Below are 69,965 nucleotides of genomic sequence, written 5' to 3' on the forward strand. Positions count from 1 at the left end.
CATGCGTAACTGATCACAGGGAACCATTTACTCCCCGAGATCGAATCCGTGCATAACCGGTCACCGGGATCATTTACTCCCCAAAATCGAGTCCGTGTGTAACCGTTCACCGGGAACCATTTATGCCCAGAGATCGAGTCTGTATGTAACAAGTCACTAGGAACCATTTACTACCCAAGATTGAGTTTGAGTAATCGATCACCAGGACCATTTACTCGCCGAGATCGAGTCCATGCATAACCGGTCACTGGGAACCATTTACACACCGAGATGGAGTCCGTGCGTAACCGGTCACCAGGACCATTTACTCCACGAGATCGGGTCCGTGCGTAAACCGTCACTGGGAACATTTATGTCCTGAGTTTGAGTCCGTTCATAACCGGTCACTTGGACCATTTACTCACCGAGATCGAGTCCGTGCGTAACCAGTCACCGGCAACCATTTACTCTGAGAGATCGAGTCTGTATGTAACAAGTCACTAGGAACCATTTACTACCCAAGATTGAGTTTGAGTAATCGATCACCAGGACCATTTACTCGCCGAGATCGAGTCCATGCATAACCGGTCACTGGGAACCATTTACACACCGAGATGGAGTCCGTGCGCAACCGGTCACTGGAACCATTTATTCCAAGAGATCGAGTCCATGCGAAACCGGTTACCGGGACCATTTACTCTTCGAGATCGAGTCTGTGCATAAACAGTCACTGGGACCATTTACTCCCCTTGATCGAGGCCGTCCGTAACCGGTCACTGGGACCATTTACTCCCCTTGATCGAGGCCGTCCGTAACCGGTCACTGGGACCATTTACTCCCCAAGATCGAGTCCATCCTTAAACCGTCACCGGGACCATTTACTCCCTGAAATAGAGTCCGTGCCTAACTGCTCACCGGGTTCCATTTACTCTCATTGATAGAGTCCATGCGTAACCAGTCACTGGGAACCATTTACTCCTCCAGATCGAGTCCGTGCGTAACCGGTCACTGGTAACCATTTGCTCCCAGAGCTCGAGTCCATGCGTAACTGGTCACTGTGTCCATTTACTCCCCGAGATCGAGTCCGTGCATAACCGGTCACCGGGAACCATTTTTTCCCCGGGATCGAGTCCGAGTGTAACTGGTCACCGGGAACCATTTACACCCTAGATCATGTCTGTGCATAACCGGTCACTGGGAACCATTTACTCGCTGAGATCGAGTCCTTGCCTAACCGGTCATCAGCAACCATTTACTCCTCGAGATCGAGTCTGTGCGTAACCGGTCACCGGGAACCATTTTCTCTGCAAGACTGCGTCCATGCGTAACCGGTCACTAGGAACAATTTACTCCCCGAGATCGAGTCCGTGCGTAACTGGGCACTGGGAACCATTTATGTCTCGAGATCAAATCTGTGCATAACCGGTCACTGAGAATCATTTACTGCCCAAGAACGTGTCCGTGCGTAACCGGACACTGTGAACAATTTACTTGTCAAGATCAAGTCCGTGTGAAACAGGTCAATGGCAACCATTTATTCCTCGAGATCGAGTCCGTGCGTAACTGGTCAATGGAACTATTTACTCTGAGAGATCGAGTCCGTGCGCAACCGGTCACTGGAACCATGTACTCGCTGAGATCGAGTCCATGCGAAACCATTTACCGGGACCATTTACTCCCCGAGATCGAGTCTGGGCATAACCAATGACCGAGACCATTTATTCACCGAGATCGAGTCCGAGCGTAACCGGTCATCGGGACCATTTACTCGCCGTGAACGCGTCCATGCGTAACCGGACACTGGGACCATTTACTTCCCTAGATCAAGTCCTTTCATAACCGGTCACTGGGAACCATTTACTCGCCGAGATTGTGTCCATGCGTAACTGATAACTGGGACAATTTACTCACCGAGATCGATTTATATGTAACCGCTCACTGGGACTATTTACTGCCCAAGATCGAGTCCATGATTAAATCGTCACCGGGATCATTTGCTCCCCGAGATCGAGTCCGTGTTTAATCGGTCACTGGGACCATTTACTCCCCAAGATCGAGTCAATGCTTAATCCGTCACCGGGACCATTTACTCCCCAAGATTGAGCCCATGCCTAACCAGTCACTGGAGCCATTTACTCCCCAAGATTGAGTCTGTATTCAAAGTGATAAGCTAGAATGGGTAATATAAGCCGTGGTCCCGCTGCTGAAGTTTCAGACTCCCTGAGGGGTGGAAACATCTCTCAGCAAGAAGAAGAACTTCTAGAGTCCAACCAACGTCTGGGTCGGGGTAGGTGGAGAAGTTGCTACTGGCACCCGGGCAACCTACTACAAGTGTGCTGTCATTGCCTTGCTTCGGCAGTTGGGACCAGTCCAGGCGATGGTAAGTATAATTGGGAAGGGCTTGAATATTGTAGTTTGAAATCAGCTTAAGATTTTGTAATAAATATTTGTATAAACTGAATTGCTCTCAGCTTGTGTCTCTGTCTTCTTTCGGTAGCTCAAGCACTGTGACCAATCTAAAATGAACAAAGTGAGAGATAGAAGTTACGAGACCTTACAAGCATTCAAGTATAAAAGGAGCGAAAAAGAGAAACCAAAACTACAACAATCACAAAAATAAGCAATAGTCCAAGCAACCAACGGAGAATATTGTGGCCCACTCCCCCAAATGTACCAGTTAACCATGAAAAAGGATTCCAACCAAGTCTCAAACTATCCTTGTGGGCCACAATACCCAGATGCTGAAGCTCACGAACAGATTTTGAAACATGTTGAACAATATCAGATATATTAGTAGATACATCGGGCCATGTCCCCCACGGGCAACTCCCTCAGAATGTCCTCGACATTACAAATCCAATTGCTGGCATCAAAGCATCTGTTAAGCCAGATCAGCAGAAGCATAAGACAGAGGACCTGGAACAAAGAAGCCTGATATATATCACTCAAGATGCCGTAAGCATTCAGTATTTATACAAACTAAACCATCCTGTCCCTCAATAGCTACCCACCGAGTGTTATCCTGGGCAGGTGTCACTATTTCCCCTTTTACAGGAGGGCCGCTACCTGGTGATGCCACCCATACCTTTAGTTGGGCATTCTCTAGCTTGGGAATGGGGGCACCGACTGCTTTTCCTCTGGAATAGGGTGTAGTTCAGAAGCGTGAAGAAGTCGGTGGAAAGGTGTACCTCCCTTCAAAGGGCGATGATTCAAATTGTCGACTGCCTACTGCAGCACATAGCACCACCCCTTCAGGGTTCCCAGTGGTGTTAATAAACAAATTTGTTCCTTCAGTAAGCCGTTCATTCATTCAACTAACCCAGCAGCGTGTGTGTAATAAGGAATATAGTAGACCCATAAGATACTGTTGTCAGCTGCCCAATCACAGATTGCGTTCCCGGAGAAGTGCGAGCCATTATCAGACTGAATCTCCTCTGGTACATCATAACGAGAAATTAAATGATTTAGTCCTTGGATAGTGCTTGCTTGGTCAGCCGTCTTGGTGGGAAAACCAAAAACCAGGCCCAAAAAGGTTTGCCCATACAGTCTGGCATAGGGCCCATGTAATCAATTCGCCAGACCGCAGCTGAGCGAGCTCCCCATCTTATTCGGCCATGTGGACCAGGAGGAATGGTGCGGGACTTCACAAGCTGGCATGCTGGGCATGTACACATGACTATGCGGATATCATCCTGATGGACGGGTAAAACATGTGTATGGACCCATAGCTGATCCCTTCTCCCCCAAATGACCACTCTATTCATGTGCCCATCGAGCCAGGGGGGAGGTATCAGTGCGGCTGATAGTGGCAAGCTGATCTGCTACTGCATTATGTTGTGCCATGTTCGTCGTCGCATTGGTATGGGCGTCAATGTGATATATGGTTATCTCACGATGATGGGAAGCATCCAACAATGGCTGCCACAACTGTTTACCCCATACTGGGCGGTCATGTATCAGCCAGTCGTTCTTTTGCCAATCAGACATCCATACCACTAGTCCATTAGCCACAGCCCAGGAATCAGTAAACAAGCGAAGAGGGTGATCATAGGGGTCTAGTGGTAAAGTGACTGCCTTCAACTCAGCATACTGGCTGGAGCCACCATCCCCCTCCTCCGATAAGTGAGTTCCTGACCTGGGATGGTAAGCCACCGCCTTCCACTTCTGCTTTCCTTGCACCCACCGGCTTCTACCATCAGTAAACTAGGCATCCTTTTGTTCTGCTTCCTGTACCATCTCTTCCGTGGCCCCTCGGATCATCACATAATCAATATAATGGTGAATCGAGAGAGAAGGCAATACTGGCACCGTCTCCAAATCATGGGCAATTAGGCTCTGGCAAATAGTGGCGCTCCTTCCAGGTAAAGGTGAACTGATCCTGTGTGACCTCAGCTATAAGAATACTGAAGAAGGCGATAGCGAGATCAATGACAGCATACCATGTTCCCGAGTTCCCAGTAGCAATGTTTTCAATAAGGGTAACAATGTCCGGAACTGCCGAAGCAAGTGGTGGGGCATGTTTGTTCAAAAAACGATAATCAATTGTTATTCTCCAGGAGCCATCCGGCTTCTGGATCATCCAAACAGGGATATTAAAGGGCAATGTTGCAGGCCTCACTACCCCTTCTTCTTGCAAAGCATTGATGGTGGCAGTAATCTCTTCCTCCCCTCGGGATGCGATATTGTGGAATGCATGCTGGTTTTTGGGGAGGAGGCACCATCACAGGATCCCACTTAGCCCAACCCACCACTAGTCTTTTCGTAATAGTCCGAATTCCAAATGCAAATCCCCCTTGGCTAGTATTAAGGGCCGTAACGGCCAACATATTGATACCCAGGATACACACATCAGTGGCAGCCACCAGGGCATGTAACCATACAGGGGAAGGGCCATCACCCACTGTGGCGTGGACTTTTATTTCCTTTGCCAGGGTGATCGCTCCTCCCATCCCCTCTATTCGAAATGTCGGTCCAGTCCAGAGGTCGGGGTTACCAGGAATCACCGAGTGCTCCGCAATGGTATCGACCAAGGTCAAATGTTGGCAGTCATTACCCCCACCCCAATGGATTGTTAACGCTAAGTAGGGCCGCGGGTCCCCATGTATCCACCGTATCTCAATGGAGTAGATATGGGAATCTGGCCCGCACCCTCATGCCTTAGTAGGGTTCGGGGGCTTCCAGGCCCACATGCCACTATTATCCATAAGAGCCTTTTTAACCAATTGTTGTATCTCATCACGGGTAACTGGAGCAAGAGAAGCTGGCTCGATAGGAGCAGCAATGGGAGCAGAAGGCACAGCTGGGCCAGGAGGACTCAACAGCTGGGGATGGTGTTCCCCTGCCTTCCTCTTTGAAGGGCATAAAGGACCGCAGTAGGTTCCCATCAATATCACTTTTAGGTACACCTAACTTTAACAAGGTTAGAAAAAGGTCCTTTCTTGTCGGTCCGTTATTAGCAGCAAACCCTCCCCTTTCATCCTGCTTGTCTGATTTAACCTGGGTTGTACGTGAGTGGATTGTACCTCCCAACTCTAATTCTCAAAACCCAGGTAAGGCGTCCACCACCTCAGACACAGGGTTCCCAATTAGCAGACTAGTTATGGACAGAACCAGTCCTCATACAGTGGGTTGGGCGGAACGAACCAACCAGGTATGCATTCTGGCCTTGAACATCTCCCCCCACGTACCCACAGCCCTGAATACAAGGCAGAGGCCAGGGCCTGTTGACAAATTACTGCTATACCCTCTTCTGGGGTGCCCCAATTATTATGCAATTGTAAATCCCAATCTACTGGTGATGGGTATACTCGTAACAGGGCATCCCCTAGAGTGGCAAGTAAGTAATCCACCCCTCCCCTTCTACCACGTAGCTCAGCAGTGACCTGGATATCAGTAGTCAATGTTCCTAATCCCAACAATTCCTCAGGAAATTTACTTTCTCGAAGGAGAGTGGCAACCTGCTCTCCCAGAGGCACACTTGGTGGATCTAACCTCTCATTCAAACTAATGGGTGGTCCCAACAAAGACAGGGATTGACCAACATCCAAATCCATCGTCTTTGGAAGTCCATCCCAGAATCAAGAACTGATCAGGGCTCACTTTCTCTCGGTGAAACATCTCAAGACCAATCCTGCCGACTACGCCAATTGTCCTGGGTAAACTTGTACCTCTCACTTTGTTCCTTTTAGATTGGTCTCAGTGTTTGAGCTACCGAAAGAAGAAAGAGACACACGCCGAGAGCACTTCAGTTTATATAAATCTTTATTACAAAATTTCAAACTACAATATGCAAGCCCTTCCCAATTATACTTATCAATGCCTGGACTGGTCCCAACTGTTGAAGCGAGGCAACGACCGCACACTTGTAGTAGGTTGTCAGGGCACTGGTATCAGCTTCTCTATCTCCCCTGACCAGGGCATTGGTTGGACTCCAGAAATTCTTCTTCATGCTGAGAGATGTTTCCACCCCTCAGAGAGTCTGAAATTTAAGCAGCGGCACCACGGGTTATATTACCCATTCTAGCTTATCACTTTGAATACAATGGTTTACTTAGTGTGAGAAACAGAAGTACCTTCACAGAATTTGCTCGAGACAAAAATTGAGAACAAAGAACTTTTATTATACTATTACAACAATGCAAAGTTGGGTGCTTCCCCTTACCCTGGGAATACACACAGATATTGAGGCTGACCCAACTTTTATACATTTCATTTCAGTACAGAGATACCTTCCCCCTAACATTCTACTGCCTCTTGGATTGGTTTAGCATTAGGTAATTCTGCCCACGTGGATTCTAACTTCCTATCAGTTTATGTGCCTTCCTGCAAACTTGTTAGCCAGGAAATATCATGTCTTTGTTCTTTTCTTTCTTTGGCTTGGCTTCGCGGACGAAGATTTATGGAGGGGGTAAATGTCCACGTCAGCTGCAGGCTCGTTTGTGGCCTACAAGTCCGATGCGGGACAGGCAGACACGGTTGCAGCGGTTGCAGGGAAAAATTGGTTGGTTGGGGTTGGGTGTTGGGTTTTTCCTCCTTTGCCTTTTGTCAGTGAGGTGGGCTCTGCGGTCTTCTTCAAAGGAGGTTGCTGCCCGCCAAACTGTGAGGCGCCAAGATGCACGGTTTGAGGCGATATCAGCCCACTGGCGGTGGTCAATGTGGCAGGCACCAAGAGATTTCTTTAGGCAGTCCTTGTACCTTTTCTTTGGTGCACCTCTGTCACAGTGGCCAGTGGAGAGCTTGCCATATAACACAATCTTGGGAAGGCGATGGTCCTCCATTCTGGAGACGTGACCCACCCAGCGCAGCTGGATCTTCAGCAGCGTGGACTCGATGCTGTCGACCTCTGCCATCTCGAGTACTTCAACGTTAGGGATGAAAGCGCTCCAATGAATGTTGAGGATGGAGTGGAGACAACGCTGGTGGAAGCGTTCTAGGAGCCGTAGGTGATGCCGGTAGAGGACCCATGATTCGGAGCCGAACAGGAGTGTGGGTATGACAACGGCTCTGTATACGCTTATCTTTGTGAGGTTTTTCAGTTGGTTGTTTTTCCAGACTCTTTTGTGTAGTCTTTACTCATTAATCAATCCCCAAGACTTGCTAAAGCTATTTACGGTCCTGTTTTGAAGATCCTTATTTTATTCTACTTTTATAACCCTTCCTAACCCTTCCTCCCATTCCAGCATCCCTTCACCCTGATTTAACCCATAATACTTCATTCTTAATTAGCACTTGCTTGACTCCTCACATTCCAGTATCCCTTCACCTTAAGTTAACCCATAATACTTCATTCTTAATTAGCACTTGCTTGACTCCTCACATTCCAGTATCCCTTACAATCCACCCTTTTTCTTTAGCTACGCTTAGTAAATCCCCATTCGGTAGTGTTCTGTTAAGCTTGGTCCTTTTCCCAGCGAGTGAGTAAACGAACTGCGGCCTCAGCATCATCAGACGGAGTTTGGGAAGCATACATCATTTGGGTTGTAGTGACCTGCCGAAGGGCCCGTTGAATTAAACACTGCACACAAGTCTTTAGGCAGGGGAGCACCATAATGGCCAGAATAGCGAGTCCAGCTGCTATAAGGGCTGTGGGTATCAGACTCCAGTTACCAATAAAAGTCTAGTTCATCCCACTCCGGACCAAGGTTGCCCCGTCTGAACCTGGGCATGGGAAGATTTTCGAACACCTGAAGAAGTGTCTTTAACCACCTGACCGTTGTGAGCATTGTCCTTAACCAGTCTTTCACAAACGCTGCCTTCAGCAACCAACGAGTAATCGAGAGCCAGGTGGTTTTGTTGAACTGTGGCTCGTATCTGTCGTTTTTCTTCAGCCCCTAAATTCAGGGTCATTGCTATCTGTTCGGCGATGATCTCCAAGGCTGCCTGGAGTCTGATTAAATGATTTAAATGCCAAGCAGCTTTAGTATTCTGGAGCAGCTTACTTCGTTTACAGCTGGAACTCCCCTTACAGTGGTGGTTTTTTTTTAACATTCCGAATGTCTGTGTGACCCAAAGGATGCTTTACAGGAGACCAAGTTGGGGAGGGGAGTTTCTTGTCACTTAACCTGTGAGTTGCAGCTTGTCTGCGAACATTAGCATTAAGTATCACTGAGCCTGTGAGTTTCAGCCTGTCTGTGAACATTAGCGTATGTATTAACTCTATCTCTGCCACATGTACAATCCTGACTACCATTCTGTCTGTCTTTGTCCCACCATCTCCTTTGTGCTATCCCTTTAAAACTCCTCTCTTTAATACCTGTAGAGGCCAAACTACAAATCAAATCTACTCCTCTAGAGCCGTTCTGTTCCCCTGGTCCATGTTGGGATCCTATATTAACTCATATCCCACTATGACTATACTTTATATCTATGCCCTGTCTACATTTAAAAAAAAATTTTTTTATTTTTCACACCATAAACCACATTGACCATGATACATACATTTTCCTTTTCAAATATATAGTGTCATTTTCTCCCCCCCTCCCTTCTCCCATCCCACCCTCCCTACCTCCCCCCATCCATTTAAAGTACAAAATCTAAGATACATTAAACCAGTCAAACAATGTTGTCATTCAATAAAAATAAACAAGAAATTCCACTGAGTCAATTCTTTTCATTTCCTTCTCCTTTCGTTAATTTAGGTGGTAAATGTCCCCGGTAGGTTTTCTCTATTGTGTTTCATGTATGGCTCCCATATCTGTTCAAATATTTCAATATTATTTCTTAAATTATATGTTATTTTTTCTAATGGAATACATTTATTCATTTCTATATACCATTGTTGTATTCTCAAGTTATCTTCTAATTTCCAGCCTGACATAATACATTTTTTTGCTACAGCTAGGGCTATCCTAACAAATCTTTTTTGTGCACCATCCAAATCAAGTCCACATTCTTTGTTTTTTATGTTACTTAGGAGGAAGATCCCTGGGTTTTTTGGTATATTGCTTTCTGTAATTTTATTTAATATCTGGTTTAGATCTTCCCAAAATTTTTCTACTTTCTCACATGTCCAGATTGCATGAATTGTTGTTCCCATTTCTTTTTTACAACGAAAACATCTGTCAGATACTGTTGGGTCCCATTTATTTAACTTTTGAGGTGTAATGTATAACCTGTGTATCCAGTTATATTGTATCATACGTAACCTCGTATTTATTGTATTTTTCATCGTTCCAGAACATAACTTCTCCCGTTTCCTTTTTTATCTTTATATTTAAATCTTGTTCCCATTTTTGTTTAGTTTTACCATTTGTTTCCTCATTCTCCTTTTCTTGCAGTTTAATATACATATTTGTTATAAATCTTTTGATTATCATTGTATCTGTAATCACATATTCAAAGTTACTTCCCTCTGGTAATCTCAGACTGCTTCCTAATTTGTCCTTCAAGTAGGATCTCAATTGGTAATATGCCAGCACTGTATCTTGAGTTATATTGTATTTATCTTTCATTTGTTCAAAGGATAATAATCTATTTCCTGAAAAACAATTTTCTATTCCTTTGATCCCTTTTTTCTCCCATTCTCTAAAGGAAAGGTTATCTATTGTAAAAGGGAGTAACTGATTTTGTGTCATTATTAGTTTTGGTAATTGGTAATTTGTTTTATTCCTTTCTACATGAATCTTCTTCCAAATATTGAGCAGATGATGTAATACTGGAGAACTCCTACGTTGTATCAATTTTTCATCCCATTTATATAATATGTGTTCAGGTATCTTTTCCCCTATTTTATCTAGTTCTAATCTAGTCCAATCTGGCTTTTCCCTTGTTTGGTAAAAATCTGATTGGTATCTTAATTGTGCGGCTCTATAATAATTTTTAAAGTTTGGCAGTTGTAAGCCTCCTTGTTTATACCATTCTGTTAATTTATCTAGTGCTATCCTCGGTTTCCCCCCTTTCCATAAAAATTTCCTTATTATTTTCTTTAACTCCTTGAAGAATTTCTCTGTCAAGTGTATTGGCAATGCCTGAAATAGGTATATCCTTGGGAAAATGTTCATTTTAATACAGTTTATCCTTCCTATTAGTGTTAATGGTAAACTTTAAATGTTTTATAGAATTCTATTGGGAATCCATCCTCTCCTGGTGTTTTATTATTTGATAGTTTTTTTAAATTATCTCTTGTATTTCTACTGTTTCAAATGGTTCTGTTAATTTATTTTGTTCCACTATTTGTAATTTTGGTAGTTCAATTTTAGTTAAAAATTCATCTATTTTGCCTTCTTTCCCTTCATTTTCAGTTTGGTATAATTGTTCATAGAATTCTCTAAAGTTTTCATTGATCTCCGTTGGATTATATGTGATTTGTTTGTCTTTTTTCCTTGATGCCAATACCATTTTCTTAGCTTGTTCTGTCTTAAGCTGCCATGCTAGAATTTTGTGCGTTTTTTCCCCTAGTTCATAATATTTCTGTTTTGTCTTCATTATGTTCTTATCCACCTTATATGTTTGTAGTGTTTCATATTTTATTTTTTTATCTGCCAATTCTCTTCTTTTAGTTGTATCTTCCTTCATTGCTAATTATTTTTCTATATTTACTATTTCCCTTTCCAACTGCTCTGTTTCCTGATTATAGTCCTTCTTCATCTTGATTACATAACTTATTATTTGCCCTCTAATGAACGCTTTCATTGTATGCCACAGTATAAACTTATCTTTCTCTGATTCCTTATTTATTTCAAAGTACATTTTAATTTGTCTTTCAATGAATTCTCTAAAATTCTGCCTTTTAAGTAGCATGGAGTTTAATCTCCATCTGTACATTCTTGGAGGGATGTCCTCTAACTCTATTGTCAATATCAAGGGTGAATGGTCCGATAATATTCTAGCTTTATATTCTGTTTTTCTTCTTCCTTGGCTTGGCTTCGCGGATGAAGATTTATGGAGGGGGTAAATGTCCACGTCAGCTGCAGGCTCGTTTGTGGCTGACAAGTCCGATGCGGGACAGGCAGACACGGTTGCAGCGGTTGCAGGGGAAAATTGGTTGGTTGGGGTTGGGTGTTGGGTTTTTCCTACTTTGGCTTTTGTCAGTGAGGTGGGCTCTGCGGTCTTCTTCAAAGGAGGTTGCTGCCCGCCAAACTGTGAGGCGCCAAGATGCACGGTTTGAGGTGATATCAGCCCACTGGCGGTGGTCAATGTGGCAGGCACCAAGAGTTTTCTTTAGGCAGTCCTTGTACCTTTTCTTTGGTGCTGTCACAGTGGCCAGTGGAGAGTTCGCCATATAACACGATCTTGGGAAGGCGACGGTCCTCCATTCTGGAGACGTGACCCACCCAGCGCAAGGTCTTTTCTCATATTGGACTTGATCCCGTAATCACTGAGACAAACACGTTTTACAGAAAGACCAGTTTAACGTGATGGTGGAAACACAGAAAGGTTGGAGTTAGAGAGAATTCGGGTCTTATCTAGCAATTGGTTTGGACTTGTTTGTTCGGGGAAGACCCCTATTGATTGATCATTCCCTGTTTTTAGCTGAGTCGAAACCTTTTGCTTAGTCCAACATTCATTCCATTTCTACTACATCCCCCCCCCCGTTTATACCATTTTCTTAAAGTTGTCAAACGCACAATTTTCATGCTTCCATTTTCCAGTTCCTGAAAGAGGTGTCTTTTCCAAGCCATGACCCTCTTCCACTCCTATATTATACAACATCCTGGTGGAAAGGTGTTTCTTCATTCAATGTTATCACCATTATCTATTTTTGAGAGCAGAACTTCAGACATCCTTTGTTCCTTTTTTGTCAAAGCAGTTTCTAGAAGCTTACTGGCCATCCCTCGTGGACAGGGAATTATAGAGCCTCTACGTGTTACAATTACTCCAACAATTATTAATCTAGATGTAAGTGCAGAAGTAAAAACAGTTTTCCATTTTGCAAACTGATTATCTAGAAAACTGGTCCATGACTTGTCACCTCCTGAATTTTCTGCCAATTCACTTGCCAATGAGGTCAGTCCTTCTAGCGGGCTGTATTATTAGGAATAAAGGTACAACCAGAGGACCTGAACATAACCCCACCTTTCTCAGCTAGTAACGTGTCTAAGGCCAGACGGTTTGGCCAAGCCATCAGGCTGGTGTGGTCATGCTGTTCAGCCAACCCTTTGATAAATCTCTGTTGATTGTAATACAGGTAATTTATCCAATGCACATTCTTATTAGTTGTGGACCTACCAAAACGGGATCGATTCCAACCCAGCAGCGATCTGATTGCGTGCTTTATATTCATCTGGGCCTCCTCGGGGAACCCCGATCGAATCGATGTCAGGGTCAAAGTCACCCTTGGGCTCTATTGCACGTTTCGTTCTTTTCATTATTTTGGCGTGGTCTGATTGAATGGTTTGTTCCTTGTGTGGTGTTATATAATAGGAAAAGTTTGATCATTGCACATTCACCTCCCAAGTCACTGAGGACGTATGATTTTCCCTCCATAATCCCCCCCCCCCACTATATCAGATCTTCCCACCTTCTGGCTAGTCGTCCATGTCTTATTAAGACCAGGCAGTAATTTCTTTGTCCTATTTGATTTGGTGAGGTTTAATACTTCAGCACATCCTTGCATCTCTCCCACAGTGGCCTCTTTTTGACGCTGTTTCTAGATGAGTAAAGCAACCAACATCTCCACCCTTGGGGTCCATAAACGGAGGGGGGGGGGGGCTCCATCAGTTACGGGCGGGAAGAGGTCATGTAGGTCACTACAGTTGGCATTAGTCGGCTTATTTCTTGTGTAGAGATCAGACAAGTGATTCCTTGAGGGGAAGGAGTGAAGTGGGAATGGTAGAGGGATTAATTGCCCACTGCCTGCAGCAATTCTTTCCATTTCATGCATTGTCTCGAAATCCCGCCTCGAGAGCTACTGTGGTCTTTTAAAGATCTAGTTTTAACTACTGTTTGATCTTGCTTTGCTTCTGGTCCAGATGTTTCCGCAGTGGGGGTGGACCCTGCTTGTAATATAATGTTTACTTCCTCGCAGATATCTTTCCCATCTTAGTCAGAACGTGCCCATATCTGTAAATCATCTTCCTTCCTAACATTCCTAATGGCGACTCTTCCCTTATCTCTTCTCCCTATTGGCTTTAAAACCCACCCTCGCTCCGTTCAACTGATAGTTCTTTTCTATCCCTCAGGTTGAGAGGGCGGGAACACAGATCACCCGAACCTTCCCCAACCTATATACGCTCCATTCCTTCCCCACTATGTGCTTCTCCGGACACGCATCCACTTCCCTCTCTTTTCTACCCGCTTTTGTAAGGTTTTAGCCGTTACCAAGGCAATAGCCAAGGTTTTCCATATTCTGGGGAGAGGTAAAGTTCCCATTATACTGGCCAGTTCCGAGAGCCGGGATTCCCAGTCGTGACGGGTTGGCCTACCCGAGTGTTCCTTCGCTTGGTCCTGGAAGGTCTCCTTTTACCTACTTGCAACGTGTATCCAGCTGTTCCATTCAGCAATGCGTTGGCAGACCCTCCCACCTGGGATTTGACCACCTCTTTATCTCGATGACCTTAATAAAGACTCAATCTCCTGGTCTGGGCGCTTGATCTAGGGTGTGGTCCGTTCCCGGTTTACCTGCTGGGCGTCTGAATACAGAAGATCTCTGACTTAGCAAATCTCTCATGTACGTTCTTCTTGTTTTAATGACGCCCTGTAAGGGGTGGGGAGATTGATAAGGTCTCCCAAACAGCCCCCCATAAGGTGATATCCCTGTTACACTGGGCATCATTCTTATGTTTAATGGTATCAAGGGAAGGCAACCAAGCCAGGCAAAACCTGTGTCTGCCATTGCTTTTCCCAATTGGTTTTCAATTGTCCCATTAATTCTTTCCCCCAAACCCGCAGATTGAGGGTAATAGGCCTATTACCCACACTGAACACCTAAACTCGTGGCAAGTCGATCAATGATTTCCTTTGCAAAGTGACGCCCGTTACCACTATAATTTCTCCAGTGTGCCATATCTCAGTATTCTATCTTTCATTAAAGCTGTTACCACTGTGGAAGCCTTGGCCTTGGCAGATGGATCAATCCCAGTCCATCGAGAAAGATCAATTATTACGGAGCATTATCGGTAACCTCGGCATGGAGGTAGCTCATTAAAGTCCATGTGTAAAATTGCGAAAGGGTCATTTGGTTGTGGGAATCGGCCTTTCCCTGTGAATTGTACCTGGCACATATCTCACATGTAGCACAACGTCTTGGTGTATAGGCTGCAAACCCACATGTTAAACATTTGTACCCTTCTCCCTTGATGAGACGTGGGCTACCCCATGGCTCACTAATGCAGCAAATCTAAATAATGATTTGGGCAGTATCCATCTATCCTCTTTCGATCACCACAAACCATCTGCATGGCGACTTACTTCAGGGGGTGGGCCAAATGTGTCTTTCTGTAGGCGGTGCGGAGAACCTCAGGGTCAGCCTCTGGTACCGTCTGTTTCCAATGGTCTCTGGGCAGCCTGTTTCACCTCCTCATCAGCAAGTCTATTTCCATAGGCGATACTGTCTGTTCCCTTCATACGTTTACCAATGGCGAGTCTTTTGGGTTTCATCCTGTGAGAGATGAGTAAAACTAATATGAAAATATGGAAAATGAAGAAAACAAGTATGGATATATGTGTAATGAATAAAGCCAGTATGAATAGGATAAGAATAGATAATAGAATGTAGGAAGTAAAGTTAGTTTGAATAAGATAAGGGTCTTCTAGCCTTAGACAGAATTAGCAAGTTCTGCATATAAGAGTTAGTAAGCCCTGAGAGTCGGGAAGGTGTGAATAAGGACAATGACATGATGGGACACCGACAGGATACCCCCAAGTCCTCCAAGTTCACAGAAACAGCACGTAGGCAGACAGGATTGCCTAATGCCAAACTCATCCAGGAGGCAGAAGAATGTAAGGGGCAGGGTACTTCTATACTGAAATAAACTGTATAAAAGTTGGGTGAGCCCCACTGTATGTGTGTATTCCCAGGGTAAGGGGAAGCACCCAACTTTGCATTGTTGTATAATAAATGTTCTTTGTTCTCAATTTTTGTCTCGAGCAAATTCTGTGAAGGTACTTCTGTTTCTCACAAATGGGGGCTCGTCCGGGATCCCACTCCCTCCACTGACTCTCGGACGACAGGTGACTGGTCAGTGGATGAAGCGAGTGATATCCGAGAAGAGGCACTGAGAACAAACGACGGGAGGACGTTAAGGAAGCGTGCTAGGAATAGCTACTGGATCCCAGTAAGAGGAATTTTACTTACCTGTTAGTATGGGAGGTGTGAGAAGCAAGGGAAATAGTCCCAAGGAAGGACGGGACAATCAGATAACTAAGCAAAGTCCGTTAGGATTAATGCTATCTGATTGGGGTGCGGGGAGAACCCGTGGGAAAGACAAACAGACCATGGTCAAGTATTGCAGTCTGGAATGGGTTAAAAAAAAACCCGATAAAAGGGAATTCGGTATATTGGCCAAAGTTTGGATCTGATGAGGACTGGATGTGTCAGGCATTGAACATCTGGCTCTACCAAAATCAAAGAGATAATATTGAGAGCAGAGAATATGCAGCCTGCTGGCTCAGTGAATCGGTTGATCAACTGGTTTTGAATGAAAAGGAATGTAAGGACAAGAAGGATGAGGAACCTTTTGTTCCTGAAACACAAGGATGGGATGTGTTACATTCCCTTCCTCCACCTTATGCTCCTCCTATGCCGGCTCCTATCTTTCCCCTCTCTCCTATGCTCTACCCTTCTTCACCTTCCCCTCCACCCTCACAGCTAAAGAAAGGAGAAGAAAGTACGGGTGGTATGATGACCTGTTCACAAAGTACTAGATTACCACTTCAATTGACGAGAGGGAGGAGACTTTGATTCAAAACTGTGTGAGACCCTCCGGGAGGGAAGGGCAGAACCCTTTGATTAATTTCCCAGAGAACAGGAATCTAGACATTATAAAGGAGAGGATAAGCCAGAAATTAACTCGATGAGACCATTACGGGAAGTTCCCATGGGAGGGGGTCTCGGTTTTGTAAATGTGCCCCTGACTAGTACGGAGGTCCGTAATTTTAAGAGAGAATGTCCAATAAACAGAAAGGAAAGGCTAAGGTTTTGATGCAGGCAGTCAAGGAAGTCGTGGAGGGACAGCAAGGAAAGGGAAGGGGCTGTGTGCCAGCTCCTGGACATTGGGAGGAGCTCCGGGAGTGAGAGAGTAGAGTCCAGAGCAGGGGCAAGGGTAGAGGGGAATTCCGGGGACGACGACCGTTCCCGGGACTTCGTGGTAATCCCGATAGGAATTGGGAAACAGGAGCATTAGTTTGCTACCATTGTAAAAAGGAGGGACATTTTAAGAGAGAATGCCCAATGCGAGCCAGGGAGATGCGATCTTACGCACTGATGTGTTGGAATATAGGGGTTAATTAATCATAGAAAATATGTAGAATATATGCTTATGTACTATTCAGTTTGTATACATGAATCCAGTACTATGTAACAATTTAATATTTACCTCATGGTGAAGGGAAAGAGTAATGTAAGTAAGGGGCAGCCACAATATGTAGCAAAGTTGGCTGATTACAGTAGGTTTAGAATCGTCTGCTCCCCAAATACAAAAGAATCGTACTCTATCAAAGAGGGTTTTTCCTTCTTGTTTGGTAATCTCCGGTACCTGCCACCCATAATAATGGCTCATGGTTGGCTCCCAAGGGATTCCACTCCCCTTCTACCAAACACCAGTCACATCCCAACATTGATCTCAAGGTTCGTTCCAACTCGATGGCGTGAAGTCAGTAACTTGCTATTAAGCCATTAAAATCTTGTTGCCATCGGTTAAAATGTTCTTTCGGATGGAAAATTCCTTCAGTAGCTTTGTTCACATCCTTCACTGTCCATGATCTGTATACATATACAGGATTGCCTCCTCCTGGATTGGGCATTAGGATACATTTCTCCCTGATATAGACTATAGTGGACCATCTTTGCAATGAGAAGATAAGATCTATAAGTCTTACCTTGTCTTGTGGAAGGTGTAAATGGGTATGATACTTGCAGAACGTTTCCTGATGTTTCTTCAGAGGGTTTGGACGAGGCGACCATTTCAGTATCGGTTTCTGTACATCTTCACCATCGCTCTCTTTCAGTTGTTCTGTGCCAGAGATCACACTCGTGTATCTGCAGGACTCAACGGAAGGTCGCTCGGCACTGGTGTTGGCCTGTTCGTTCCTGCTGGAAGCCTTGGCAGATGTGAACTGCAACACTCTTCATTATCTTCTGGTGATAGTATGGGATCCTATCACCACTGTATATATTTGTAGCATAGTAGTGATCGGCTGAGAGTCATAGCCAGGCCTTCCGGCAGGTCATAAAGGGCTGCTCCTATCCAGACCCAGCTCAGTCTGGACTGGTCGACCTCGATGTACTACGCTCCAGCCTTTTGCTAATAAAAGTCTTGGTTTGAGCCAACAAGTCTTTGAGTCATTCGACGCGCTACAGTTTTATTAGCAAAAGACTGGAGTATAGTACATCGAGGTCGACCAGTCCAGATAATTTTATTTGCAAAAGTTTCACCGGATGGAGCGAATGCTGCGACCGGAATGCTTCGGTATTGACCCGCAGTCAGCTACTGCCCAGAGTGACTTCAGGCACTGGGCAAGGTGCTTCGAGGTGTATCTGCAGTGCTCGTGGAGGAAGACACTGACAAACTGCTAGTCCTGATGTCCATGGTGTCCACAAGGGTCTATGAGAACATCCAGGTCACGACCAACTACACAGCTGCCATGAACGTGCTGAGGGGACTCTACGAGCAGCCTGTGAACAAGGTCTATGTCAGGCACATGCTGGCGACCAGGAGGCAGCGGCCTGGTGAGTCCTGCAGAGCCCACCTCCAGGCGCTGAGGTAACTGGGAAGAGCTTGTGTGTGCACCGACAAAACTGCGCTGATCCTCACCGTGGCCCCTCGCCCAATGGGACTTTCGAGCCAGCAGGCCCCAATGGACTGCCTGTACAGCAACGGTTGCTCCCTTCGCAGCTCGCCACCACTGACGATGACTGGGTCCTGGCACCGGAAGGTCCCGCCTACACCGTAAGCGTCGCGCCCTCTGCCCATGTGAATGACGTCACCACGCGAGCGCAGAGCACACCAGGCCAAGGTCTCACGACGATCCGCCCCTGCTCCAGCGACCCGACGAGTGATGTCATCACGCCAGCCTCCACAGTCACCAACACAGACAGCAGACCCACTCCCTCTATTGGTTGCTGCATCAGTGACATTAAACCAGGACCAGCCACACCCCCGGCTAAGGCCATGGAAATGATTAAGGTGAACAGCCAATATACTAACTGTTTCATTCAGGCTCAACGGAGAGCTTCATTCACCCGGACCTGGTCCAACGATGCGCGCTGGCAGTTCACCCGATGGACCAGAAGATCTCGCTGGCCACAAGAGCCCACTCGACGGGCATGCGGTGACCTTGAAAGTACAGGGGGTCAGATTTTCAGAGTTTAAGCTGTTGGTCCTGTCTCAATTATGTGCACCTGTATTGTTGGGGTTGGATTTCCAATGTCATTTTAAATCGGTGTTACTGCACTACGGGGGGTCCTCACTCTCCACTCTCTGTCTGACACCACTCTACACCAGAGACCACCTGCCAGCGACAGCCCACGCTAGCCTCCGCGCCCCAATGCTCCACTTGCAGCCTCTCCACCCTCCGGGTCATTCCTCCAGCACTCTTCGCCAATCTCACCCCTGGCTGGAAACCGATCGCCACTAAAAGCCGACAGAACAGCTCCAGGGACAGGGAATTCATTAACAGCGGGGTGCGCAGTCTGCTAGACAAGGGCATCATCGAGCCCAGCAGCACAAGACCCTGGAGGGTGCAGGTGGTGGGGGTGAAGAATAGGGAGAAGCTGCGGGTGGTGGTTGACTCAGCCAAATGATCAACTGCTTCAGGCTCTTGGACGCTTACTCTCTTCCACGAATCACTGACGTGGTTAATCAGATGGCCCAATATTGTGTGTTTTCCACCATCGACCTCTGATCCGCATGGATCATGGCCTTCGAAGTGAACAGGCGTTTGTACCAATTCCTCAGGGTCCCCTTCAGTGCCACAAATGGTGTTGTAGTCTTTTTGCGAGAGATTGTTGACCAGAACGACCTGACAGCTGCATTCCCGTATCTGGACAACATCACCATCTTTGGCCACAACCCACAGGATCATATCGCCAACCTTGAGAAATTCTTCCAAACGGCAAAATGGCTGAATCTGGCCTACAATTTTGAGAAATGTGTCTTCTGGACCACCCTATTCTAGGTTGCATGGTAGAAAACAGGGTGGTAAAGCTGGACCCTGACCGCACACACCCTCTCATGGACCTTCCACCGCCCCAAACCCAGAAGGTACTCAAATGCTGCCTGGGTTTTTTCCTGTTACATCCAATGTGTCCCACGGTTCGCTGACAAGGCCCGGCCACTGATTTAAGTCCATCTCCTTCCCCTTGTCAGTGGAAGGCAGAGCGGCTTTCGCCCGCATCAAGTCAGACATCGCCGCGGCCACCCTGCACGCCGTTGAGAAATCCATACCCTTCCAGGTGGAGAGCGATGCGTCCGACTTTGTGCTGGTGGCCACCTTAAACCAGGCTGGTAGGCCTGTTGCCTTCTTTTCTAGGACCTTCTAGGGCCCTGAAAGCTGACACTCCTCTGTCAAGAAGGAGGCCCAGGCCATCGTAGTTGGAGATACTACCTCGCTGACAGGCGCTTTACACTACTGACCAGGTACTACGCAGCAACCAGCGGGGTAAGATCAAAAACGACAAGATCGCCAGGTGGAGAATCAAACTCTCTACCTTCAACTACGACATTCTGTACTGGCCTGGCAAACTCAATGACCCACCCGACGCCCTTTCCTGTGGGACATGCACCAGTGTACAACTGGACAGACTGCAGAAACTCCATGAGGAGCTCTGTCACCCGGGGGTCACCAGGTTCGAACACTGTAAAAGCCCGCAACCTGCACTATACGGTCGAGGAGATCTGCTCCATGACCCGAGCCAGGCCTGTCTGCACTTACAAGCTGAACTTCTTCCGGCCCGAGAGGACCCGTCATTAAAGCCACCTGGCCCTTTGAACATCTCAGCATGGACTTCAAGGAGCCCTACTGTCGACAAACCCTAATGCCTAAATCCCCACGGTGATCGACGAATACTCACGCTTCCCATTTGCTATCCCCTGCCCGGACATGACTGCCTCCTCATCGACGCTCTGCACAGCATCTTTGCCATTTTCGGGTACCCCAGTTGTATCCACAGTGACCGGGGGGTCCTCATTTATGAGTGCGAAGCTGAGGCAGTACTTTCTAGAGTGCAGTATTACTTCAAGCAGGTCCCTGAGCTACAATCCATGCAGTAATGGGCAGGTCGAGAGGGAGAATGCCACTGTCTGAAAAGTGACCACGGTTTCCCCCCAGTCCAAAGGCCTCCCCACCACTCACTGGCAGGACGTCCTCCCAAAGGTCCCTGTTATACATGGCCACCAATGCTACCCCGCATGAAACTTCCCATGGAAGTTGGAGTCGGGAACTACCACACCGGCTTGGCTGATGGTCCTGGACCTGTCCTGCTGAGACGTCATGTCTGCTACTCGAAAAACGACCCCCTAGTCGACACACAATCCCACATTAAGCCTATATCGAGTACCCAGATGGGTGGGATGACACGGTCTCGGTAACGGACTTGGCCCAAGCCGGGTCTGACATTGTCATGTTCCAACCCCAACCCCCATCCAATCCTCCCCTAGGTTACATGCTGGGATAGTGTGACCAGCAGCACCTCGTGGATGATGACAGCAGCAGATCGGACCAGCCCACGGCCAATGATGCCTGTGGACTGGGCCAAACTGCACCCACGTCAGGGGACCCCAGCGATGCCAGTTACCCTGATACCAACGCCACGGCGATCATGTAGGACAATCAGGTCTCCTGACTGCTCTACAGCCCATGAACACCACATGCTATATTCCCCTCCTTTTTTTTACCCACCCCAGGGTCAGTTCCTAAAGGAGGGGTGAATGGGATAGTACAGGATCCTATATATACTGTATAGATTTACGTATAGAGATCGGCTGAGAGCCGTAGCCACACCCACCAGCAGGTCAGAAAGGGCTGCTTCTAACCAGATGCGGGTCAGTCTGGACTGGCCGACCTCGATGTACTACGCTCCCGTCTTTTGCTATCAAGTCAACAAGACTTTGAGTCATTTGACACGCTACACTCCTTTATATATAAAAGTGTCAGTTACTTCGTTAACTGTTTTATTCTTATGTTCATCCAGGTTTCCTTTTTTAATTCTCCATCTTTTCTGTTTTGTGCTTCTAAAAGCCGTAATCTGGTTTCATGATGTCCTAATTTATTTTATTGTTTCTTTTCTGACTTTTACTAGAACAACAACAAATTTACAACAGTCATTTTACATTACGTTCCCCCCCCCCACCCCCACCAGACCCTTAGAGATTTTCCCGCATTTTAACATATGTACAATTCTTGGGGCCCTGATGTTTCATGAATTTCTCATCCCCAGTGACAGTTTCTTTCGAGAAAGCTGCCCTCGTTGCGTGACCTTAACTTACCTCACTTGTACCAAGTCCGACTTGGTGAAGTCCCAGACTTTGGAGTGGTCCAACCACTCAATTAATCCTCTCTGATTAAAACAAAATCAGTTATCTCTCTTGTACAAAAGCCAAAAAAAATCCTACCACTTGTCGTGAACATGTCTTCTCCCGTCACTCTCGATGCAGTCCGGTTACTTACCTGGAGTTCCCTTTCTTGCAGCGATGTCAGGCCCCATGTTGGATGCCAAGTTTACGTCGAGAAAATTCTTCTTGACTTAGTGAATGAAATAACTGATGCAAGTGGTAAGATTCAAGCCTGCGCTTTATTGAGGGAGCATCCCACAGAGGCCTGGCGGCTGCACGAGTCTCGCCTGACCCAATGTGACTGGAGTCAGTCTTTTATAGGCAAGGTCTTTTCTCATATTGGACATGATCACAAAATCACTGAGACAAATACCTTTTACGGAAAGACCCGTTTAACGTGATGGTGGGAACACAGAAAGGTTGGTGTTAGAGAGCATTCTGGTCTTATCTAGCAGTTGGTTTGGACTTGTTTGTTTGGGGAACACGCCTATTGATTGATCATTCCCTGTTTTCAGCTGAGTCGAACCCTTTTGCTTAGTCCAACATTCATTCCATTTCTTACACAACACATTCCCCTCCGATGTTCCGATGTTCCTCGTGGATTTTCCCAGACCCGGTCCCTGACCCTGACGTTCCCCATGAAATTTCCTGGCCCCGACCCCTGACCGTGATGTTCCCGTCTCTCCCCAGGTCTTCTATTACTCTACCAGCATTTTGCAGAAGGCGCGGGTTCAACACCCTGTTTATGCCACCATTGGCACCGGCCTGGTCAATAGGGCCTTCACTGTCAACTCCGTGAGTTTCTCCCTCCCTCTCTCCATCCTTCCCTCCCTCATTCCCTCCAACCTTCCCTCACTCCCTCATTCCCTCCCTCCCACCTTCTTTCCCTCGTTCCTTCCATCCCTCACACTTACTCCCTCATTCCCTCCATCCTCCTCCCTCATCCCTCCCTCACACTCTCCCTCCCTCCCTCCATCCATCTCTCATGCTCCCTTATTCCCTCCATCCTCCTCCCTCCCTCTCTTTCCCTCCCTCCCTCACCCCCTCTCTCTTCCTCCCTCCCTCATTCCCTCCATCCTTCCCTCACCCTCCTTCCCTCACTCCCTCCATTTCTCCCTCCCTCCATCTCTCTCCCCTTCCTCACTCCCTTATTCCCACCATCCTCCCACCCTCTCACTCCCTCCCTCACCCCCATTTCCTTCATCCCTCCCTCCCTCTCTCTTTCTCCCTCCATCCTCACTCTCTGATTTGATCACCCTCACCAACATATCCCGCCTCCCCCTCAGAAGTTCGGCCCATCCCTCATGTCCTGTTCCCCCTTTTCCCACAGCTGTTCCTGGTGGAGAGGATGGGACGTCGGACCCTGCACCTTGTTGGTCTTGGGGGAATGGCTGTCAGTACTGTGCTGATCATGGTGGTGATGGTCTTATAGGTAGGTAATTGGGGAGAGAGGGGACGAGGGAGAGAGGGGACGAGGGAGAGAGGGGACGAGGGAGAGAGGGACGGGGAGGGGGACGGGGAGAGAGAGGGGGTTGAAAGAGGGGGGGTAGAGAGGGGGAGGGGAGGAAGGAGAGAGGAGGAGGGAGGAGGGTGAGGGGAGGAGGGAGAGGGGAGAGAGGTGAAAGGATCCACCTTGTTCTTGAAACACTTGCTGATTTCGTACCGCACGGTGTCACCAATCAGCTCCCCATCGGGCAGAATCGCGAAGATGAATATCTGGGCTACGGGGGCAAATTACGGGCTGAGGAGCAGAGGTCGGCGGAAATAGCGGTCTGCGTCTTCTTCTTTGGCTTGGCTTCGCGGACGAAGATTTATGGAGGGGGTAAAAAGTCCACGTCAGCTGCAGGCTCGTTTGTGGCTGACAAGTCCGATGCGGGACAGGCAGACATGATTGCAGCGGTTGCAGGGGAAAATTGGTTGGTTGGGGTTGGGTGTTGGGTTTTTCCTCCTTTGCCTTTTGTCAGTGAGGTAGGCTCTGCGGTCTTCTTCAAAGGAGGTTGCTGCCCGCCAAACTGTGAGGCGCCAAGATGCACGGTTTGAGGCGATATCAGCCCACTGGCGGTGGTCAATGTGGCAGGCACCAAGAGATTTCTTTAGGCAGTCCTTGTACCTTTTCTTTGGTGCACCTCTGTCACGGTGGCCAGTGGAGAGCTGCGTAGAGAAAGGTGAAATATACAGACCCGTCGCTGACACACCGCCCTTTCCTCTCTTGGTCTTTGATATCCTGCTTTGTTAAGTGTTGGATCTTCTCCCGGACCATGACCTGTCAGCCAAGACAGCGACGTGAGAGGAGCAGGGAGTGGGTCGTCCAGGCCGTGGGAAGGGGCGGCGGAGGGAGAGAGGGATCGAGGGGAGGGGACGGAGTGGGTCGAGATCCCCCCCGGGAGAGGGGAGGTGGAGTTTGTGGGGACGGAGGGAGATGGGGGTTTGAGATGCTGCTGGGAGAGGGGACGGAGGGAGGGGGGAGGGGGGAGAGATACCCCCGGGAGAGGGGACGGAGAGAAGAGGGACGGAGTGGAGGGGGTGGGGTTCCAGACGCCCCCGGGAGAGGGTCCGTAGTGACGTGCCGACACCACTCCACCCTCCTCACCAGAGAAAAGAGAATGTTCTTTGTCGCCAACTTCCCTCCGCCGTCCAGGAAGTATCGGACGTGGACCTGGATCTTCGCCGTCGCACGGCAGTTCCGTCCGGACCCTCTCGATGGACAGGAAGCTCCCAGTCCTGGAGCAGAACGGCTTGGCCGTGAACCGGGCCACCCCGTGTGGAATAGGAGTCTGGAGGGAGCTGGTAAATGGAGACGGGGGAGGGAAAGGGGCGGGGGGAGAGGGAAAGAGAGGGGAGAAGGAGGGAGGGGCGGGAGAGAGAGGGATAAAGGAGAGAGAGGGGGAGAATGTTTCGAAGGCCCCTCACCTGTTCCTTCTTGAACCAGAACGATGTCAGCGAAGATATCCTGAATGTTCCAGTTGTTCCTGACGGAATTTCTCTGTGGGAACGTCTTCAGAGAAACAGCCGTCCAAGTTGGTCTGGAGGACGGGGAGAGATGAGGGTCGGCCTCAATTCCCCCACATTCCCCTCTCTCCTCCCCCTCCCGCTTTCCCTCCTCCCCCGACCCGCTTTCTCTCCTTCCCCCCTCCCGCTTTCTCTCCTTCCCCCCTCCCGCTTTCTCTCCTCCCCCCTTCTCTCCTCCCCCTCTCTCTCTCCCCCCTCTCTTTCTCCCCCTCTCTCTCCCTCCTCTCTCTCTCTCTCCCCCTCTCTCTCTCTCTCCCTCCCTCCTCTCTGCAGCCACCTCCTCTCTCCAAAGCCCCTGACTGTGAATACAGACCACTCCCTCCACAGTGTAAATCAAGTATGTGTTCGTGTATCAATAATACGGCCTCAGACATAGAGTCGCGTTCACTTGTCCTCGCATTGGTTTCCCGTACGTGTACCTGTAACACACGCAGAGTGAAGCCCCGACACACACTCCCGGAGTTTAGAAACTGAGCGAAGCCCTGTCCCTGTAACACATTCCTGGGATGGGATCACAGAGAGAAGCCCCGTCCTGTTACGTACTCCAGGGGTGGGGATGCAGTGTGAAGCCCAGTCTTGTCACATACTCTCGGGTTGGAGGGACACGGAGTGAATCCCCGTTCCATCACACACTCCCGGGGTGAGGATGAAGAGCGAAGCCCCGTACTGTCACACACTCCCGGGGTGGGGTCACAGAGCGAAGCCCTGCCCCATCACACACTCCTGGGTTGGGGACACAGAGTGAAGTCCTCGTCCTGTCACGTTTACCCGGGGTGGGTATGCAGAGCGAAGCCCCGTTTCCGTCATACACTCCCGGGGTGGGGGACACAGAATGAAGCTCAGTCCTATCACACCTCCTGGGGTGGGGATACAGTGTGAATCCCCGTCCCGTCACACAATCCGGGATGTGGACACAGCGCGATGCCCAGTCCTGTCACACCCTGCCATGTTGGGGACACAGTGTGAAGCTCAGTCTCGTCAAATACTCTCGGGGTGGGAGGACACGGAGAGAATCCCCGTCCCATCACACACTAATGGGGTGGGGCACAGATCGAAGCCCCGTCCCCGTCACACACTCCCGTTGTTGGGATGCAGAGTGAAGCCCCGTCCCGTCATACCCTCCCGGGGTAGGGGAACAGAAACAAGCCCCGTTTCAGTCATACACTCCCGGGGTGGGGATACGGTGTGAAGCCCCGTCCCGTCACACACTCCCAGGGTGGGTACACAGAGCGAACCTCGTCCTATCACAAACTCCCAGGGTGGGGACACAGAGCGAACCTCGTCCTATCACAAACTCCCAGGGTGGGGACACAGAGCGAAGCCCCGTTCCCGTCACACACTCCTGGGTTGGGGACACAGCATGAAGCCCTGTCGTGTCACACACTCCCGGGGTGGGGAATCAGAGTGAAGCCCTGTCCTTTCAACATTCCTGGGGTGTGGGCACAGCACGAAGCCCCGTCCCGTCACACCCTGCCATGGTGGGGACAAAGTGAGAACCCCAGTCTTGTCACATACTCCGGGAGTGGGGGGGGGGGGGACACAGAGAGAAGCCCCGTCCTATCACACACTCCTGGGTTGGAGACACAGAGTGAAGTCCCCGTCCTGTAACATTTACCCTGGGTGGGTATTGTTAGGTCTGCTTTGTTCATGAATGAGTGAGTCAAACACAAGACTGAGTCGAAATCAAGGTTCTTTGTTCTTTATTGCCGGATTGTAACACTTGCAACTAACAGTGTTAGTTGGAGAAGGCGCATTCTGCCGTTATCAGCAAGTGGTATTTTTTTATATACCTCAGGATACGTACTTAGTAAATTATCATACCATGACATTGTCCAATGAATAAACTGTTGCTATCCTTCTCTGCTAGTTTCCTGCACATCAATTTGTCATCCCCACTCTTATCTTGAGAGTACAAGGTCACAACTGCATCTTGTTACGGCCCAGCACTGGGTGACTCCTTCTACATTCCCAGCTCATGATGTTTTTACCTAACAGTATGCAAAGCGAAGCCCCATTTCCCTCATACACTCCCGGGGTGGGGGACACAGAATGAAGCTCAGTCCTATCACACCTCCTGGGGTGGGGATACAGTGTGAAGCCCCATCCCGTCACACAATCAGGGATGTGGACACAGCGCGATTCCCCGTCCTGTCTCACCCTGCCATGGTAGGGACAAGTGTGAAGCTCAGTCTCGTCAAATACTCTTGGGGTGGGAGGACACGGAGAGAATCCCCATCCCATCACACATTCATGGGGTGGGGCACAGATCGAAGGCCTGTCCCCGTCACACACTCCCGTTGGGACGCAGAGTGAAGCCCCGTCCTTTCATACCCTCCCGGGGTAGGGGAACAGAAGCAAGCCCCGTTTCCGTCATACACTCCCGGGGTGGGGACACAGATTGAACCCCATCCTGTCACACCCTCTTGGGGTGGGTACACAGAGCGAAGCTCCGTTCCAGTCACACATTCCCGGGGTGGAGACACAGAGGGAAGCCCAGTTTCCGTCATACACTACCGTGGTGGGGACACAGAATGAAGTTCAGTCCCATCATACACTCCCGGGGAGGGGATACAGAGTGAAGCCCCGTTCCTTCAACACGGAGCAAAGACCTGTCCCGTCACACCCTACCAGGGTGGGGACACAGTGTGAAGTCGAGTCACGTCACATACTCCAGGTGTGGAGGGACACGGAGCGATGCACCGTCCCATCACACACTGCCAGGGTGGGGACAAAGTGAGAAGCCCAGTCTTGTCACATACTCCCGGGGTGGGGGGGACACAGAGAGAAGCCCCATCCTTTCACACACTCCCGGGGTGGGTACGCAGAGCGAAGCCCCGTTTCCGTCATTCACACTTGGGGTGGGGACACAGAATGAGGCTCAGTCCCATCACATCTCCCGGGGTGGGGATACAGTGTGAACCCCATCCTGTCACACACTCCTGGATGTGGACACAGCGCGATGCCCCGTCCCGTCACACCCTGCCATGGTGGGGACACAGTGTGAAGCCGAGTCTCGTCACATACTCCAGGTGTGGAGGAACATGGAGCAAAGCCCTGTCCCATCACACACTCCCGGGGTGGGGATACAGAGTGGAGCCCCGACCCGTCATGCACTACCGGGGTGGGGATACAAGGCTAAGTCCCGTCCTCGACACACACCACACACTCACTGGGATGTGACACAGAGTGAAATCCCGTCCCTGTTACACACTCCCAGGGTGGGGACACAGAGTGAAGCACCGCCCCGTCATACCCTCCCTGGGTAGGGGAGTAGAATGAATCCCCGTCCCGTCACACCCTCCCAGGGTGGGAATACAGAGTGATGCCCTGTCCCGTCACAGCCTGCCATGGTGGGGAAATAGTGTGAACCTCAGTCTTGTCACATACTCCCGGGGTGGGAGGACACGGAGCGAATCCTGGTCCCATCACACACTCATTCGGTGGTGACGCAGAGTGAAGCCCCGTCCCGTCACACACTCTCGGGGTGGGGCACAGATCGAACCCCCATCCCCGTTGCACACTACCGTTGTTCGGACATATAGATTGAACCGCATCCTGTCACGCCCACTCGGGGTGGGTACACAGAGCGAACCCCGTCCCATCACACACTCCCAGGGTGGGGATACAAGCGAAGCCCCGTTCCAGTCACACACTCCCGGGGTGGAGACACAGAGTGAAGTCCCCGTCCCGTCACGCACTCCCGGGGTGGGTATGCAGAGCAAATCCCTGTCCCGTCACACACTTCGGGATGTGGACAATGCGCGATGCCCCATCCTGTCACACCTTGCCAGGGTGGGGACACAGTGTGAAGCCAAGTCTCGTCGCAAACTCCCGGTGTGGGGGGACACGGAGCGAAGCCCGTCCTGTCAGACCCTGCCGGGGAGGGGAAGCAGTGCGAACCCCGTCCCGTCACACAATCCCAGGGTTGGGACACAGAGCGAAGCACCGTTCCCATCACACACTCCCGGGGTTGGGACACAGAATGAAGCCCCGTCCCATCACACCCTCCCCGGGTGGGGACGCAGAGCAAAGAACCGTCCCTTTACACCCTTATGGGGTGGGGTCACAGAGAGAATCCCCATCCCGTCACACACTTCCGTGGTGGGGACACAGAGTGAAGCCCCGTCCTGTCATACACTCCCGGGGTGGTGACACAGAGCTATGGCCCGTCCCGTTACACACTCTCCTGGTGGGAAAATGGTGCGAAGCCCCGTCCCCGTCTCACAATCCTGGGGTGGGGTCACAGAGCGAAACTTGGTCACGTCACACATTCCCGGGGAGGGGCACAGAGCAAGACCCGTTCCGTCATACACTCCCGGGGTGGGAAACACTGAGGGAACCCGGTTCTGTCACACCCTTTCGGGGTGGGTACACAGCGAACCCCATCGCATCAAATACTCCCAGGGTGGGGACACAATGAAGCCCCATCCATTCACACACTCCCGTGGTGGGTACACAGAGTGAAGCCCCGTCCTGTAATACACTCCCGGGGTGATGACACAGAGCGATGGCCTGTCCCGTTGCACAATCTCCTGGTGGGAACACGGAGCGAAGGCCTGTCCCCATCTCACAATCCCGGCGTTGGGTCCATCCCGTCACACACTCCTGGGGAGGGGAAACAGAGTGAATCCCCTGACGGGTTGGGAACGCAGAGCGAACCCCGTCCCATCACATACTCACGGGGTGGTGACACAGAGCGAAACCCCATCCCCTCACACACTCCGAGGGTGGGGCACAGATAGAAGCCCCGTCCCCGTCACACACTCCTGTTGTTGGGACGCAGAGTGAAGCCCCGTCCCGTCATACCCTCCCGGGGTCGGGGAACAGAGGGAAGCCCCGTTGCGTCACACACTCCCCGTGTGGGACATATAGATTGAACCGCATCCTGTCACGCCCTCTCGGGGTGGGTACACAGAGCGAACCCCATCCCATCACACACTCCCAGGGTGGGGTCACAGAGCGAAGCACTGTTTCAGTCACTCACTCCCGGATGGGGACACAGAATGAAGCCCCGTCCCGTCACACCTTCCCGTGGTGGGGATACAGAATAAAGCCCCTTCCCTTCACACACTCCCTGGATGTTGGCACAGGGCGAAGCCCCGTCCCATCACATCCTGCCAGGGTGGGGACACAGTGTGAAGCCCAGTCTTGTCACATACACCCGGGGTGGGGGAACACCGAGAGAAGCACCGTCTCATCACACACTTCCGGGGAGAAGACACAGAGTAAAGTCCCAGTCCCTTCACGCACTCCCGGGGTGGGGACCCAGAGTGAAGCCCCGTCCCGTCACACACTCCCGGTGTGTGGTCACAGAACGAAGCCTTGTCTGGTCACACACTCTCCCAGTCAAGGTGACTCCGTGGGGAGGCTCGTGTTTACCTCCCGCACACTTTGAAGTGAATCATCTTGTCCAGATCCAGGACGAGCTTGGGAAGGTGAAACTTGAAATCGAACTTGGGCAGAACTGCAAGGAGAGGGAATTCCCTCAATGACTCTCCTTCCGAAATTACACCGTACCCCCAGTCTCCCTCTGGCAGTTAACAGGAGGATGGACCCAGAGGTGTCCATCGTTGTGAGAGGGGTTGTTGATGGTGTAGAAGGTTACAACGAGATCCAAACTGGATGGTGAGTGGGGAGAGGGGTTGTGGACTGTGTAGATGATTGTTGTATGTTACAATGGGTACGGACAGGACAGGGAGTGGGGACAGGGGTTGTGGACGGTGTAGAAGGTTGTAGTAGGTCACAACAGGATATGGACTGGACTTGGACTGGGGAGAGGGGTTGTGGATGGTGTAGAAGATGACATCGTGATATGGACAGGATGGGGAGTGGGGACAGGGGTTGTGGACGGTGTAGAAGGTTGTCGTAGGTCACAACAGGATATGGACTGGACTGGGACTGGGGAGAGGGGTTGTGGACGGTGTAGAAGTTGACATCGTGATACGGACAGGATGGGGAGTGGGGAGAGAGGTTGTGGACGGTGGAGAAGGTTGTCGTAGGTTACAACGGGATACGAATAGGACAGGGAGAGGGGTTGTGGACGGTGTAATAGGTGACAACGGGATACGGACAGGACGGGGAGTGGGGAGAGGGGTTGTGAATGGTGTAGAAGGTTTTTGTAGCTTACAACAGGATACAAACAGGACGGAGAGTGGGGAGAGTGGTTATGGATGGTGTAGAATGTTGTCGTAGCTTACAACAGGATACGGACAGGGCAGGGAGAGGGGTTGTGGACGGTGTAAAAGGTGACAACGGGATATGGACAGAACGGGGAATGGGGAGAGAGGTTGTGGATGGTGTAGAAGGTCCCAACGGGATACGGATTGAGGTGAGGGGGCATGGAATGATGGGGACCTCACCATACTCCTCCATGGTGAAGTGGTGGGAGGCCTCGCCTCTGGTCTTCTTCACCTGGAACTCATATCTTCCCTTGGGGGAATCAGGGATGAGGTCGAAGGAGAGATCGGCGACATTGGCCCACTGGTGGATTAGGTTCCTCTTGGGGTCCTGGAGTCGAGGTGAATAGCCCCATGTCAGCTCAGCCCCTCCCCCTCTCCCCCTCTTGCTCCCTCTCCCCTCACTCCCTCCCTCCTCAGGATGTTGGGCAACTCTCCTGGAGGTTCACGAGTGGGTACTGTCAAAGGAAAGAGAGGCTGTTAAAACTTCCTCATAACTCATTCCCTCTCTCCCAAACCCCTCACCCATCCCCTCCACCCAACAAGCCCCCCTCAACACCCTTCCCAAACCCTCCCTCAAATGGGTTGAGGTATGGAGGGAAGGAGGGCAGAGGAAGGAAGGAGGAGAGATGGTGGATGAGGGACAGAGGGATGGGGAGGAGGAATGGGGATTGGGGGACTGAGGGACGGAAGGACAGATGGATGGATGGAAGGATGGTGACAGAGGGACGAGGGATGTGAGATGAGGGACCGAGGTGTGGAGGGACGAGGGATGAGGGACGGAGGGGCTGAGCTCACTCACCTTCTCTCCAGTCAGAATGAACTCCTCATTGAGCGACAAGACCCGGAATATCACTGCGACGGGACTGAGAGTCATATCCTCCCCCCATGGACACCCCCATCACCCACGGGAGCCGCTCGCCCCCCCCCTCTCTCTCTCTCTCTCCTCTCCCAGCTGCAGCTGATGACTCCTCCCGGACAAGTAGGGGGACACCCCACCCCCTCCCATCTGTCCAACCCTCCCTTCATCTGACCTGGGAGGATTTGAGGGAGGAGTTCAGGGAAGGTTCGGGGGAAGGTGATGGGAAGTGGGTGTAGAGTGAAGCGGAGGAGGGTGTCGAGCGTCAAGGATGAGATGTAGAGCGACGTGAAGGGGCGTAGAGTGACGGGAGAGGGCCTAGAGTGAGGGGGAGGGGCGTAGTGTGAGGGGGAGGGGGCGTAGTGTGAGGGGGAGGGGGCGTAGTGACAAGATGGTGTGTAGAGTGAGGGGGAGGGTGTGTAGAGTGATTGGAGAGGGCTTAGGGTGACAGAAGGGGGTGTAGGGTGATGGGAGGGGACGTAGAGAGAGGGGAGGGTGGTATAGAGTGACGGGAAGGGGTGTAGAGAGACGGGAGGGGGTGTGGAGTGACCGAAGGGATGTAGTAGAGTGATGGGAGGAGGTGCAGAGTGACACCGAGGTGGAGGCGGGCGAATCTGGCCGGGCTTGTAGACTGTTTGTCAGTCTGGACGAAGGTGATGGAGTTGTAGCTCTTCAGGAGGACCTCACGGGTTTTGTTGACGCGAGGATTCTCACCCTCGATCCTCACTCTCAGCTTGGCCAAGGCTTTGCAAATGTCGCTGACGTCCATGTCCGGGATCTGCCGAGAGAGGTGGGGGAGTTGTGAGGCTGGTCAGCCTGTCGCCGGTACAGCAGGGGCTTGTTAAGGCCCTCTCTGGGGTAGTAGAGGCCAATTGGCCCATCTCTGGAATAGCAGATGCCACTCCTCCACCTCTGCAAGATACCAGGAGGCTGTTCATCCCTTCTGTGGGAAAGCAGTAGCACATTCTCCCCTCTGTAGGGAAGAAGGAGACCATTCGGCCCCTTTATGGGACAGCAGTGACACGTTCCTCACTCTCTGGGTCAGCAGGATGCCATTCAGCCCCTCTGTGGGATAGTGCTGACTGGTTCCTCCCTTTTTGATGACGCAGGAGGCCATTAAGTCCCTCTCTGAGATGTCAGTAGCCCGTTCTTACCTCTTTGGGAGAGTGTGAGGCGGCTCAGACCTTGCCGGGACAGCAGGTGGCCACTGTGGAAAAGCAGGGTCCAATAAGCCATGCTTTGGGATAGCAGGTGTGCACTCGGTCTCTCTCTGGGGGCAGCATGAGGCCAATCAGCCCCTTTCTTGGATAGCAGGAGGCCCGACTCACCACAATCTGAAAGCAGCGCTCATTTGGCTCATTGTGACGTGAAACAGCTCGGTGTCAGTGGCGACGTGGTGCAGGGTCACAGTGCGATCCCCCTTCCGACCTTTGTGCCCGTCCACCACTCAGATATTCTCCGGCATCCGCAATGACAGCTCGACTGGAGCAAGGACCAGGGTGTGCCTGCGGATGGGACAGACCGGGGAGGAGTTGGGCCGACAACAAGTTCCAGCCCCCTCTCACCCCCCTCACTCAATCACTCTCCCCATCTCTCTCGCCCCCATGTCCCCTCTCTCGCCGCCTCTCCCTTTCTCCCCCCCCTTCCCACCTCACTCTCCCTCTCTTTCTCCCTCCCCCTCAACTCACGGTAAAACCTGCCCCCTCCGATGAGGAGACACAGTAGGGCCGCCGGCAGCAACATGTCGATGCTGGTGATCCCCATGCGGACTTGAGGTCGGAGAGGGGGTGGGGGGGGGGGGGGGTGGGGGTGGGGAACGGCTCCGTCGTTAAATCTTCCGGAACCACTGACGTGGGGCAGATTTCTGTACTTGGACAAACGTGTTTACCCACTGACTTGCGATCGCCCGGACAGATAAGGGGGTCCGGTGGAGATGTGGAAATCACGAAGGCTCCCTGCCAGCTCCACAGAGTCGCAGCCGGGACGGGGCGGAAGGGATTTACCCTGGTGGGGGGGGGGGGGGGGGGGGGAGAGAGAGAGACAGGATTTACCGGGACTGAAAGGGTCATCGCACCAGGAGGGGTTGGAATTAAATCTGCTGAAATTCAGGACGATCCAGGGTGGATACCGTCTAAAGGTGACTGGACAGTTCAGTTGGCCTTAAAGCCACTGGGCTCTTTAATCGGTGGGAGATTGAATTTTGTGTCCCCTCTCCGGGAGTGTGTGACGGGATGGGGCTTCACTCTCTTCCCCCACCCCGCGAGTGTGTGATGGGACGGGGCTTCGCTCTGTGCCCACACCCCGGGAGTGTGTGACGTGAAGGGGTTTCGCTCTGTGTCCCCATCCCGGGAGTGTGTGACAGGATGGGGTTTCACTCTGTCCCCACCCCGGGAGTGCGTGACGGGACGAGGTTTCGCTCTGTGTCCGCACCCCGGGAGTGCGTGACGGGACGGGACTTCACTCTGTGTCCCTGGCACAGGACAGCGTGACAGGCTACAGACAGGATGGGAGGGTGGTTGGGGCAATTGTGGACAATTTCGAACGTTGTCCGAGGGAATGGGTTACAGGGAAAGTTTAAACAGGTTCGGGACTTTATCCCCTGAAGATTTACTGGGATGTTGCCCGGACATCAGGGACTGAGTTACAGCGAAAGGTCCAACAGGTTCGGAACTTTATCCCCTGAAGATTTACTGGGACGTTGCCTGGACGCCAGGGACTGAGTTACAGGGAAAGGTCCAACAGGTTCGGGACTTTATCCCCTGAAGATTTACTGGGACGTTGCACGGTCATCAGGGACTGAGTTACAGTGAGAGGTGCAACAGGATCGGGACTTTATCCCATTAAGACTTACTCTGATGTTCCCCAAACGCCAGGGACTGACTCACAGGGAAAGGTTCAACAGGTTTGGGACTTTATACCCTGAAGATTTACTGGGATGTTGCTCGGACAGCAGGGATTGAGTTGCAGGGAAAGGTCCGACAGGTTTATGGCTTTATTCCCCTGAAGATTTACTGGGATGTTTCCGGGACATCAGGAACTGAGTTATAGAGAGAGGTTAAGCAGATTTACTCAGGTGTTACACGCTGAGGGGGTCTGTTTCCTTTTCTACGCTCTCTCAGGCCCTCTTACCCGCCTTCCTTCCAGCAGTTGGAGTCAAGGCCTCAGCTGTGGTCAAATCCACACTGACCCTAGAATTGCCCAGGCAGGTGCCCAGATGAGGCTCCCTGAACCCGGCAGCTGTTTACCCACCCACATGAGTCTTCAAATGGGCACACAATTTACCATGCTTTTGATTTGGCTTCTTCTGAAGTTGTTGGCCACTTGGTCAGTTCCCATATCATCAGCGGGGGCAGGAGGTGGTGGTGTTATTTGTGCCTCTTTTTTTCTCACTTATTCGGGAGTTATTAATCGTGACAGGGAGTTGTGGGAGTTTTACGTGGGTGTGTACAGATGAATAGTTTGAATATGGAACGTTAATGGGCTGAACAACCCAATAAAAAGCAATAAACATTTGGCTTATGTTGAGAAGATGAAACTGAATGTTACCTTATTTATAAATATATTTTAGGAATATTTACACACTGAACAGCGCTGGTGAGGAGTTTATCGAAATTTCCCTCTTTTGAGCGGCTCAAACACACAGTAACATGATTTTAAATATTGTTGGGGTTGTTTATTAGATCAATCTCTGAAAGTGGTAACTGGATCTAAAGCAGAAAAACGTGACTATATCTCACCTTATAACAATCACAGCAGGGAAACCGGCCATCTTTTCCCCCTCTAGTCCGGGCCAAACCAAGTTCCCTCCTCTCGTCCCACCTCCACACATGCTCTGTTTCCCATTCATCCATAGACCTATCCAACTTACCCTTAAACAAAGTTCCCCTCATGTTACTTCTAAATCTTTGCCCCTTAACACTTGTTTCAATCTCTCCTACTCTCAAGGGCAAAAAAAACCTCTCCACATCAACTCTCTATCACCCACAAAATCTTAAATACCTCTATCAAATTCCCCCTCAACCTTCAACGCTCCAAAAAATCCACTCAATCTTCTCTCTCTCTCTCTCTCTCGACCTCATTAAGATCTAATTCGGAGGCCAGCACTCCACGCCATACTCTAGGTTTGGCCTGGAACACCACCATCCACATAGTTACAGATCCAGGTTTATTGTTTGGATCACGAGGTCCAGGAGCAGAATTCGGTCCATCGGGTCTGTTCCGTCAGCTGAACCTCGTTCCCTTTCCCCGTCTCCCTTGTTCAAGCCCCCACCCCACCCCACACATTGGGCACCTGCCAAATCCCTGCTCAAGTCCTCCCAGTGATACCTCCGCTGGGTCCGACAGCCAGTCCCACAACGGGATACGAACAGGACCGGGAGTGGGAAATGAGGTTGTGGACTGTAGTAGGTTACAACGGGATATGGACAAGACAGGGAATGGGAGAGGGGATGTGGACGGTATGGGTCGGGGAAGAGGCTACAGGTTCTGCCGGCAGCCCGGTTCAGTTGGGAACGGGCCCGCAATAATCGTGTTCCACCCCTTTCTCTCCCCTCTCCCTGTCTCTCTCATCATCTCTCCCCCCTCTGTCACCTGTGTCTCTCCCCCTCCCTGGCTTTCCCTCTCATCTCTCGCCTTCTATCCCTCCCTCTCTCTCTCGCACACTCTCCCTCCTCCCTCTCTCTCTCCACTAGGTCCCCCCGACGCCTGTGGTCGCGGATCAGGAACCCTCCAGATCTCACCACATCCCTCCCTCCTCAGTTCTTCCCCTCCCTGTCTCTCTCCGTTCTCGCCCCCAGGCCATCTCTGCGGCCCGGACAGCACAAATATGTTCTGGACTGTTTACGGAAAGGTTGTCAGCCTCTGCCCTGCCCTGCAGGTACATTCCTCACCGCTCTGCACCCGTATAGTCGTGCATGAGGTGCAGGGGAATATGCACTCTCCCACGACAGGACATCGGTACCTGCTGGTGCCCCGTCCAGATAAATATCAGGACTCCGACCATCGAGGCATCGAACCCCGAAGGCTGTGGGACTGGGTGGAGAAAGTTCTGAACCGCCTCATTAAGGAAGGTTTTAAACGGCTTTGATAAGAAATAGTTTTGACCTGATAAAAGTTGGGAAATATTTTCCAAGAACTCGGCAGAAAGTTGGGAATATTTTCGAGCCAACTTGCCCGAAGAGTCGGTGGGGGTGGGGGTGGGGGGAGAAAATAATTTTGGCTAGGAGTTGCAGAAATTCTCAAGCAACCTGGTGTGAAGTCTTGGAGGACAGATCTGAACAACTTGGAACAAGTTTCGAGTAACTTGATAAGGACTTGACCTGGTGAAAAGTTTTGAACGACCTGGTGCAAAGTTAGAAAAAGTTTTGAACAACTTGGAAAAAAAGTTTTGAACAACTTGGAAAAGGTTTTGAGCCACACCTGGCTCAAGTTCTGAAAGACCTGGTGTTTAAAAAGTTCGGAACTTGGATGAAGTGTCGGACAACCTGGCAAAGAGTGACGGAAAGTTTTCGAGTGAGGTTGGGCAGAGAGTGAGTGAAATTGGGGAACAGGTTTGCAGCGAATCCAGGATTGAATTTATTGACATGAAGTAAACAGGGACAATATTACACTGTACTTCTCCAAGGCAGACAGATTATCCACTGGCTGAAATTGCCTCTTACAGTCCGAGAAAGAGTCCCCCTCCACTGACCACCCCATCGTCGACATTCCCCACAGCTGTACAGAGTCCAGTCCAAACCAGAGGCCCCAGACCCAAATCCCCCCAACGTGACCAGCGCACCTTCAGTTCAGGTACCGGGCAACACCCCCCACTCCTTTCAGCCGGTCGCCAGGAGCCCCTTTGGGCGGAGAAGGTCGATCGGGCAGAGCCAGACGCCTGGTGTCAGACCCGGACGGAGCATCGGGACCCGCAAAAGGAAGGGGGAGAGTGGGCTGGCTTCATGGTGGCCCCAGGAATCGAGGCTCTGGCCAGAGGAGGCAGACGGATGCTACGCAGGATGTGGGGCCAGAGGGAGAGGGAAACTGGCGTCGGGGAGTTATATCTCCTGCAGGCGAAGAGGTGAGGAGACGGTGGGGGGTGGTGGGGGGGGGGAAGGGGAAAGGTCCTGGGTCAAGAGGGTCTCCAACCAACCAGACTCTCTCCCCCCTCTCTCTCCTCCTCTCTCACTCCACCCCTCTCTCTCCTCTCTCTCACCCCCTCTCTGTTTCACCCCTTAATCAATGTTCCTGTGATCCCCATTCCAGAATACGGGAAAACCCGCTCTTTCTGGCCTGTAAGGAGAACGACGTTGGAGGGATCAAGAAACTGCTGACCAGTGGAACGACGGACGTGTTCCAGAGAGGTGGGAAAAGGGTAAACATGGGGGGGGGGGGAGAGAGAGAGGTGGAGAGAGAGAGAGGAGGAGGGAGAGAGAGAAGGGGAGAAAGGGAGGGAGAAGGGGGGAGGGTGAGAGAGAGGGAGAGAGGAGGAGAGAGAGAGAGGGAGAGAGGGGAGGAGGGAGGGTGTGGATTTCCCAAAATCCTCCTGTTTAACCTCCTTCCTCCCCCCCCCTCCCAGGAGCTCTGGGGGAAACTGTGCTCCACGTGGCCGTTCTTCACCACAATCTGGAGTCGGTCGTTGCTCTGTTGGACGCCGTACCCGACCTGGTGAACGAGCCAGCAGCGTCCGATGTTTACCGAGGTGAGGATTCCCCGTCCCTCCCTCCCTCCGTCGGTCTCTCTCCCACAATCCCTCGCTGTCCGCGTACCCTCCTACCTCCGTCCCTCCCTCCGTTTCTCCCCTTCCATCCATTCCTCCCTCCATCCGTGTCCCCACCCTTTCTCCATCCCTCCACCTGTCTCTCTCCCTACATCCCTCCCTCTGTGACCCCTCCATCCTTCCCTCCATTCCTCCCTCCCTCCACATCCCCTCCCTCTTTCTCCACCCCTCCCTCTCTCCCCATCCCTCCATCTGTGGCTTTCCCTCCATCCCTCCCTCCGATTCTCCGTCCATCTTCCCCTCGCTCTCCCTCTCTCCTTCCCTTCCTCCCTCCCCAACCCCCTCGCCTCCCGCATCCATGACTTGTGATCCCCCACCTGCCCCCTCCCACAGGCGAGACCGCCCTCCACATCGCGGTGTTGAACCAGGACACGCAGATCGTGCGTGAAATGCTCGACCGTGGAGCAGACGTTCGGACGCCGCGTGTCACGGGGTCGTACTTCAAACGCAGCCCAGAGAACCTGGCTTACTTCGGTGAGGTGGGGAGAGATGGGGAGCGAGAGGGGGAGAGGGCTGAGTGAGAGAGGGGAGAAGGGGTGGGAGAGAGTGGGGAGAGAGGGAGGGGAAGAGAGGGGGAGAGTGGGGGGCAAGAGAGGGGGAGAGACGGAAGATGGGTTGAGGGGGGAGGGATGGGGAGAAGGGGAGAGCGAGAGGGGGGAGAGTATGGAATAACCCCAAGCCCTTCCTCCCGACCAGGGGAACATGTCCTCTCCTTTGCCGCCTGCTGTGGGAACGAAGAGATTATCCAACTTCTCATCGACGGTGGGGCTGACATCGCGGCCGTTGACTCCCTCGGTAGGTGGGGCTTCCCTCTTCCCTACTCAATGTCCCCTCTCCCCCCCTCCACCTCCCTCTCCCCATCTCTCCCCGTCTATCTCCTCCCTCTCTCCCCTTCTCTCTCTCCCCCTCTCTCTCCCCCTCATTCTCTCCCTCTCTATCTCTCTCTCTCTCTCTCTCTCTTTCTCTCTCTCTCCCTCCCTCTCTCTCTCAGCATTGTGGGCCAGCAGGGAGATGATAGGTCGAAGGGCCACCCTGTCTGACCCCCATCTCTGACCCCAGGCAACACAGTCCTTCACATCCTGGCCCTCCAGCCCAACAAGACCATCGCCTGCCAGATGTACGACCTTATCGAGGGGCTCGAGGGGACAGAGACGGTGGTCCGAGCGGGCACTGTCCCCAACCATGACGGGCTTACCCCTCTCAAGCTGGCTGCCATCGAGGGAAATCTGGTGGTGAGTTGACTCCATCTCCTCAGGATCCAGCGGGATGTGTTTGGGGGGGGAGAGAGGGGGAAGAGAGAGGCAGAGCGGGAGTGGGGGAACGCCGTTTAAACCCCTCCCCAGACCTGATGACCCCATCCTCTTCCACAGATGTTCGACCACCTGATGAAGAAACAACGGCTGGTTTGCTGGGAGTTGGGGCCCATCTCCCACTGTCTCTATAACCTGCAGGAGATTGACTCTTGGCAAGAGGATCGCTCCGTCCTGGAACTCGTGCTGTCCAGCAAGAAAACCGAGGTGAAGGGGGGTCCAATGGGGACACTCGGGGGCTCAGAGCGAAGCCAGGAGCAAGAGGGAGGGGTGGGAATATTGAGGTGTGTCCCATCACCTAATGCTCTCCCTCTCCTCTCTCCCCTCTCTCTCCCCTTCTATCCCTCTCTCTCCTCCCTCTCTCTCTCTCCCCTCTTTCTCTTCCCCCTCTCCATTCTGCTCTCTCCTCCCCCTCTCCCCCACTTTACCCCCTCTCTCTCCCCCTTTCTCCACCCTCTCTCTTCCTCTCTCCCCACTCTCTCTCCCCTCCTCTCTTCTCCATCACTCTCTCCCCGTCTGTCTCCTCCTCTCTCCCCCTCTCTCTGCACCTCTCTCCCTCTCTCTCCACCTCTCTCCCTCTCTCCCTCCCTTTCTCTCTCCCTCTCTCTCCCCATGTCTCCCCCTCCTCCCTTCCCCAGGCCCTCTCCATCCTGGATCTGTCCCCCCTGGTCCAGCTGATCTCCCTGAAGTGGGCTGGTTACGGCCGGTTCTATTTCCGGCTGCTGACCCTGTTTTACCTGCTCTACATCATCGTCTTCACGCTCTGCTGTGTGTTCCGGCCCCTGAAGGCTCGTGTTGGCAACGTTACCGATTCCAGGGACACAACCATCTACGTGCAGAGAACACTGCAGGTCTCACCTCCTCCCCTTGCCCCGTAACCGCGTGTGAGTTAGTGAGTGGGAGTGGGTGAGAGTAGGGGTGTGTGTTTGTGGTTGTGGGCATGAATGGGTGTGAGTGTGAGCTGGAGTGAGTGTGAGTGGGTGTGTGTTGTGAGAGAATGTGAGTTTTTTGGGGGAGATGTGACCTGTACAGTAAGGACGGGTTACACTTAAATCCCAGGGGGACCAGAATCCTGGCAGAGGTATTTGCTAGGGCTACTCAGGATCCTTTAAACTAGAATGGTTGGGGGGAGGGAACAAAATAGTACAGAGCAGTAAGGAGAAGGTTAGAATGCAAACAAAGAAAGTTTGTAGTAAGTATTTGAATATGGATGGGCAGGTGATAGAGAAGGGAAATGCTCTGGAAGAAGATGAAGGGCAATTGGCAGGAAAAGTAAATAATGTTGTTCTTAAAGATGAGGGAAAACAGGGATTAAAAATTGGGAAATCCCTGAAATTCATATATTTTAATGCCAGGAGTATTGTAAAAAAGGTGGATGAGCTGAAGTTGTGGATTGATACTTGGAAGTATGATGTGGTAGCGATTAGTGAGACATGGTTGCAGGAGGGATGTGATTGGCAACTGAATATCCCTGGGTTTCGTTGTTTTAGGTGTGATAGAGTTGGAGGGGCAAGAGGAGGTGGGGTTGCATTGCTTCTCAGGGAAAATATTACAGCGGTGCCTAGGAAGGATAGATTAGAGGGCACATCCACGGAGGCTATTTGGGTGGAACTGAGGAGTAGGAAAGGAGAGGTTACACTTGTAGGGGTGTATTATAGACCACCCAGAGGGGACCAAGACCTAGAGGAGCAAATCTGTAGGGAGATAGTAGATATTTGTGATAAGCACAGGGTTGTAATTATGGGAGATTTTAATTTTCCACATATAGATTGGGAAACACATTCTGTGAAAGGACTGGATGGGTTAGAGTTTGTGAAATGTGTGCAAGATAGTTTTTTACAACAATATGTAGAGGTGCCGACCAGAGAAGGAGCAGTGTTAGATCTACTGTTGGCAAATGGGATGGGTCAAGTGACGGAGGTTAGTGTTGGCGAGCACTTCGGGTCCAGTGATCATAATGCCATCAGCTTCAATGTCATTATGGAAAGAGAGAAATCAGGGCCAAGGATTGAGGTTTTTGATTGGGGAAAAGCTAGATTTGAGGAGATGCGAAAGGACTTGCAGGGTGTGCATTGGACAATTTGTTTTATGGGCAGGATGTAGTAGAGAGATGGAAGTCTTTTAAAGATCAGATTTTGAGAGTGCAAAAGCTTTATGTTCCTGTTAGGTTAAAAGGAGGGGCAAAAGGTTTGAGAGAGCCGTGGTTTTCAAGGAATATTGGAAACTTGGTTCGAAGAAAAAGGGAGGTGTACATTAGATATAAGAAGCATGGAGTTAAGGAGATGTTTGAAAGATACATTGAATGTAAGAGGAATCTTAAGAGAGGAATTAGGAAAGCTAAAAGAAGGTACGAGAAAACTATGGCAAACAGGGTGAAAACTAATCCAAAAGAGTTCTACAAATATGTTAATGGTAAGAGGAAAGCTAGAGACAAAATTGGTCCCTTAGAAAATCAGAGTGGAAAACTGTGTGTGGAGCCTAGAGAAATGGGGGAGATATTGAACAGTTTCTTTTCTTCAGTATTCACTAAGGAGAAGGATATTGGGAGATGTGGGATAAAAAAAGCAAATTGGGTAAATATGGGGAATATAGAGATTACAAAAGGTGTAGTTTTAAGGCTTTTGAAGATAATAAAGGTGGATAAGTCTCCGGGACCAGACGGGATCTTCCCCAGGACATTGAGAGAAGTGAAGGAGGAAATAGCAGAGGCTCTGGCGGTAATTTTCCAAATGTCATTAGATATGGGGATAGTGCCGGAGGATTGGCGCATTGCGCATGTGGTTCCGTTATTTAAAAAGGGTTCAAGGAGGAAGCCTGGCAACTATCGGCCTGTAAGTTTGACGTCTGTGGTAGGTAAATTAATGGAGAAAATTCTTAGAGATAGTACTTATAAACATCTGGATAGACAGGGTCTGATCAGGAGCACTCAACATGGATTTGTGGGAGGAAGGTCATGTTTGACCAATCTGATTGAATTTTTTGAAGAGGTGACTAGGAATGTGGATGAGGGTAGCGCAGTGGATGTTGTCTATATGGACTTCAGTAAGGCCTTCGATAAGGTACCACATGGAAGGTTAGTTAGGAAGGTGCAGTCTTTAGGTATAAATTTTAAGATAGTCAAATGGATTGAACATTGGCTGAAAGGGAGAGGCCAGAGAGTGGTAGTGGATAATTGTCTGTCAGGTTGGAGGCCGGTGACCAGTGGTGTGCCTCAAGGATCTGTATTGGGCCCATTGTTGTTCGTTATATACATTAATGATCTAGATGATGGGGTGGTGAATTGGATTAGTAAATATGCAGACGATACTAAGATAGGTGGAATAGTGGATAATGAAGAAGGTTTTCAAGGATTGCAGAGGGATTTGGGCTGCTTAGAAAAGTGGGCTGAAAAATGGCAGATGGAATTTAATGCTGATAAGTGTGAGGTGCTTCATTTTGGTAAGAAAAATCAGAATAGGACATATGTGGTAAATGGGAGAGCATTGAGGAATACAGAAGAGCAGAAAGATTTAGGAATAACGGTACATCGTTCCCTGAAGGTAGAAACTCACGTGAATAGGGTGGTGAAGAAGGCTTTTAGTATGCTGGCCTTTATCAATCATTGCATGGAATATAGGAGTTGGGAGGTGAAGTTGAGATTGTATAAGACGTTGGTGCGGCCTAATTTGGTGTTCTGTGTGCAGTTCTGGTCGCCTAATTATAGGAAGGATATAAGCAGAGTGGAGAGAGTGCAGAGAAGGTTTACCAGAATGTTGCCTGGATTTAAGCATCTGGAGTATGGGGAGAGATTGGACAGATTGGGTCTTTATTCTTTGGAGTGTAGAAGGTTGAGAGGGGATTTGATAGAAGTATTTAAGATTATGAAAGGGATAGACAGAATGGATGTGGATAGACTATTTCAGTTAAGAGGAGGAAAGATTAAAACAAGAGGACATGAGTTAAGAATTAAGGGGCCGAGGTTTAGAGGTAACATGAGGGGGAACTTCTTTACTCAGAGAGTGGTAGTTGTGTGGAATCATCTTCCGGGAGAAATAGTGGCGGAGTCAATTGTATTATTTAAGAAAAGGTTGGACAGGTATATGGATGAGAAGAAGATGGAGGGTTATGGGCATTGTGCAGGGAGGTGGGACTAGAAAGGGGTGTTTGGTTCGGTGCGGACTAGAAGGGCCTACTGGCCTGTTTCTGTGCTGTAATTGTTATGTTATGTTATGTTATGAGTTGGAGTAGGTGTGTGAGTGGGTGTGAGTGTGAGTTGGAGTGGGTGTGAGAGTGATTGTGAGTGGGTGTGTGAATGAGTGAGCGTGCATTGGAATGGATGTGAATGAGTGTGAGGGATTGAGTGTGAGAGGGTGTGAGTGGGTGTAGGAGTGGGCAGGATTGGGTGTGTACGAGTGAGTGCGAGTGTGAGTTGTGGGTGTGTGAGTGGGTGTGAGTGTGAATTGGAGTGGATGTGTGAGTGAGTGGGTGTTTATGAGTGGGGGTGAATGTGTGAGTGTGTGCATGTGAAAGTGAGTGTGAGTGTGTGTGAAAGTGTGGGTGTGAGTGCGTGTGTGAGTGAGTGGGTGTGTGAGTGGTTGAATTGGTGAGTAATTGAGTGGATGTGAGTGATTGTGTGTGTGAGTGGAAGTGGGTGTGAGTGGGTATGTGAGCTAATGAGTGTGAGTGGGTGTTCCTGAGTGTGAATGGTTGTGAGTGTTAGTTGGAGTTAGTGGGTGTGTGAATGAGTATGTGCGTGATTGAGTGTGAATGGTTGAGTGTGATTGTGTGTGAGTGGGAGTGGGTGTGAGTGAGTGTGATTGTCCATGTGAGTGTGAGTGAGTGGGAGTTTGTGTGGGTGTGTGAGTGAATGTGAGTGGGTGGGATTGTGAATGTGTGTGAATGTGAGGGATTGAGTATGAGTGGGCGTGAGTGTGAGATGGAGTGGATGTGAATTGGAGTAGGTGTGAGTGGATGTATGTGTGTGAGTGGGTGCGTGTGTGTTGGAGTGGGTGTAATTGAGTGACTGTGAGTTGGTGGGAGCGTGAATGTGTGTGAGTGTGACTGAGTGAGTGGTTGAGTGTGAGTCAGAGTGAGTTTGAGAGGATGTGATTATGTGTGTGAGTTGGAGTGGGTGTGTATGAGTGAGTGTGAGTGGATGTGAGAGAGTGGAGATGAATGTGTGTGAGTGGGTGGGAGTGAATGTGTGTGTGATTTAGAGTGAGTGGGTGTGGGTGGTAGTGTGAGTGCATGTGTGAGTTGGAGTGGGTGTGAGTGCGTGAGTGTGAGTGAATGAGTGAGTGGGTGTGAATGAGTGTGTGAGTGATTGAGTGTGATTGTGTGTGCAAGTGGGTGTGAGTGAGTGAGGGTGAGTGTGTGTGTGAGTGGTTGAGTGGGTGAGTGATTGTGTGGGTGTGAGTGATTGTGTGAGTGAGTTGGAGTGGGTGTGAGTGAGTGTTAGTGGGTGTGTATGAGTGAGTGAGTGTGAGTTGGAGTGGATGTGAATGAGTGGGTGTGTGTGGGTGGGTGAGTGTGTGTGGGTGTGAGTGGGTGTGAGAGAGTTGGTGTGAGTTGGGGTGGGTGTGTATGAATGAGTGTGAGTGAGTGAGTGTGTGTGGGTGTGAGTTATTGTGAGTACGGTTGAATGTGTGTGGGTGTGAGCTGGAGGGTGTGAATGTGTGCATGTGTGGGTGTGAGTGAGTGAGTGTGAGTGGGCATTTAAGTGTGCGTTGGTGTGGGTGTGAGTGTGTGTGTGATTTGTGTGAGTTGGGGTGGGCCTGAATGAGTGAGTGTGAGTGGGTGTGATTGTGTGTGAGTGGGTGTGAGTCAGTGTGAGTTTGTGTGGGTGCGAGTGAGTGAATGTGAGTGGGTTGGATTGTGAATGTGTGTGAGTGTGAGGGATTGAGTGTGAGTGGGTGTGCGAGTGGTTGAGTGTGAGTGGGTGTGAGTATGACTTGGGGTGTGTGTGTGTGAGTTGGAGTGTGTGTGAGTGAACGAGGGTGTGAGTGAGTGTAAGTTGGAGTGGGTCTGAATGAGTGACTATGAGCGAGTGGGTGTGAGTGTGTGTTGGAGTGGGTGTGAGTGGGTGTGTGAATGGTTGAGTGGGTGTGAATATGAGTTAGTGTGTGAATGAGAGTTGGCGTGTGAATGGTTGAGTGTGAGTTGGAGTGGGTGTGAGTGGTTGAGTGGGTGGGAGTGTGAGTGTGTGCGTGTGGATATGTGTGAGTGGGTGGGTGGGAGTGTGAGTGTGTGCGTGTGGATATGTGTGAGTGGGTGGGTGTGAGTGAGGGATGGCCGTACGAGGAGGCCGCGGCCAGTGGAAGCGCAGACATGCTCTGTCTACCCATGTTCCAGGAAGCGTACGGTTCGTCCAGTGACCACGTGCGACTGGTGGGAGAACTGATCAGTGTCCTGGGGGCAATGGTCACCCTCCTCCTCGAGGTAGGTCCCTCCATCCCTCCGTCTGTCCCTCCATCCCTCTGTCCATCCCTACTTCCTCCATTTCTCCCTCTATTCTCCATCCATCCCTCCCTCCGACTTTCCTCCTTCCCTCCGTCCGTCCATCCCGACTCTGCGGGGTGGCTGCCCAGTTCCAAACCCCTCCCCCCGCGACTGGCCCTTGTCTCACCCCGCGCGATGTCCTGACCTTGGAGAGAGTCAGTCAAGGGTGTCTAGCAGATAATGGGGGAATGAGGGGGGGGCGGGTTCTCCCCTCCCGGGTGGGATGGGGCCGGCTCGTCTCCGAGGTTGGCCCAGACATCTCTGCTCTGTCCTTTTCTGCACTGATGTGTGTTGAGGACTTTCTTCCCTCTGGCCCCATCGGCACCGACCCCCTCCCCCACCCCTCGGTTGGTGATCACCTCCCGCTCCACGCACTCTGTGTCTCTGCCTAGATTCCAGACATCATGAGGTTTGGAGTACGTCAATATTTTGGGAAAACTGCGCTTGGGGGGCCGTTCCATGTCATCATGTGAGTGGGAACGACGTCTGTTCTCTCTCTCCCCTCTCTCTCTCCCCCCTCTCCCTCCCTCCCCCTTTCTCTCCCTCCCCTCCTCCTACCCTGTCAACTTTCTCTCCCCCTCCCCCCTCTTCCCTCTCTCTCCCCCTCTCTTCCCCTCTCCTTCTCCTACCCTGTCCCCTTTCTCTCCCCTTTCCCTATCTCCCCTCTCTCTCTCTCTCCCTCTCTCCTTCCACCCCTACTACCCTGTCCCCTTTCTCTCCCCTCTCTCCCTCCTCTCATTTCCCCTCTCTCTCCCTCCTTTCTCTCACCCTCTCCCTCTCTCTCTGACTCCAGTATCAGCCATGCCGGGCTCGTGCTTTTAATCCTGGTCCTTCGCCTGACGGACACGCCGGGAGAGGTGGTGGCCATGTCCCTGGCTCTCGTGCTGGGTTGGTGCAACGTGATGTTCTTTGCCAGGGGCTTTGCAATGCTTGGACCATTCACCATCACCATCCAGAAGGTGGGCAAGGCACCCGGGGGGCGGGCCGGTGAAAATCGATGGAACCCAGAGCGGTTGTAAATTTCTGAATCGGGGTTGGAATCAGGATAATTTGCGCGAAGTTCGCTGTTTGCGCAGGAGGGTCGCAGGGCAACTATTCGTATTACGAACCATCTTAAACAACACTATATATATAAAAGAAAGCGACAATGGGTGGCGGGAGGGAAAACGGAGATAATTGCTTGGGAAAAAGAAAAGGAGGGAAGGAGATGGGGAGAAGGTCGCTCTTTCCCTCCTTCTGTGGACACTCTTACTCCGTGCGCACATCCCCTCTCTTCATTCACACACACCATCTCTCTGTACACACACTCCCTCTCTCCATTCGCATACTCCCTCTCCATTCACACTCTCCCTCTCATTTACAGATGATTTTCGGAGATTTAATACGATTTTGTTGGCTAATGTTCCTGGTTCTTCTGGGTTTTACGGCAGGTTTGTGGAAAACACTCCCCCTCCCCCACCGTCAACCCTCCCTACATCCCCTTCCTCCCTCACTCCATCTCCTCCCTCCTGGGACCTTCCTTCGTCTGCCCAGATAATTCTACAGAGCAGATCTCATCCATGCCTCAGTCACAAAGCAGCGTGTTCGCAAAAGAGGGGTTTTCGTTCCATTACGTGTGAAGCCCTCCTTCCTCCCCTCCCTCCTCCTCTCCCCTCTCCATCCTCCCCTCCCTCCTCCCCTCCCCTCTCCCTCCTCCCCTCCCCTCTCCCTCCTCCCCTCCCCTCTCCCTCCTCCCCTCCCCTCTCCCCTCCCTCCTCTCCTCCCCTTTCCCCTCCTTCCTCTCTTTGCCGTCCCTCCAGGAAATGAGTTACAGGGAAAGGTCCGACAGGTTCAGGACTTTATCCCCTGAATATTTACTGGGATGAGGCCTGGACGTCAGGGACTGAGTTACAGGGAAAGGGTCAACAGGTTCGGGACTTTATTCCCTTAAGATTTACTGGGACGTTGCCTGGATGTCAGAGACTAAGTTACAGGGAAATGTTCGACAGGTTCAGGACTTTATTCCCTGAAAATTTACTGGATGTTGCCCAGACATCAGGCACTGAGTTACAGGGAAAGGTTAAACTGGAGAACAAGGGGGAGATTTGAGGTGGACGGACTGGATAATTGTCGGTCGGCTTTTTCCCCACTGAGAGTACACGGGTTCAGGGTGAAAGATGTTCATGCGGAGAGCGCGGGACGAGACGAGGTGGTGAACACTGGCTGGGATTTGCCTGTCATTCATCCTCTCCCCCACCAGCGTTCCATCTCACCTTCCAGACCCTGGAGCCTGACCTGTGGCCCCATTTCCGGGACTTCAGCACCTGCCTGTTCACCATGTTCCAGCTGTTCCTGGGCCTCCTGGACATTCCCATCAACTACGAGAAGTTGACTCCGGCCATCATCAAGGTTCTCTACGTTGCATACATGGTCCTCGCCTTCCTGCTCATGGTCAATCTGCTCATCGCCGTCATGGGGGACACGCACTGGCGAGTGGCCGACAAGAGGGACCAGCTGTGGAGAGCTCAGGTAGGTGGGACGTTCCCCCTCTACTCCCCTCTCTCTTCCCCCCTCTGTCCCCCCTCTTTCTCTCCACCCCTCAGTTTCCCTCTCTCTTCCCCTCCAACTCTCTCTCCCCCTTTCCTTCCCCTTCTCTCTCCCCCTCTCTTCCTCTCTCTCTCCCCTCTCTCTCCATCCCTCTCTCCCCTCTCTCTCCCTCTCTCTCTCTCTCTCTCTCTCTCTCTCTCTCTCTCTCTCAGGGAAAGGTTAAACCGGAGAACGAGGGGGAGATTTGAAAGGGACGGACGGGGTAAATGTCGATCGGTTTTTTGCCCTCTGAGAGGACACGGTTTCAGGGTGAAAGATCTTCATGAGGAGAGTGTGGGATGAGCCAAGGTGGCAGACACCAGCTGGGTTTTAAAGTCCAAAATCTGTCCTGGGGCGGGACGCAGACTGAAGCCCCCTCACGCACCTCTCTGCCCCCAGGTTGTTGCCAGCATCATCCTGATCGAGAGACACCTCCCGCGGGGTCTGTGTCCACGAGTTGGCATCGACGGAGAGAGAGTGGGGCTGGCCGGTACCTGGTACCTCAGGTCAGTCCGGGGGGAAGGGGAAGTGGGAGGGGGGCTTATAACTGGTACCTCAGGTCCATCCGAGGGGAGGGGGAGTGGGGGAGTGATAGGTGGGGGGAGGTAGAGAGGGGGCAGATAATCTCCCTTTACAGAGATTAACCTTCTCTCCCCCTTCTATTCCCCCACCACTCTCCCCCTCCCTTCTCTCCCCCTCTCCCCTCCTCCCGTTTCTCCCCCCACCCTCTTTGCCCGACAGGGTCCAGGAGAGGACCGACATGGGGTCCCAGAAACTGCATCGTTATGCCCAACATTTCCGTGCCGGCCATTCTTTCCCCACGGCGAACCCTCCCGGGAGTGGGTGGGAAATTGTCCGCCAGTCAGCGACAGAGACGGGAGGGGCGCGGAGGTCGGCACAGGTCTTCCATGTCTGAGACTGTCCTTCATCAATGGGGGGGGGGGAATCAAGGGTCTAGAGGTGAACGCCCTCTCTCGCTGAACCCTAGGAAACAGGGTAGGAGGGAGAGGGTGAGAAGGGGAGAGGGAATTTAACATTCAATGTGGATGAGAAATCGGCCCTTGTGTGTGTCTCCCCTCACTTTCCCCCCACCTCTCCACCTTCTCTCCCCTCTCCCTTGCTCTCTCTCCCTCCATCTCCTCCTCCTCTCTCTCTTCCCCCTCCCTCCATCTCCCTTCCCCTCTTCCCCCTCTCCCCTCCCCTCTCCCCCTCTCCCACCACCACTCTCCCCCACCCTCCCCACCTCTCTCTCTCCCCCCACCTCTTGCCCCTCCCCACTCTCTACCCCCTCCCTTCTCTGTTGGGCTGATCACATGAGACGTCACAATGCCTGGCACATATCAGGTCAGCGGTGCTTTTGAGGGCACCCATCCCTCCCCTCCCCCTCTGACCCAGTGCGGATGTTGGGCAGGGGAGATGGTGGGACCTCAGCTCTGGAACCTCTTAAAGCTGCTTGGATTTCTTCTCCTAATGGACTTCCTGCTGTGGATCAGAGTTTTGGAGATGAGATCCATTGCCTGGGACAGAGCAAAGCTGCAGCTGGCAGGTGTGTGACGGGACGGGGCTTCAATCTGTGATTCACCCCGGCAGTGTGTGACGGGACAGGGCTTCGCTCTGTGTCCCCACCCCAGGAGTGTGTGATGGGAAGGGGCATCACAGTGTGTCCCCACCCCGGGAGGGTGTGACAGGGACAGGGCCTCACTCTGTGACCCCCACCCTGGGAGTGTGTGTGAGGATCAGGGTTCACTGTGTCCCCACCCCGGGAGTGTGTGACGGGGTCGGGGCTTCACTCTGTGTCCTCGGCCCAGGACACCATGACAGAATACAGACAGGATGGGAGGGTGGTTGGGAGAGGTGTTGTGGACAATTTTGAACGTTGTCCTAGGGAATGGGTTACAGGGAAAGTTTAAAGAGTTCTGGACTTTATGCCCTGAAGATTTACTGGGTTATTGCCCCGATGTCTGGGACTGATATTACAGTGAAAGGTCCAACAGGTTCGGGGCTTTATTCCTCTGAAGATTTACTGTGATGTTGCCCGGACATCAAGGACTGAGTTACAGGGAGAGGTTAAGAAGATTTACTCAGGTGTTATGCACTGAGGGGGCCTTTTTCCTGTTCTATGCTCTCTCAGAACCTGTTACTCGCCTCCCTGCCAGCAGATGGAGTCAAGGCTTCAGCCATTGTCAAATGCACACTGACCCTGGGATAATCCAGGCAGGTGCCCAGCCGAGGTTCACTGAACCCGGCCGCCGTTTACCCACCCACTGGAGTCTTCAAATGGGCACTCAATTTACCATGTTTTTGATTTGTCTTCTTCCGAAGTCGTCGGCCATTTGGTCAGTTCCCGTAACATCAGCTGGTGTGGGGGTGGGGCTATGGTTGTTTGTCCCTCTTTCTCACTTATTCAGGGGTTATTCATTGTGGCAGGGTGCTGTGGGAGTTTTACGTGGTGCGTACAGATGAATAGTTTGAATCTTGGAATGTTAATGGGCTTAAAAACCCATTAAAAGCAATAAATATTAGGCTTATGTTGAGAAGATGAAACTAAATGTTGCCTTATTTACAAATACATTTTAGGAATATTTACACTCTGAAGGGCGATGGTGAGGACTTTATTGAAGTTTCCCTCTTTTAACATGACCAAGGTTACATGATTTTAACTGATGTTGGGGTTGTTTATTAGATCAATCTCCGAAAGTGGTCACTGGAACTAAAGCAGAAAAATGTGACTATATCTCACCGTATAACAATCACAGCAGAGAAACCGGCCATCTCAGCCCCTTTAGTCCGGGCTGAACCAAGTTCCCTCCTCTCGTCTCACCTCCCTGCACGCTTCATACCCCATCCATCCATAGACCAATCCAACTTGTCCTTAAACAAAATTCCCCCTCATGTTACTTCTAAACCTTTGCCCCTTAACTCTTGTTTCAATCTCTCCTACTCTCAAGGGCAAAAAAACCTCTCCACATCAATTCTCTATCACCCACATAATCTTAAATACCTCTATCAAATTCCCCCTCAACCTTCAACGCTCCAAAATATCCACTCAATCTTCCCTTGTAATCTGGACATTGAAATCCAGCTGAGTCTCCTCTGCTCTCTCTCTCTCTCTCTCTCTCTCTCTCTCTCGACCTCATCAAGATCTAATTTGGACAGGTTTGGCCTGGAACACCACCATCTCCGTAAGCTGAACCTCTTTCCCTTTTCCTGTCTCCCTTGCTCAACCCCCCGCCCACCCATTCGGCACCTGCCAAATCCCTGCTTAAGTCTTCCCAGTGATACGTCCTCCACCATTGGGTCCGGCAGCCAGTCCCACAATGGGATACGAACAGGACGGGGAGTGGGGAAAGTGCTTGTGGAGTAGGTTACAATAGAATATGGACAAGTCGGGGAGTGGCAGAGGGGTTTTGGACAGTGTTGTAGGGGTAAAAGGTTTTGAACGACCTGGTGTAAAGTTGGAAAAAGTTTTGAACAACTTGGAAAAGTTTTGAATGACTTGGAAAAAAAGTTTTGAACTTTGAAAAAGATTTGAACAACTTGGAAAAGTTTTGAACAACTTGGAAAAAAGGTTTGAACGACTTGGTGAGAACTTGTAAAAGGTTTTGAACCACCTGGTTCAAGTTCTGAAAGACCTGGTGTTTAAAAAGTTTGGGACTTGGAAGAAGTGTCGACAACCTGGCAAATAGTAACGGAAGGTTTTCGAGTGAGGTTGGGCAGAGAATGAGTGAAATTGGGGAACAGGTTTGCAGCAAATCGGGATCCAGGATTGAATTTATTGACATGAAGAAAACAGGGACAATATTACACAGAACTTCTCCAAGGCAGACAGATTATCCACTGGCTGAAATTGCCTCTTACAGTCCAAGAAAGAGTCCCCCTCCACTGCCCACCCCATCATCGACATTCCCCACAGCTGCACAGAGTCCAGTCCAAACCAGAGGCCCCAGACTCAAATCCCCCAACATCACCAGGGCACCTTCAGTTCAGGTACCGGGAAACACCCCCCACTCCTTTCAGCCGGTCGCCAGGAGCTCCTTTGGGCGGAGAAGACGAAGGTCGATCGGGCAGAGCCGGACGCCTGGTGTCAGACCCGGGCGGAGAATCGTGACCTGCAGGGGGAAGGGGGAGAGCTGGTTGGGTTCATGGTGGCCCCAGGGATCAAGGCTCTGGCCAGAGGAGGCAGGTGGATGCTACGCAGGATGTGGGGCCAGAGGGAGAGGGAAACTGGCATCGGGGAGTTGCGTCTCTTGCAGGCGAAGAGGTGAGGAGATGGTGGGTTGGGGTGGGGTTGGGGGAGAGGAAAATGTCCTAAGTCAAAAGGGTCTCCAACCAACCAGACTCTCTCTCCCCCCTCTCTCTCCCCCCGTCTCCCCCTTTCACTCCCCTTTCTGTGAGAGAGGGGAGGAGAGTCGGGGGAGGGAGGGTGTGGATTTTCCCAAGTCCTCCTGTTTACCTCCTCCCCCCCCCCCCCGGAGCTCTGGGGGGAAAACTGTGCTCCACGTGGCTATTCTCCACTACAATCTGGAGTCAGTCTTTGCTCTGTTGAACGCCGTCCCCGACTTGGTGAACGAGCCGGCAGCGTCCGATGTTTACCGAGGTGAAGATTCCACGTCCCTCCCTCCCTCCGTCTCTCTCACCATCCCTCCCTCCATTCCTCCCTTCCTCCGCGTTCCCTCCCTCCGCGTCCCCTCCCTCTTTCTCCACCCCTCCCTCTGTCTCCATCCCTCAATCCGTCGCGTTCCCTCCATCCTCCGTCTCGCCTTCCCTCCCACCATCTCTCCGTCCATCTCCCCTCTCCCTCCCTCCCTCTCTTCTTCCCTCCCCGTTCCCCTTGCCTCCTACGTCCATGACCTGTGATTCCCCCCACCTGCCTCCTCCCACAGCCGAGACCGCCCTCCACATCGCGGTGTTGAACCAGGACATGCAGATCGTAGAGCCAATGTTCGGACGGAGTGCGTCATGGGGTCGTACTTCAAACACAACCAAGAGAACCTGGCTTTCTTCGGTGAGGTTGGGAGAGAGGGGAGAGCGAGGGGGAGAGAGGAGGAGAGAGGGGGAATGGGGGAATGCTGTTTAAACCCCTCCCCAGACCCGACGGCCCCATCCTCTTCCACAGATGTTCGACCACCTGATGAAGAAGCAGCGGATGGTTTACTGGCAGTTGGGGCCCATCTCCCACTGTCTCTATAGCCTGCAGGAGATTGACTCTTGGCAAGAGGATCGCTCTGTCCTGGAACTCGTACGGTCCAGCAAGAAAACCGAAGTGGAGGGGTGGGAGGGGGTCTGTTGGGGATACTCGGGAGCTCAGAGCAAAGCCAGGGGTAAGAGGGAGGGGTGGGAATATTGAGGTGTGTCCCATCAGCTAAAGCTCCCCCACTCTCACACACCCTCTCTCTCCCCCTCCCTTTATCTCCTCTCTCTCCCCCTCTCTTTCTCCCTCTCTCCCCATGTCTCCCACCTCCTCCCTTCCCCAGGCCCTCTCCATCCTGGACCTGTCCCCCCAGTCCAACTGATCTCCCTGAAGTGGGCTGGTAACGACCGGTTCTATTTCCGGCTGCTGACCCTGTTTTACCTGCTCTACATCATCGTCCTCTCGCTCTGCTGTGTGTTCCAGTTCCTGAAGGCTCGCGTTGGCAACATTACCAATTGCAGGGACACAACCATCTACGTGCAGGTCTCACCCCCTCCCCTTGCTCCAAGACCGCATCAAAGTTAGTGAGTGGGTGTGGGTGAGAGTAGGTGTGGGTGTGTGTGGTTGTGGGTGTGAGTGTGTTAGTGTGCGCGTGTGTGTGTTTGAGTTGGTGTGGGTGAGTGTGAGGGGATTTGAGTATGTGATTTGGTCTGAGTGTGTGTTGTGAGTGTGTGAGTTTGAGTGGGTGTGTAAGTGAGTGAGAGTGAGTGTGCATGAGTGGGTGGGAATGTGTGGGAATGTTTGGGGTGGGTGTGTATGAGTGAGTGTGAGTTGATATGGGTGTGAGTTGGAGTGGGTTGAGTTGGAGTAGGTGTGTATGAGTCAGTGGGTGTGAGTTGGAGTGAATGTAAATGAGTGAGTGTGAGTGGGTGTGTGAGTGGTTTAGTGAGTGGGTGTATGTGTTGGAGTGGGTGTGAATGAGTGTATTTGAGTGGGTGTCTTTTAGTGAGTGTGAGTTTGAGTGAGTCAGTATGAGTGAATGTGTAAGAGTTGGTGTGTGAGTAAGTGTGAATTGTAGTGGGTGTGAGTTTGTGGGAGTGGGTGTGTATGTGAATGGGTGTGAGTGTGAGTTGGGTGAATGTGGGTGTGTAGGTGTGTGCGTGAGTGTGAATGATTAGGTGTTCTTGAGTGTGTGGTTCAGTGGGTGTGATTGTGTGAGAGTGAATTGGATTGGGTGTGAGTGTATATATGAGAGTGAGTTGGAGTGTATGTGAATGAAAGTGAGTGCGTGGGAATGTGTAGGTGAGTAAGTGAGTAATTTAGATTGAGTGTGAGTGTATGTGAGTATGGGTAGGAGAATGAGTGTGAGTGGGTGTTTGAATGGGTGTGAGTTGGAGTGAGTGAGTGTGAGTGGTTGCGTGTGCGTGGGTGTAAGTGTGTGTTGGAGTGGGTGGTAGGATGTGCCAGTGGTTGTGTGAGTCAGAGAGAGTGTGAGTGTGAGTTGGAGTGGGTGTGAATGAGTGTAAATTGGTGGATGTGAATGAGTGAGTGAGTGGGTGTATGAGTGAGTGGGTGTAGGTCCGAGTGATTGAGTGTGAGTTGTTGAGTGTGAGTGAGTGTGAGTATGATTCTGTGTGAGTGGGTGTGAGTGAGAATGTGAGTTGGAGTGGGTGAGAGTGGGATGAATGTGTGGGTGTAGTTGGAGTGGGAATGTGAATGTGTGTGTAACTGTGTGAGTGGGTGTGAGTGAGTGTGCATGAATGTGTGTGAGTTGGGGTGTGTGAGAGTGAGTGAATGTGAGTGGATGTGGTTGTGCGTGAATGTGCACGAATGAGTGAGTGGATGTGAGTATGTGTTGGTGGGTGCTGTGTGTTTTGAGAGTGTGAGTGGGTGTGAGTGAGTTGGAGTGAGTGATTGGATGCAAGTGTGTGGGTGTGAATGTTATGTGGGTGGGAGTGTGAGTGGGTGTGTGACTGCGGGTGTGTCAGTGGGTGGGAGTGTGTGAGTGTTCAAGTGTGAGTGGATGTGAGTTCGTGTGAGTGTGTGTGGGTGTGTTTGTGCATGTGTGGGTGGGGTGAATGAGAGTGAGTGGGTGTGTGTGCACGTGAGTGGGTGGGAGTGTGAGTTGGAGTGGGTGTGCATGAGTGTGAGAGTGTGTGAGTGGGTAAGAATGTGAGTTGGAGTGAGAGTGAATGGGGTTGGGAGTGTGTGTGTGGTTGAGTGTGAGTGTGTGTGTGATTGAGTGTGAGTGGGCATGAGTGTGAGTTGGAGTGTATGAGTGAGTGTGAGTGGTTGTGAGTTTGAGTGAGTGGAATGGGTGAGTGGAATGGGTGTGTGAGTGATTGAGTGTGTGAATGGGTGTGTGAATGTGTGAGTGGGTGAATGTGTGTGAGTGGGTGTGAATGTTTGCATGTATGGGTGTGAGTTGGAGTGGGTGTGAATGAGTGAGTGAATAGGAATGTGTTGGTAAGTGTGAGTGCATGGGTATGAGTGGGTGGGTGTGTGTGCATGGATGGGAGTGGGTAGGTGTGAGTGTGAGTTGGTGTGAGATGGAGTGGATGTTAATGAGTGTGAGTTGGAGTGGGTCTGAATGAGTGAGTGTGAGTATGAGTGAGTGTGAGTATGAGTGAGTGGGTGTGTGAGTGATTGAGTGGGAGTTGGAGTGGGCGTGAGTGGATGTGTTAGTGATTTTGTGAGTGTGAGTTGGTTAATTTGGAGTGGGTGGGAGTGTGTGAGATTGAGTGGGTGTGTTTTAATGTGTGTGATTGAGGTGGGTTGTGAGAGTGTGAGTGTGTGTGAGTGATTTAGTGTGTGTGTGAGTGGGTGGGAATGTGAAATGGTGTAAGTAGGTGGGTGTGTATTAGTGAGAGGGAGTGGGTGTGTGTGCTCGTGGGTGTGAGTGGGTGGGAGTGTGAGTTGGAGTGGGTGTGTATGAGTGTGAGAGTGTGCGTGAGTGGGTAAGAGTGTGAGTTGGAGTGAGTGTGAATGGGGTTGGGAGTGTGTGTGTGGCTGAGTGTGAGTGTGTGTGATTGAGTGTGAGTGGATATGAGTGGGAATGAGTGTGAGTTGGAGTGTACGAGTGAGTGTGAGTGGTTGTGAGTGAGTGAGTGGAATGGGTGAGTGGAATGGGTGTGTGAGTGATTGAGTGTGAGTTGGAGTGTGTGAATGGGTGTGTGAATGTGTGAGTGGTTGAATGTGTGTGAGTGAGTGTGAATGTTTGCATGTGTGGGTGTGAGTTGGAGTGAGTGTGTGAGTTGGAGTGGGTGTGAATGAGTGAGTGAATAGGAATGTGTTGGTGAGTGTGAGTGGGTGTGAGTGCATGGGTATGAGTGAGTGGGTGTGTGTGCATGGATGGGAGTGGGTAGGTGTGAGTGTGAGTTGGTGTGAGATGAAGTGGATGTTAGTGTGAGTTGGAGTGGATCTGAATGAGTGAGTGTGAGTATGAGTGAGTGGGTGTGTGAGTGATTGAGTGGGAGTTGGAGTGGGCATGAGTGGATGTGTTAGTGATTTTGTGAGTGTGAGTTGGTTGATTTGGAGTGGGTGGGAGTGTGTGAGATTGAGTGGGTGTGTTTTAATGTGTGTGATTGAGTGGGGTTGTGAGAGTGTGAGTGTGTGTGAGTGATTTAGTGTGTGTGTGAGTGGGTGGGAATGTGAATGGGTGTAAGTAGGTGGGTGTGTATTAGTGAGAGTGAGTGGGGGTGCGTGTGAGTTGGAGTGGGTGTGAGAGTGAATGTGAGTGGGTGGGACTGTGAATTTGTGTGTGTGAATGATGGTGAGTGAGTGGTTGATTGTGAGTGTGTATGAGTGAGTGTGAGGGGGGCGAATGTGTATGAGTGGGTGTGAGTGAGTTGGGTGTGAGTGTGGATGAATATGTGTGAGTGTGCATGTGTGGGTGGATGAGTAGATGGGAGTGTTAGTGACTGTGTGGGTGTGAGTTGGAGTGGGTGTGTATGAGTGAGTGTGAATGGGGGTGAATGTGTGAGTTGTAGAGTGAGTGAGTGTTAGTGAGTGGGAGTGTGAATGTGTGTGAGTGGATGTGCGTGTGGATGGGAGTGTGAGTGGGTGTGAGTGAGTGTGCGTGTGTGGGTGGGTGAGTTGGTGGGAGTGTGCGTGTGTGGGTGGTTGAGTTGATGGGTGTGTGAGTAGGTGTGAGTGAGTGATCGAGTGGTTGGGTGTGTGTGGGTGTGAGTGTGCGTGGGTGGTTGGGTGTGAGTGGGGGACGTCCTACGAGGAGGCTGTGGCCCGTGGAAGCACGGACACGCTGTGACTGCCCATGTTCCAGGAGGCGTACGGCTCGTCCAACGACCACGTGCGTCTGGTGGGAGAACTGTCAGTGTCCTGGGGGCGATGGTCACCCTCCTCCTCGAGGTAGGTCCCTCCCTCCCTCCGTCCGTCCCGTCATTCCTCCGTCCGTTCCTATTTCCTCCATTTCTCCCTCCACTTTCCGAAAATCCCTCTCTCTCTCTCTGACAGTCCTCCCTCCATCCATCACTCCCTCCGACTTTCCTCCGTCTCTCCCTCCGTCCGTCCCTACTCTGCGAGGCGGCGGCCCAATTCCAAACCTCCTCCACCTGCGACTGGCCCTCGACTCACCTCCCGGGACATCCTGACCTCAGAGAGAGCCAGATGAGGGGTGTCTACAAGACGGTGGGTGAACAAGGGGTGGGGTCTCCCACCTGGGTGGGATGAGGCAGGCTCGTCTCTGGGCCAGATGTCTCTGCTCTGTCCTTCCCAGTACTAACGTGCGTCGAGGATGTTCCCCCTTCTGGGGTAAGCTGGCTCCCTCGCTCTCCATACTGGCCCCCTCCTCTACCCCTCGGTTGGTGATCACCTTACGCCCCACCCACTCTGTGTCTCTGCCTAGATCCCGGACATCCTGAGGTTTGGAGGAGGACAATATTTTGGGAAAACTGCGCTCGGGTGGCGCCTTCCACGTAAAAATGTGAGTGGGAACGACGTCTGTTCTCTCTCTCTCTCTCTCTCTCTCCTCTCCCTCCCTCTCTCCCCTCTCTCCCCCTCACTCCCCTCCCCCTCTCCCTCCCACTCTTTTCCCCTCCTCTCTCTCCATCCCTCTACCCATCCCGACTCTCTCTCTCCTCCTCTCTTTCCCTCCTCTTCCCATTTTCCTCTCTCTCTTCCCCCACTCGCTCCCTCTCTGCTCCAGTCTCTCCCTCCCCCACCTCTTTCGCTCTCTCCCCTCCCCTCTCTCCCTCACATCTCTACCCCTCTCCCCTCTTCTCTCTCCATCCCTCTACCCATTCCCACTCTCTCTCCCCATCTCCCTCCCCCCACTACTCCACCCTCCCTCCCAATCTCTACCCCCTCTCTCCCCCATTCTCTTCCCCTCTCTCTTTCCCCTCTCCCTCTCTCCCCCTCTCCCCCCCCCCCCCACGTTGTGCTGATCACATGAGACGTCACAATGTCTAACGCACATCAGGCCAGCAGTGCGTTTGAAGGCGCCCATCCCTCCTCTCCCCTCCGACCCATTGCGGATGTTGGGCGGGGGAGATGGTGGAACCTCAGCTCTGGACCCTCTTAAAGCTGCTTGGATTTCTTCTCCTAATGGTCTTCCTGCTGTGGATCGGAGTTTTGGAGATGAGATCCATCGCCCGGGACAGAGCAAGGCTGCGGCTGGCAGGTGTGCGACGGGACGGGGCTTCTCTCTGTGTCCCCACCTCGGGAGTGTGTGACGGGATGGGGGTTTGCTCTGGCCCCACCCCGGGAGTGTGTGATGGGGACGGGGTTCGCTCTGTGTCCACACCCCGGGAGTATGTGACGGGACGGGGCTTCACTCTGTGTCCCCACCCCAGGAGTATGTGACGGGATGGGGCTTTTCTCTGTGTTCCCACCCTGGGAGTGTGTGACAGGGAATGGGCTTCACTCAGTGTCACCATCCCGGGAGTATGTGATGGGACTGGGCTTCGCTCTGTATCCCCACCCAGGGAGTGTGTGACGGGACGGGGCTTCACTCTGTGTCCCCAGCACGGGATTGTGGGACGGGATGGGGCTTCTCTCTGTTCCCCCACCTCGGGAGTGTGTGACGGGGACGGGGCTTCGCTCTGTGTCCCCACCCTGGGAGTGTGTGACAGGGAATGGGCTTCACTCGGTGTCAACATCCCGGGAGTATGTGATGGGACCGAGCTTCGCTCTGTATCCCCATCCAGGGAGTGTGTGATGGGACAGGGCTTCGCTCTGCGTCCCTACCTCGGGAGTATGTGACGAGGCGAGGCTTTGCTCTGTGTCCCCTCCCCGGGAGTGCGTGACGCGACGGGCCTTGGCACTGTGTCCCCACCCCGGGAGGGTGTGACAGGACGGGGCTTCACTCTGTGTCCCCACCCCGGGAGTCCATGACTGGCTATCGGGATGCCTCAATTCCTTCATCTCACTTGCTTTCCCCTGACCACAGGCCCGACACGGATTCTGGGCAGCCTCCGCTCGCTCCAAACCTCCAGTCCCTCGCAACCCCTCTGCCTGTTCTCTGCAGTGACCGGCCTCTATCCGCCCGACTTCCAGCCCAGCTTGTTCCCCCTCTTCGACGACGCCCTGGTCTCGAAGGTCATGGATCTCCTTGTGTTCGTGGGGAGGAACGAAGTCGCTGAGATTCTCTGGCGTTTTCTCGAGGATGAAGACGTCTCCGATCTGGCGTGGTTCAGCATCGCGGCGTAAAAACGGCGGCTGCATCCCAGTAAAACCCTGTCCCCTTCCGACGGTCTGTACAGTGAGACCTTGGGGAGCAGGGACCGACAAAGTGAACGGTGGGGAATGGAGAGACCCCAGGGTACGGGGATCCACACGGTGAACGGTGGGGAATGGCGAGACCTTGGGGTATGGCGACCGACATGGTTAACGGTGGAGAATGGAGAGACAAGGGGTACGGGGACCGACACGGTTAATGGAGGGGAACGGGGACTGACACAGTGAACGGTGGGGAATGGGGAGATCTCGTGATACGGGGAACGACATGGTGAATGGCAGGGACGAGAGTTACAGGGAAAGATTAAACAAGTTGGGGTGGGAGAGGAGAAGAGGGTGAGATGTGAAGGAGAGGGGAGGGAAGGAGGAAGGAGAGAGAGAAGGGAGGAGAGAGGAAAGGAGGGAAGAAAGAAGAGGGAGAGTGAAGTAGGGAGGAGAGGGAGTGAGAGTGAGGGAAATAGATGGGTGGGAGGGAGGGATAGAGGGAGAATGAAGAATGGAGAGAAGCAAGGAGGGAGATTGAGAGGGAGGAGCTGCCCCAACATTTATGACATCACAGGGAGTGGGGCCTCCGCGGGGTCTGCCTCCAATCATGGCGCTTGTGATGAGGACCCTCGTCCTCTTCTCCTTCCTCGGGCGCGGAGTTGGAGCAAGGCCGGGAGCGGTGGAGCCCGGGAGGGAGGGAGGGTGGGGAGACTGGGAGAGGTAGAGAGGGAAGATGGAGAGCCAGGGAGGGAGAATGAGAGAGGACGGGAGGGAGGGATGAAGGGAGTGATTGAGACGGAAGGAGGGAGAGAGAAAGGGAAGGACCCCCAACCTCTCCGTCAACCGTCAGCAGCAGGAGCCTCTGAGCGCCCCCTTCTCTCAGGCCACCCCCCCCCCCCCCCCACAAACACACACACACAGACGACGAGGAGATGTCGGAGACGTTTGTATCGTCGGTGCTGGGAGACGGTCTGGCGGAGATCGACATGTTGGTTAAGTCCCACGGTTCGCTGACCTCCTCGGCCGAGGGACTCTGTCCGCTGAGACTGGATCTCTGGGGGCTGTTCACCCCTGTGGGCCGCAGTCCTTTTGTTCTTTGGGGGCTGAACTGATCTCGGCCTGTCCTGGATGGAACAGAGACCTGTCGTCTCTATCCTGTCTTCTGGGGAGGGTTAGTCGTGAGCTGATGATCTTCCCCAATAAACACTTTTAATCGGAAAAGGATTTGTCTCCATTTCCCCTCCCGAACTACGCTGATTTCTGCGTTGTAATCGTTCTACCGTCAACGGAACAAGGTGGGATAGAGTCACGAACCTGTTGAACGTTTCCCGGTAACTCAGTCCCTGACGTCTGGGCAACATTCCAGTAAATCTTCAGGGAATAAAGTCCCAAACCTCTTGACCCTTTCCCCGTAACTCAGTCCATGATATCCGGACAACATCCCAGTAAATCATCAGGGGAAAAACTCCTGAACCTGCTGAAACTTTCTCTGTAACTCAGTCCCTGACGTTTGGGCAATCTCTCAGTAAATCTTCAGGGGATAAAGTCCTGAATCAGTTAAACCTTCCCTGTAACTCAGCCCCTGACGTCCGGGAAAGGTCCCAGTAAATCATCAGGGGATAAAGTACCAAACCTGTCGCACCTTACCCTGTAACTCAGTTCCTGACGTCCGGGCAAAGTTCCCATAAATCTTCAGAGGATAAAGTCCCGTGCCTGTTGGCCCTTTCACAGTAAATCCTTCCCAGACGTCCGGGCAACGCCCCAGTAATTCTTCAGAGGAAGAAATCAAGATCCTGTTGACCCTATCCCTGTAACTCATTCCCTGATGTCTGGGCAACGTCCAAATAAATATTCAGAGGTTAAAGTCACGAACTCATTGGCCCTTTCACTGTAACACCGTCCCTGACGTCAGACCAATGTCCCTAAATCTTTAGGGGATAAAGTCCCACAACGTTGAACCTTTCCCTGTAACTCAGTCCCTGACGTCCGGGTCACATTGCAGTAAACTTTCAGGGGATAGAGTCCCGAACCTGTCGGACCTTTCCCTGCAACTCAGTCCCTGAAGTCCGGGTCACATTCCAGTAAACCTTCCGGCGATAAAGTCCAGAACTTGTCCCTGTAACACTGTCCCTGACGTCGGGGCAACGTCCCACTAAATCATCAGGGGATAAAATCCAGAACCTGTTGAACCTTTCCCTGTAACTCAGACCCTGAGATCCGGACATTGTCCCAGTAAATCCACAGGGGATAGAGTCCCGAACCTGTCGGACCTTTCCCTGTAACTCATTCCCTGACGTCTGGGCAACATCGCAGTAATTCTTCAGGGGATATATCCCCAAACTTGTTGGACTCAGTCCCTGAAATTCGGGTCACATTCCAGTAAACCTTCAGGGGATAGAGTCCCGAACCTGTTGACCCTTACCATGTAACTCAGTCCCTGACGTCGTGGCAACGTCCCAGTAAATCTTCAGGGGATAAAGTCCCGAACCTGGCGGTCCTTACCCTGTAACTCAGTCCCTGACATCAGGGTCACATTCCAGTAAACCTTCAGGGGATAGAGTCACGAACCTGTTGACCCTTACCATGTAACTCAGTCCCTGACGTCTGGTTAACGTCCCAGAAAATTTTCAGGGGATAAACTCCTGAACCTGTTGAACCTTTAACTCTCATTCAGTGCCTGACGCCCGGGCAACATCGCAGTAAATCTTCAGGGGATAAATTCCCAAACCTGTTGGATCTTGCACTTTAACTCAGTCCCTGACGTCCGGACATCGTCCCAGTAAACCGTCAGGGGATAAAGTCCCGAACCTTTCATTGTAACTCAGTCCCTGAGATCCCATCGTCCCAGTAAATCTTCCGGCGATAAAGTCCAGAACTTGTCCCTGTAACACTGTCCCTGATGTCGGGGCAACATCCCAGTAAATCCACAGGGGATAAAGTCCCGAGCCTTTCGGACCTTGCCCTGAAACACTGTCCCGGACGTCCCGGCCACATTCCAGCAAATCTTCAGGGGATAAAGTCCCAAATCTGATCTTTAAACAAAAACTTTATTTCTTCATTCAAAAAACTTATAATATGACATATACAACAATTAACCATAAACATGAACGTTATTTTTTATATATATAAAAAAATGAAAGAAAAGAACCCCCTCCTTTCAGCCATAAAGCTATAACGAGAGCCATAAAGAAAGAAAAAAAATTAAAGAAAAATTAAATATACATATTAAGATCTAACCAATGTAAATTGAAATGTAAATATTCTGAATATAACGACCACTTATTAATAAAAAAATTATAATTATCACGCCAAACATACGTATTTTTTCCATTATTAAACAATATCTCATTATGCCATCTATTAATATCAATCATATTTGTATCTTTCCACGTACTACAATACATTTTTACGCTACAGATAAAGCTAAATATACAATAGCAAGCAGAAACTTATCTAATCCCAAGCCTTTCAAAGGTTGCAAACTATCCAATAAAAATACTGTTGGATCTAAAACTATTTTAATCTTATACAGATATTCTAAAAACGATTGAATTTTCTTCCAAAAAGATTGTATATGTATACATGACCAAACAGCATAAAAAAATTTCCAACCATATCACCACATCTAAAACATAAGTCTGATTCATGAAAACCATACTTTTTAAATTTTTCAGATGTTAAATATAATTGATTAAAAAAATTATAGTTAATCATTGCATAATGAGCATTTATCAATCTAGTTACACTATCATAACAAATATCTAACCAATCATCTACGGAAAAAAATAAAACCAGTGGCGCTTCCCATTTACTTTTAGATCTATCCCAACCCTTTTTTATCCATACCATCCTGTAATATTTGATACATAGATGAAATATAACCCTTCTCTGGTACCTTCATAAGAAAAGTCTCAAATTTAGTCATTTCAGGTAAAATCATACATCTTACCAAAGACCGAATTTGAAAATAAACAAAGAATTCTTATCAATACCAAAACCTTCCCTCGTCTGATTAAAAGATAAAAAATTACCCTCTTTAAAACAATCTCCCAAATTTTTCACACCTTGAAATCTCCAATGCAATAAACTTCGATTATGTATTGAAAAAGGTATAAGCTGATTATTATACAACAGAGTCAAAGATGATAATTTACCCCTAGAGCCTATCATTTTATTTTTCTTTATCCATAACTTCATTAAATGTTTTAGTATAGGCACATTATATTGTTGTAGCAAATTTATATTCCATCTAAACAAATTTTTTTTAAAATTTTTTATTTTTCACACTATAAACCATACTGACCAAAATACATACAGACATTTTTCTCTTCAATATATAGTGTCATTTTCTCCCCTTTTTCCCCTCCCTTCCCTCCCTCCCTCTCCCCTTCCCATTTATTCAAAGTTCAATCTGTAAGATACATTAAACCCGTTAACCAATGTCACCACTTAATAAAAATAAACAAATTTTTGTCTTTTATTTTTATATACTGAATCAATTCATTTCGGTGTCTTCTCCTTCTGTCATTTTAGGTGGTGGAGGTCCGTGGTAGGATTTCTCTATTGTATTTCATGTATGGATCCCATATTTGTTCGAATATTGTGATGTTATTTCTTAAATTATATCTTATTTTTTCTAATGGAATATATTTATTTATTTCTATGTACCATTCTTGTATTTTCAAGTTGTCTTCTAATTTCCAAGTTGACATAATACATTTTTTTTTGCTACAGCTAGTGCTATCATAATAAATCTTTTTTGTGCTCCATCCAAATCGAGTCCAAATTCTTTATTTCTTATATTACTTAGAAGGAAGATCTCTGGGTTTTTTGATATGTTGCTTTTTGTGATTTTATTTAATATCTGGTTTAGATCTTCCCAAAATTTTTTCACTTTCTCACATGACCAAATTGCATGTATTGTTGTTCCCGTTTCCTTTTTACAGTAAAAACATCTATCTGATACTGTTGGGTCCCATTTATTTAACTTTTGGGGTGTGATGTATAGCCTGTGTAACCAATTATATTGTATCATGCGTAACCTCGTGTTTATTGTATTTCTCATACTTCCGGAGCATAGCTTTTCCCATGTTTCATTCTTTAACTTTATGCTTAGATCTTGTTTCCATTTTTGTTTAGGTTTACAGTTTGTTTCCTCGTTCTCCTTTTCTTGCAGTTTGATGTACATGCTTGTTATAAATTTTTAAATTATCATTGTGTCTGTAATCACATATTCAAAATTGCTTCCTTCTGGTAACCTCAGACTGTTTCCCAATTTGTCCTTCAAGTAGTCTTTCAGTTGGTGGTATGCAAACCTTGTATCGTGAGTTATATTATATTTGTCCTTCATTTGTTCAAAAGATAATAATTTATTTCCCGAAAAACAATTTACTATTCTTTTGATCCCTTTTCTCTCCCATTCTCTGAAGGAAAGATTATTTATTGTGAAAGGGATTAGTTGATTTTGTGTCAATATTAATTTTGGTAGTTGATAATTTATTTTATTCCTTTCTACATGAATCTTCTTCCAAATGTTGAGCAGATGGTGCCATGCTGGTGAATTCCTACGATGCATCAATTTTTCATCCCACTTATATAGTATATGTTCAGGTATCTTCTCCCCTATTTTATCTAGCTCTAATCTGGTCCAATCTGTTTTTTTCCCTTGTTTGATAAAAATCTGATAGGTATCTTAATTGTGCTGCTCTATAATAATTCTTAAAGTTTGGTAGTTGTAAGCCTCCTTGTTTGTACCATTCTGTTAATTTATCTAGTGCTATCCTCTGTTTCCCCCCCTTTCCATAAGAATTTCCTTATTATTTTCTTTAGCTCCTTGAAGAATTTCTCTGTTAGGTGAATTGGTAATGCTTGAAATAGGTATTGTATCCTTGGGAAGATGTTCATTTTAATACAGTTTATCCTTCCTATCAGTGTTAGTGGTAAGTCTTTCCAGTGCTTTAAGTCGTCTTGTAATTTTTTAATTAATGGCTGATAATTTAGTTTATATAGATGGCCGAGATTATTATTTAGTTGTATACCTAGGTATCAAATTGCTTGTGTTTGCCATCTAAATGGTGATTCTTTCTTAAACTTTGTTAAATTTGCATTATTCATTGGCATTGCTTAACTTTTATTTGCGTTCATCTTGTATCCCGATACTTCTCCATATTCCTTCAATTTCTTATGTAATTCTTTTATTGATATTTCTGGTTCTGTTAAATATATTATAACGCCATCTGGAAATAGACTGATTTTATATTCCTTCTCTCTTATTTTTATCCCTCGTATTTTTTTTTGTTCTTATCAGTTCTGCTAGTGGTTCTATAGCTAACACGAACAGTGAGGGAGCTAGTGGACATCCCTGCCTTGTTGATCTGCTTAATTTAAATTGGTTTGATATATATCCATTTGCTGTCACTTTCGCCAATGGTCCCTTATATAATGCTTTAATCCAATTAATATATTTCTCTGGTATGTTGAATTTTTGTAGTACTTTGAATAAATAATTCCATTCTACTCTGTCAAAGGCTTTCTCTGCATCTAAAGCAACCACTACTGTTGTAGTTTTGTTTCCTTGTACTGCATGGATTAAGTTAAGGAATTTACAGATATTGTCCGTTGTTCATCTTTTTTTAATAAATCCAGTTTGGTCTAGTTTTACTATTTTTGGTACACAGTCGGTCAATCTGTTTGCTAATAGTTTAGCTATTATTTTATAATCTGTGTTAAGTAGAGATATTGGTCTATACGATGCTGGTGTTAGTGGATCTTTCCCTATCTTTGGTATTACTGTCATTATTGCTGTTTTGCATGAATCTGGTATGTTTTGTGTTTTTTCAATCTGGTTCGTTACTTCCAGGAGAGGAGGAATTAAATGTTTTATAGAATTCTATTGGGAGTCCATCCTGTCCCAGTGTTTTATTGTTCGGTAGTTTTTTTAATATCTCCTGTATTTCTTCTATTTCAAATGGTTTTATTAATTTATTTTGTTGCTCTTTTTGTAATTTTGGTAGTACAATTTTAGTTAGAAATTCATCTATTTTGTCTTCTTTCCCTTCATTTTTAGTTTGATATAGTTGTTCATAGAATTCCCTGAAGTTTTTGTTGATCTCCATTGGGTTATATGTAATTTGTTTGTCCTTTTTCCTTGATGCCAATACCTTTCTTTTAGTTTGTTCTGTCTTAAGCTGCCACGCTAGTATTTTGTGCATTTTTTTTCTCCTAGCTCATAATATTTCTGTTTTGTCTTCATTATGTTCTTCTCCACCTTATATGTTTGTAGTGTTTCATATTTTATTTTCTTGTCTGTCAATTCTCTTCTTTTAGTTGTATCTTCCTTTACTGCTAATTCTTTTTTTGTATTTGTTATTTCCCTTTCCAACTGTTCTATTTCTCGATTGTAGTCCTTCTTCATCTTAGTTACATAACTTATTATCTGTCCTCTGATGAATGCTTTCATTGCATCTCATAATATAAATTTATTTTTCACTGATTCCGTATTTATTTCAAAGTACATTTTAATTTGTCGCTCAATGAATTCTCTAAAATCCTGTATTTTAAGTAGCATGGAGTTTAATCTCCATCTATACATTCTTGGAGGGATGTCCTCTAGCTCTATTGCCAATAACGGAGGTGAGTGATCTGATAAAAATCTAGCTTTTTATTCCATTTTTTAAACTCTTCCTTGAATGTGGGCTGATAACAGGAATAGGTCTATCCTTGAGTATGTTTTATGTCTACCCGAATAATATGAATATTCCTTTTCCTTTGGGTGTTGTTTCCTCCATATATCCAAAAGTTTCATTTCCTGCATCAATTTAATTATAAATTTGGTTACTTTGTTCTTTCTGTTAGTCTTTTTTCCAGTTTTATCCATGTTTGAGTCCAAATTAAGATTAAAATCCCCTCCTATTAGTATATTCCCTTGCGTATCTGCGATCTTTAAAAAGATATCTTGCATAAATTTTTGATCTTCTTCATTAGGTGCATATACATTGAGTAAATTCCAAAATTCTGAATATATCTGACATTTTATCATTGCATACCTCCCTGCTGGATCTTATTATTACCTCTTCTATTTTGATTGGTACATTTTTATTGATTAATATAGCTACTCCTCTGGCTTTTGAATGATATGATGCTGCTGTTACATGTCCTATCCAATTTCTATTTAATTTCTTGTGTTCCACTTCAGTTAGATGTGTTTCTTGCACGAATGCTATATCAATTTTTTCTTTCTTCAGTAAATTTAACAGCTTCTTTCTTTTGATTTGGTTATGTATTCCGTTAATATTTAAAGTCATATCGTTCAACATGGCCATTTCATACTTTATCTTTCCTTTCTGTTTCCTCATCACCACCTTCCCTTCTTATCCATTGCTGTTTTTTTTGAACACATTGTAAGACAACATTTCTAAAACATAAAATATGTTTTAATAAAATAAAACAAGTCACGTGATGGAGTAGTGACCGCTAAGAAAATACCAGCCCTCTCCAGAAAAGTTAAAAAAAAGTAAAGAAAAAGCAAAGCCACAAACACAGAAACCATAACAAATTAAAAAGAAAAGTGTGGAGAAAATGGCAGCAAAGAAAAAAAAAACAAAAACAATGGGAAGAAAATAAGAAGGAAAAATGTCAGAAGAAATGTGAAGGTCTTACCTGTCCGAGGAGGCCCGCCGTGGAGAGAGAAGCCCGCTCCCTGAGGTCAATGGAAACCCCGAACTCAGGACTACAAAGATGGATCACGGAGCCAAACCAAAGTGCACAAGACAAAAAAAAAACACTGACAGGAGGCGGGACCAGCTGAGGAGTAAATCTCCACAGCTGAAACAGAGAAGTAAAACACGACAGCAAGACTCCCAACAGGAAAACAGAGA

At 49.9% G+C, this 69,965-nt stretch overlaps 2 protein-coding genes and 2 long non-coding RNA genes across 10 annotated transcripts; 2 read left to right on the top strand and 2 right to left on the bottom strand.

Annotated features, from left to right (window-relative positions):
* Positions 1-6,232: 6,232 nt before the first annotated feature.
* Positions 6,233-17,446, bottom strand: LOC138754225 (uncharacterized). Its single transcript, XR_011351609.1, has 3 exons — positions 16,953-17,446; positions 14,827-15,016; positions 6,233-6,457 (listed from the first exon to the last, which is right to left on the bottom strand). It is a non-coding gene; the product is annotated as an uncharacterized lncRNA (long non-coding RNA).
* A 567-nt stretch (positions 17,447-18,013) lies between these two features.
* Positions 18,014-27,122, top strand: LOC138752937 (uncharacterized). The gene is made up of 5 exons (XM_069915545.1): positions 18,014-18,074; positions 18,310-18,761; positions 22,818-22,922; positions 23,458-23,559; positions 25,057-27,122. The coding sequence occupies exons 1-4, from the start codon at positions 18,014-18,016 to the stop codon at positions 23,557-23,559; spliced, it is 720 nt and encodes a 239-aa protein (XP_069771646.1). The 3' UTR covers positions 25,057-27,122.
* Positions 27,123-32,934: 5,812 nt separating this feature from the next.
* On the bottom strand, positions 32,935-33,935 carry LOC138754224 (uncharacterized). The gene is made up of 3 exons (XR_011351608.1): positions 33,860-33,935; positions 33,500-33,676; positions 32,935-32,949 (listed from the first exon to the last, which is right to left on the bottom strand). It is a non-coding gene; the product is annotated as an uncharacterized lncRNA (long non-coding RNA).
* A 3,229-nt stretch (positions 33,936-37,164) lies between these two features.
* LOC138754226 (transient receptor potential cation channel subfamily V member 6-like) lies at positions 37,165-50,975 on the top strand. 7 transcript variants are annotated; one of them, XM_069918154.1, is made up of 15 exons: positions 37,166-38,229; positions 38,415-38,512; positions 38,728-38,850; positions 39,262-39,402; positions 39,625-39,723; positions 39,988-40,160; positions 40,299-40,445; positions 40,877-41,089; positions 46,569-46,655; positions 47,108-47,184; positions 47,509-47,674; positions 48,079-48,145; positions 49,041-49,223; positions 49,680-49,786; positions 50,022-50,975. In XM_069918154.1, the coding sequence occupies exons 1-15, from the start codon at positions 38,111-38,113 to the stop codon at positions 50,259-50,261; spliced, it is 2,040 nt and encodes a 679-aa protein (XP_069774255.1). In that variant the 5' UTR covers positions 37,166-38,110; the 3' UTR covers positions 50,262-50,975. The 7 variants fall into 7 exon arrangements, with proteins under 7 accessions (XP_069774256.1, XP_069774257.1, XP_069774255.1 ...); XM_069918153.1 differs by having other exon boundaries at positions 39,988-40,157; positions 48,955-49,223; positions 50,022-50,274; XM_069918152.1 differs by having other exon boundaries at positions 37,167-38,229; positions 48,955-49,223; positions 50,022-50,273.
* The last annotated feature ends 18,990 nt before the right edge of the window (positions 50,976-69,965 follow it).

Source organism: Narcine bancroftii, chromosome 2, assembly GCF_036971445.1.
Source record: "Narcine bancroftii isolate sNarBan1 chromosome 2, sNarBan1.hap1, whole genome shotgun sequence".
NCBI classification, from domain to species: Eukaryota; Metazoa; Chordata; class Chondrichthyes; order Torpediniformes; family Narcinidae; genus Narcine; species Narcine bancroftii.

Coding starts and splice junctions, on each gene's coding strand:
- LOC138752937 (XM_069915545.1), top strand. CDS start 18,014: ATGGAGCGAATGCTGCGACCGGAATGCTTCGGTATTGACCCGCAGTCA. Junction 18,075..18,309: donor GCAGTCAGCTACTGCCCAGA/GTGACTTCAGGC, acceptor CGGCCTGGTGAG/TCCTGCAGAGCCCACCTCCA. Junction 22,923..23,457: donor GGGCCTTCACTGTCAACTCC/GTGAGTTTCTCC, acceptor CTTTTCCCACAG/CTGTTCCTGGTGGAGAGGAT.
- LOC138754226 (XM_069918152.1), top strand. CDS start 38,111: ATGGTGGCCCCAGGAATCGAGGCTCTGGCCAGAGGAGGCAGACGGATG. Junction 39,724..39,987: donor CGCGGCCGTTGACTCCCTCG/GTAGGTGGGGCT, acceptor CTCTGACCCCAG/GCAACACAGTCCTTCACATC. Junction 49,787..50,021: donor GCCGGTACCTGGTACCTCAG/GTCAGTCCGGGG, acceptor TTTGCCCGACAG/GGTCCAGGAGAGGACCGACA.